At 39.9% G+C, this 72089-nt stretch overlaps 2 protein-coding genes across 2 annotated transcripts in view; one reads left to right on the top strand and one right to left on the bottom strand.

The window, feature by feature from the left end:
• Window positions 1-441: 441 nt before the first annotated feature.
• LOC306700404 (tumor necrosis factor receptor superfamily member 11B-like) lies at window positions 442-35846 on the bottom strand (the record flags this gene model as incomplete). Its single annotated transcript, XM_079165415.1, has 7 exons — window positions 442-1723; window positions 1812-2036; window positions 3667-3882; window positions 8418-8562; window positions 8902-9129; window positions 34705-35048; window positions 35774-35846. The coding sequence occupies 7 exons, from the start codon at window positions 35844-35846 to the stop codon at window positions 1329-1331; spliced, it is 1626 nt and encodes a 541-aa protein (XP_079021541.1). The 3' UTR covers window positions 442-1328.
• Window positions 35847-63855: 28009 nt separating this feature from the next.
• colec10 (collectin sub-family member 10 (C-type lectin)) overlaps window positions 63856-72089 on the top strand; it is a gene marked incomplete at its 5' end in the record, with an annotated part of 10050 nt that continues 1816 nt past the window's right edge. The window contains 4 exons of the mRNA XM_079165182.1: window positions 63856-63955; window positions 66175-66246; window positions 70066-70137; window positions 71824-71877. Of these exons, the coding sequence (XP_079021308.1) occupies window positions 63856-63955; window positions 66175-66246; window positions 70066-70137; window positions 71824-71877 (298 nt within the window). The remainder of the gene's footprint in view (window positions 63956-66174; window positions 66247-70065; window positions 70138-71823; window positions 71878-72089) is intronic.

Below are 72089 nucleotides of genomic sequence, written 5' to 3' on the forward strand. Positions count from 1 at the left end.
GATCCAAGGAGGATTCAGAGTCAATCAGGCCTGCAACGTTTGCCAGCACTTCTATCCATGACATAAAATTGGCTTTTGAGCTCTTTCATTCCTCACCGATGGATAAAATGAAACCGGACATGACCGATGTGGATGGAACATTTTTAAACATTTTTAAACATTTACTTAAAAGCTATGAGGAGCTTTCATTTTGTGGTGATTTTGGCGGTACCTGTGGACAAAAGTGGTTGTGTTTCCAGACACAAAAACCTCTCATTTTACTGCAGCAGGTGTTTAAGGGCCCCTCCCTGTACACGCCCCTGTCATCATGTAAAGTTTAAACAATAAAGAGCAGCTGTAAAAACTCTTGCACCAACAGGTCAAATCTAGTCGCTTATCTCTGAAGAAACAACACGTTTTTACAAACTGATTTTAATCAGATCAATTGACATTAGTGTCCACAAGTTACACGAGCTTAGAGAGGAACAGTCAGGCATATATACAACACAGATCATACGTTTAATAATATAAAAGTGATAAAACAAAATATAAAACAAATATCACTTCATGAACTTGCAGCATTTGGAATCCAGTATTTCTGATAAAGTAATAAAAAACAAGCCTTTACATATTCAGAAAGTAAAATTATTATTTTAAATAGAAAACAATTGCACTCCTTTGTACATTCAAAAAGCTGACAATTAAAAAAAATTCTGATGAGCTTTACTTGCCAGCAGTCCAGAACAAACCAACAAAACAAAGGAAAACTGTAGAAAATACATCTATTTCATTATGAAACCAAATCCTTCCTCTCAATCAGCGAGAAAGCAACAATAATAAAAACACGACATCTGCCAGCCTATCTTCCATAAAATAGTGTTCTATTTACATCTTAAATAGTTTTTCATTTTTCACAGACTCCGGTCAAAAAGTTCCCAGACAACCATTTTTTTTAAGTTTTAGTTTCGGCCTACCTGGAGTACACAGATGTGTGATAGTTTGTCTTTCTTTCCTTTAAGGCTTATTAGTTTAATCACTGCAGAAAGATACTGTTGACTGAGGGTGAAGTTATTAGCATCCCATGCTACCTCATATAATCAAAAAGTCCTTATTTTGGCAGAAAATCAGAGAGGCAAAGAAGAATCTTTGAATCCTGTCTTGCCCTTGTGTTACAGTTAGGCACTATATGCATAGCTTGATATCATTTGATGATACCTTGACATTATCGTGTAACCCACGTCCGTTACTCTTTCACATACATTTATCCCCCTGCTCACTAAGTGTGTGTTTGTGTGTTCTTTATCTGACAATGCATTAGTTTCTGTTGACATTATAGGCGCCATATATTTCTATTCATTTAATGGCTTGTGAGCCTTAAAACACGACTCATCGTGAAGCATACTAACGAACATCTTCTCATACATCTTGTGCGTGGAGGTGGTTCCTATGATGCGGCTGATCTTCTTCAGGCCTTTCACCAGATAGCGTGCTGCCCCCTGGCTGCGCAGCACCCTCAGACTGTGAGACAGACCTTTGGCTACATCCAGGTCGTGGTTTGCTGTCTTCCAGAGGTGAAGAAGCTGCAGGATGTACTGCCTGGGCAGGCAAGTCGAGACCACGGCCCGCACATCCTCCTGCTGAACTTTGATCCCCGGCAGGCTGTTGGTGACCTTCAGGAGGTCAGCCAGGGTCAGATTTTTTAGGCTGTTGCAGCGGGAGACTTTCCTCTCACAGTGGTTCATACCTGAAGGGACAAGGTGCGGCCATTAATACACAAATCCAGGACTTGAATTTTCGTGTCTAAAAAAAAGAAGGTGCCCTTTTTTCTGTACCTTGTATGAGGGCGTACATCTTGTCCTGGTCTTTGTTCTGCTCCCTCCACAGTCGCAGCAGCTGGAGAACTTGCTGCTGGGGAGAGCAGGTCTTCTTCAGCCTCTCCAGGCTCTTATGGTCCACCCTCTGCCCGGGAAGACTCTCTAACAGGCGCTCCAGGGGCACCGAGGACAGGCGCAGGGGGGAGAGAGACTGGAAGACTGCCTCCTCACACAGGGTCACATCTGGAATAAATTGTGTGGAGAGTGGACTTTATTATTATTATTAATAAATGAAAAAGCTAAATAAAGAAATTCATAGCAGTGGGCACATTTTACAATTAGACTGGTGACCAAGTCAATCAAACTGCATTCTTCACAGAGGTTTCAATCGTGGTGCACAGGTGATTCTGATAACATAGTTTGGTCCCAATGGTCTATTATACATCTGGATGTTTGTGCGTGTGTGTTCAGACTGTTGGCTTGTAATTTGACCACAGCAGAAATAAGGATTTGCACTCTTTCCGTTGACAACATTGAACCACCATTGACATCAGTCCGACAAACTGAGCCCATCTCTGTTGCTCTGCACCAAAGCAACCGGAGCCGCATGTTGAACCGAAGCGAATAGAGGTGAGGTGTGCCGACACTTGCTGCACTTTGCTGCTGAGTCACAAACACCTAACACCTACACTTTTTGTCATTACGTGCCCACATTTCTGGGCCTTCCTTATGAGGCGAATACATTTTTGCAAAGAGCAGGGTTTTCGTATTACGCAGAACTGACAAAGCTGACGATGTGAAACTGTCTGCAAATTTCATACCGTTATGAAGCATTTATTCGATATGTTTTCTAACTGCCATGCAGAACATGAAGGACACCAGGAAATTTCAAAAAAGCGTTTCATAAAACCAACGTAGGTGTAGTATGGTTGAGTTTAATGTGAAGAGGATATTAGGCTTGTTTCTCTGATGTCTGGATAATTTAAGTGTGGCTTGCTCTATAATTGACATTGACGTCCTGGTGGTTTCTCCAAATCACGTAGCGACTTTGGGAATCCCAAATGCTTTCAATTTCCCATTTTTTGTAAAAAAAAAAGAAAAGAAAAACCCTGCTAAACTGTTCCAGGATCTGCTGGAGACAATCTGTGGTTGTGTACTCCGCAGGAAGACAATTTGTGAATGAATGTTTGAGGAGAGCATCACCCTCCCTGAGGGGCAACATCTTTGTGTGTTTCCTTCTAAGTGTGGTATGCAGTATGCACGAGTGAGCCAGGGTCTGAGCATCTGCATGTGTGTGTTCTTCAGTGACTGTGGTTTCTCAGGCTCTGGGGTCTCACTGTCATATTTGAGGCTTTTCCTCTCAAATGAATTGTCCACATCTGTCATAGTTTAAGTCTGAGTAACAAAGACTTACCAGCTCGCCTTCAGTCTCTCTGTGCTTGACTAAGTTTCCTCTGTTATTGTAGTTTGAGGATGTGACAGTGAACGGTGTAATTGATCCATCATGGGTCACATGACAGCAGTGGCATAAACATCCCATTCAACTCTTCGCTTTGGTTTTTCTCTCTTGTGTTGGGTTTCAGACACGCAAGAATTTAGAAAAGAATGGAATCTGGATAAAGAACCTGACCGAGGAAATCCCCCGAATTCTGGAATGAAAATGACCACATGTCTGAAATAATTCAGCCCTGGCTGACTTTAAGTTGTTGACAATTGCGGTTCGCTCAAAAACATCATTGTTTGTGTGTGTGTGTGCACGGTGTATACTCTGTACAAACGATCTCTACCCTGATTCCACCCTGCATTAGTCCTAAAACCTTCCTGTAGGGTTTCCTAGTAGTGATTGCTACAGACAGCTGAGTGTATGTCTTACCGGTGTGGCACAAAGTGTGATGCTGAGAACACTCCAGCGTTGCCGTCTTGTCCGGAGTACCACAGAGGCTGTTCGAAGTGGATGTGCCCCATCTCAGTGTCTTCAAGCCCAAATCAGAGCAATTTCTTTGGCGCTGACATGCCTCGGTGGCGGATTCGCCGCTGGAGAAATGACCAGCGGGACAACGGTCACATGCGGTGTCACTCACCGGTGTACCTGGAGGAGATACACAGGATCAAATGTTAATTTTATGAATGAAAACATGATTGTGACAGAAATAATACAGTTCAGGTGTCACATTTTATGAGAAACAACTGGCCTGACAGATTTTTCTCATCTTAATTACCAGAATTTTACACATCTGCACATACTGTATCTGATCAAAGACTTCAAGAGGATGTGATTCCAAGAACTATGACCACGACGACATGTGACAAAGCGTCAGGAGGACAGAAGACTGTGTGACTCCGGGAATGACTCACTACACCCCCTCCTTAGATTCTACATCTTGTTTGTGAATGGGAAATATGTATCCGCAAAAAGTGATCGGTCAGCTGATGATTTTTAAGATTGACTGACATAAATGTCTAAACACCTGACTATGACTTCATAATGCATGTAGAGTGTTTTTAACAGCTGAAGTAGCAACATTACTGACTAAGCCTATTTATTATTTAATCACTTAAAATGTTGCCCTTATGATGTAATGATGTCACTATTTTTCTCACTCAGCAATTGATCACATTTTAAATGTGTTTTACCCATCTACAGTGACATTTTACTATATTTCAACACCTTGTAACCATGCCATGAAGACATTACAGTAGACCACAAGAACTTCTGCTATGACCCGCAGCACGCATGACAATATGATGATGTATATGTACTGAGAATAGCGTTGTCATCACATCCTCATTCTGTTTCTATCTCTAATGCGTAGAAGTGAAAACTTGTGGGCGGAGGACGAGCTGTGCTTATATCAGATTTGACCTTTAATTAGTTTCCCTCTTCCGTGGCACAGTTGAAAACATGAAACCGCTCGCTGATAGGCATGCAGCAAAGTGCTAATGTTTCCTGCAGCACTGATGACAAAGCATGTAGCATGAGAATGTGCTCGTCTGTCTGTATGGTTTCATATGCTAGCTTTAATCTTCTTCTTTCTCAGAATTTCCTCCGTCGATGCAGAAATAGCATGTTAGCACTTTACCATCGTAAGATGTAGCAAAATGTAAAGTAGAGGTGCTATTGTAGCTCTACTGTCTACATAGATTAATTAACTAAATTGTCTAGAATCCATAGGTTAAGAACAATCTCATTGTGAGGATTTGCTGCTTTTCTTTTTATTATGATATAGCAAACTCAATAATAAGTTCTGGAGGACTACAAGATTACTGTAAACTCGATTGGTAAATACTCAGCCCTAGTTCTTAGGCTACTTTTAGTTTTATTATATTATTACTTTCACCCTTAAAAACTAATTTCAAACCTCACCTGGTTAAACATAGGTTCAATTCTTTTTTAGATTTCTTGCTCAAAACAAGCTATTTATTGATGTCATCTCAATCTTTTTTTTTATTTTATAGATATAATCGATGAAGAAGATAAGTGCCAGATTAATTTATAATGAAAATAATCCTTAGTTGCAGCCCTAATATCAAGGAAAACATCACTGTTTAATTCATTCATTTGTTTTTCTTTCCTACACCGATAAAATCAGTTCCCCCAAAACACAAATAAATTAGCTAGAAAGACTTAAAATGTTGCGTTCAGTTAGAGGAAATGAATAACAACTAGAAACAGACAAATCAGTAAATCAAGGGGAAAGATAAGGAGTCATAAAAGAAGGACTGAGCCATCGGTTTAAAGGTCTAAACCACAACCCAAGGCATTACATAATAAGTGTTAGTCTGTCCTTCAGCTTCAGAGAGGGGAATCCCCTAAAATGCTGTCTCACGTCTGCAGAGCATCATTAGTCTCTGAGGTCTGATTGAACATCCATGCTAGAGGAATTCACATAAAAAGTTGTCTTATCTGTAGAGCGGTGTCAGTGACACAGTGGGTCAGATAATAACCAGAATCCATGGAAAATGTTGTTTCATCTATGCAGCCGCTGGATTCTGGTTTCAGGTCTAAGATGAAGTCATGAGAAGCATTGTGCCAGTTTGTACTGCGGCTCCAGTAGAAATATCAGATTCTGTTCTCTGGAATATTCAGCATCAACCTCTCTTTAAGTTACCCACAGTCACTGCTGACGCACCAAGGAGAGAATCTGCAAGGATTATCAGGTCAGATATCCACCATGATAATGACATCCTTGACTGCATCTGATGCTGCACTGGGTGGAAAAGCATTAGACTCTAAAGTGAATGTGATGTTGATATTGATGTTAAAAGCAGAGAACCAGTGTTTCCACACTAATATGTAACATATGACAAAACATTACCCAAATATTTGCTGTCAGTTTTAGAGACAATCTTTGTCTCTGAAGAATCATGGGTAGCGCGTTCTAGTAAAATGTCTCTCATTCTTAAGAGAGATATTGTTTCATGTAGTAGGATACATGTGCATAGATTTGACTACTTGCGTGACACAAACAGTCAAACAGCAGCAGTCTGAACGTACAACAAAAGAAATCTTCCCGCAAAATGCTTTTCCACTCTTGCAAGAGTTAATCCATTAGAGGTAAGTCGCCCAAACAAAGACATCTTCCTGCTAGGCAATATATTCGAGTCTGTGCCGAACACGCTGCAGTAAATTCAAAGAGGAAGCAGAGTTTCAGGATTGTAGAGGGAAAGGTTATGCTGTGTCATTTCAAAACAAACTGTTGATCCGTTTCCTCTTTAATTATGCGGTAAAATATGCATGATTATGAAGAGGAACAAGTGATGAAGCACTTTGCAGGAAATACCAAGTCATTTTTTATAGTTTTATGTTGGCTAACACTCAGAGATGATTGGACGGATAGTCAATCCATTGCCATTCCTTCAAAGACAGATATATAACATAATAACCAAACACCTATATGAACAGCTGTGTATCTTAAACAACTGTCTGATACTCCTGCAGACAGGAACTTGACTTTTGAAGATGAGCAATGCTTTTCCAAAAGATATATCAATTAGGATTGATTTGTTAAACAACGGATCAACAGTATTGTCTCTCATGGAACCCACACTGTATGATGAACTATAACGAGGTATTGTGGTCAAGAGGAACCAGGAGAAGAGAACTCAAAAATGTCAATGGCACTTACATGTTTACTTACTGTAAATCAAAAACACTTTGATTCAATTCAAACTAGACTCACAGATAAACCTCTGTAGATACAGAGTTATGAGGAAGTACTGCTTGAAATCATTCCGGTATTTTAGAAACAAATTACACACAAATTAAAAAGGGTAAATGTTAATCTTTTAAATGATGTCAGCTGATATGCCGTCACGGTGTGAGGACAGCATGACAGCATGGAATATAATGGATATTTGTCACATAGTGATACAGTGACAGAAGATTTTACCCCAATGGAATTAAATGAAAAAATACTGTAAATGGCAATAATGGAGTTGATGTAAAATAGGAAGTGATCCTTTTCCACACTATAAATACTTGAAGATGACTTTTTAACTTTTTAAGGACTGTTTCCTTCAGAACATATTCAGAACTATATTTCCACAGTCCATTAAAACAGAATTTACCTCTCAGTCAATGATTTTCCTAAATCACTCACCATAATGTATTTAATAATAACGTCAGTTCAAGTGACAAGCCAATGTTTGTTTTGTTTGGTTAAGAGTGATTAGAAAGAGAGTTGTTAAAACGTAATTTGTAAGGACAGAATTAAGACATGACATTTATCAGTGCTGCAACATTTAAAACTGTAAAATACTGAAGTTTCAGGCAACACTGCCACCAACTCAGACCAGGCCAGGTGTGAAAGTGCAAGAAAGACATGGTTCTGTTAAAATCTGTGCTTCCGTGTGCGAAAGTCAGACAGAGAGAGAGCAGTTCTAAGAAAGAGTCAAGTCAGTATAAAAAGAAAAAAGTGCTCTCTGTTAAAAGAGAAGTTCTCATTCACAGAATCAGAAGAAGACAGAGAGAGAGAGAGAGAGAGAGAGAGAGAGAGAGAGAGAGAGAGAGAGAGAGAGAGAGAGAAGAGCTTACATTGATATGAGGGAGAGGACATTTTCATGTGAAAATGCTGATCTGTAACTGATGTGTGTCTCTGCTTTGGCAGCATGACGGTTCCTTCCTGACATGCCAGTAAAACATCTGGAATTATACTGATTTGACATAAAGTGTGACAGTGGAAGAGACGAGGAAATATAGAACACACAGGGATACTGAAAACACATACCTTCTGTAGTGTATAACACACATAGCAACAAACACCCATTCACACATAAATCAACACACACACACACACACACACACACACACACACACACACACACACACACACACACACACACACTCTAGTCAGGTAAGTGATCACATTGAGGCAAAAGGATTTTTGTCCATTGAACTAGTGCTTCCTCTCAGGATGTGTGCTGACTGAATTCCCAATTTTCTCTGGTTTTATTTTAGTTACCTACTATTAATCAGGGATCTCCGATTTAAATCTAATTTACATGCTGACCGGACAGAAAATACACAAATTAAGTGATCTCCTTTCCCAGAAATCTTCTGTAAAACAAAGGCAATCTGCCAGCAGAACGACATAATAATATTGATAATGTTATTCTTAGTCTTACCTAATGCTGTCACTCCGTAGCCAGGTGGACAGGTACTGTGTGTGATGCAGAACTCCACCACTAGGTGAAAACCCGGGGCACACTCACACAACTGGTCACCTGTGCTGTTGCACTGCTGCTTCACAAGCTGTCTCTCTTTGCACACCTGAACACAACAAAGCAGGGACACACACACACACACACATTGAAACAGTGCTGCTGCAGGTCCAGAGCAACATTTACATTAATGCTGCTTTACATGCACATATATGAACAGTGTTGTGCTGCTGCTTCGACATGCAGTCTCTGGAAAAATCATAGAAATTAAACACTAGAACAGGGATATAAAAACACCTCAAGGGAGATATGTTAACAATACATATTACGTAGTTCATCGAGAGTGGCGAAGAGGAAGATGTCTAACCTAAAGAAAGAAAAAGGCTGCTTGGGTATTAAGAGGTAAACTAAAAAGAACCTTTGGTGAACCCTTTGGCCTCGTACATACCGAGGTGCAGTATTGGCACGTGTCCCCCCAGTGCCAGTTCTCAGCAAAATGCCTCTCAGGACAGGCCTGGCACTCTGTGGGTGAGTCGGCGGTGCAGTGTCGTTTGACGGCTGTGCCAGGAGGGCACTGGTCACACAGCAGGAGGTCAGATGTCACAGGGTCGCGGTACTGGTACTTTGGCGGTACGGCTTGCTGCTGTAAGGCCCAGGAAAGAGAGGCTGTGAAGAGCTGCGAGAGAAAGAGAAATGGTTTAGTAGTAGTTTAGAGTCAACAGCAGTGACAAAGTCTCTAATGAAACCCATCTCGTGCACAGCTCCTATTTGGCTAAAGTTTCAAATATTTTTACATTTTGGAGCACTTGCCAAAGCTTCCAGTAAGAAGGAGTTGAAAGAAAGGTCAGAGCTGTAAAGTTGAAGCTCCTGGTGGACACGCAGTCCTAAAGTGATTTCCTCTGCTTTAAAGGGAGCCGGTCAGGGACTTCAAACTTTTAGCTTTAGTTCCATGGATATGGGTTACTGCATTTTTTAGCAGGAGGCAATATTGTCCTGTTTGTCCTGCCCTCAATCACGATGCTAAATGCTGTGAGCATAACTTTATCCTGACTATTGGTTTGATTCAGGGGTCATATTTATTTTATCACTGTTTCTCAAAATCTTAACGATTTTCCAAAGCTTATAAATGAATTCAGATGTTTCAGTAATGGATCATTCTACATTGCCATAATTGTGCAGCCCTGTGTTCTCTGACCTCACAAGCAGTCTCCTACCGCTGTCAGCAGCTCTGTAAGATGGGTTGCTTTCTAGCTGAAAAGCATCTGACGTGGTTCAACGCTGATCTACAGCAGTTTAATATTGCCCTGGAGCAGGAGTACACCACACCCATATATCTTCCCCCCTAATCCATCCATCCATATGGACACACTGTAAAGTGGGTGGCTGTAAGCGAGGCCTCTGAGACGGACATATGTGGCGATTGCCTCAAAAACAAGCCCATGTATCATCGCTCGAGCAGGAACTGAAAAGCTTTGGCCTAAAATCCAAGATATCAGTTGGTGAGCATGTTTGACATGCAGCCATGCAGCTGGTCGAGGCCACATGCAGACCAGATGTCACACATCTGGTTCCTTACACCCTGAAGTCCCTCAGCCATTGGCGCTGTGGACTTTCCCGTTGGCCTGGGATACATCCTCACTGCTTGGACAAACTAACAATCGGCCGTACTTGCATTGTGTGTGAGTTTGCTTGTATGGGGTTTTCTGTTTTTGTTTGTGTGTGTCTCTTCAAAAATGAATGAATTCATACAACAAACAACTACAAAACCTTCTTGCATGTGCGTGCAAGAGTGTATGCAGGAATGTGTGTGTGTGTGTGTGTGTGTGTGTGTGTTTGTAAGTGTTGATGTTCAATTATCGTCTTCCTCAGTGTTGGTCTGTGTGCTCTGCGGTCTCCTCTCCTGGCTGCTGTTCATAAAAAGTACTATTGGAGGTTACTGGGCTTTCCCAATTCACCACCAGAGTACAAAACACTAACCCACTCTTTTATACAGTTTACCCGCCACACACCATTGATCTCCTTCCTGCATGTGTGTATTTATCCCATTTACCTTAAAACTTGCAACCACAGAACCTAATATACGATGTGAGTGTGTGTGTGTGTGTGTGAAACAAAACTAAGAGTGATACTTTCAGTGTGTGTGTGTGTGTGTGTGTGTGCATCTCTCATTCACTATTATATTACAAAATATTTGGCTAGAGAAATCTTTTCATCAGAAATGTACATGTGTGTATGAGTGGGTGTGTGTGTGTGTAGAAGAGACAGTGTGCAGCACATCTGTCATGTGTTGCTAAATATACTCTTTTGATCTGCATGTATGTGTGTAACTGTATTTGCGTTTTCACTTAATCCTCTATTACACTGTGCAAATATTTATCATTTTTAAGGAGTTATCAACCTGAAATGATGCATTATACAGAAAAGGAAAAAAAAAATTGCAGGTCCTTCTATTTGTGTTTCCTTTTGCAAAGGAGGTCATTGAAAAAGATAGCAAAAATAGATGAATGGGTTTTACACACCATAATAGAAACCTAAACTTCAAACAGGCTGGCGAGCGCAGTGGTTTTCCCGGCAAAACCTATGGACCACTGAGCACAACATTTGGTTGAAGGCTTTCATCCGCAGCGACTCGCTGAGCAGTACCATGGCTGCATCTGTTTGTTTGTAGCATGGGTGGCCCCAGCGGGAATCAAACCCATAATCATAGTCTCGCTCTTCAAATTAAGAAGTGTATATACACACTATTAAACCGTGAGACCACATCCAATCAATTCAGAAACATCAGGAGGGTGGAGGGCACCGAGGGACGGACAGAGGGTCACCTGTTTTCTTTGCAAATTTAGGTACGGTTACACTTCTTAGGTTTGAGTCAGGATGAGTTTACTGGCAGGACTTGACTTCAGTCAGTCTTTAGTCATGAGAGCCGATGAGCCTGAGCACATGTGGAAGTGCTCAGGCTTGTATTGTTTTTTATTTCCCTCATACAGCACAGTAGTTTTGCTAGACTCCAGCTGCAATATACTGAAGAGTAAGAATAATGTTCAGTAGTTTAAAATAAAACGTCAGCACATGCATGCTCAGAGATGTTGCTTTGTGATATCACGTCTTCATGATAGGGAAACGATTCAAAAACACATTGTAGGTCAATGGTTTAATGCACCCTCACACATTGTACATCATATGTATTATGTATTATTCTGTTTTCTAGTAATGACACACTTCAGGCGGATAACCACACTTTTACAAAAACCAGCCAGTACAGTAGCTCTCTGCTACTGCGTAAAAGAAATCTGTCAACTTTTTAAGACTGAACTTATTGGGAAGATGTCCTGTGGTGTGCGTGAATCAGTCTATCAGCAGCTAAAAGAGATATTGAACTTTTCACCTCCTTGTCGCCTTAGAAGCTGCCATCTGATGACATCACGGACGACCGCTGGAAACCCAAATTACACAGCAGTTAGGGGCCACTGACAGCCATAATTATACTGTTCACATCACCCGAGGGAAGCTCAGCGAGAGTCACATCCTACATGGAGCACAGCCAGCTGAGGGGAAAGGATGGATGAAGGTATAAAGGTAATGATAATATTCTGCCTAAGAAAGATGCCCTTGAGCAAGGCAGGGCAGCTGCTATGCAAATGATTGTAACTGATGAGAGCTGTGTTTGAAGCTGCTTGCTGGAAAGAAAAAAAGGCTCACCAAATCGCCTTCCTCTTGATCTTAATGGTTAAGATTTAAATACATATTTACTGGTTAAATCAGGCTTCATCTGATACAGTTTGCTTATGCAATCCATGCCAGTAAATCCCATTTGAAGTGAGTTTAGAGAAAACCTTATGTTTATGCAGAGCAAAGACGATCTTTACCAACAGAGAACATGTGCTTTTTAGCAGATGTTATCCTCTGGAATGAAACAAACAACGGCACAAGTGTATTCCAGTCAGTAAAGTGTGGAGATACACGGGCCCTTCTCAAGGAGATGGGCCGCGTTTCTCACAACAGGCCATGCAAGAGGGACACAGCGAATAATCCAGTGTGATGTTATTGGTGGTGAGATGATAATTAAGCGAGCAAATTTACAGTCATTCACCGAGTGTTTGTCTATCAGTATGGGCACACATGTAATACCTCTGACATTCAATGATATAGTTACTGAAATAACGCCAGTCCTTTGGCTGGACAGGGTTCATAAGACTTCTAAGTGTTTTTGTTTCTCTATGACCTGTTTGTTGTCTAAATTATAGCTATAGACGTGTAATGATGACTGCTTTGGTAACTGCACTTTATGCACTGCATGACAGATGGGCTGTAGCAACATAATAAAAGAGTTCAGACACCTGACAGAAATAGCCTTTAAAATGAGGACACATGGCTTTATTAATTTTACGCACATTATTAATTATTACGATTAATTGGAGCTAAAATACTCTTCATCAGAGGCATTACATTGAAGATGCAGTAAACACTGTGCAAACAGACATCAAATATATGTTAGAGGGAGATACATTTTTATTTGTTTTGATAGGTAAAATAAAAAGAAGATACAAATGTTTAGAAATTGAGGCAAAATGAGCATCTGTATTCAGACAATAACTTAACCAAATTCAGTGAATCCCAATTACAGTTTGAAACTGAAAACATGTCCTCCCCTTTGTTGTTAGTGGAAATATTCAAATGCTTCCAGAACAAATTTGCTACAGTATTTAACTTATGGATAGGGTTCAGGCTTAGAGTTACAATGAATGTGGAGCACACTGAAAAGCAAAGCAAGGGGAGAATCAGAGTTTGAGTAGCCAGAGGTCAGTTTTAAATTCATGGCATGAGGAGAAGAGCCATGGCACAAAGGAAGCAAACCACACTACACCAGCTTATCCACCAGGCACATGGCTTCAGTTAACTGTAGAACGCAGGTGGTCTGAGGGGGGATTCCAGCTCTGGGATGAGTGTGTGTGTGTGTGTGTGTGTGTGTGTGTGTGTGTGTGTGTGTGTGTGTGTGTGTGTGTGTGTGTGTGTGTGTGTGCGCGTTGGATCCTGTGAATATGGACTCTGTCTTTGTTCACTTACTCATCCCAGCATCTCAAACAAAAAGTGCTTCTAATTTTGAATCTGCTAAATATTGTGATAAAAATGACTCGAAAATGTGTGAGTGCATGTTTAACATGTGCAATCCTGCCAATAATTTAATACTGTTTGGCTAATTAATAGAACCCAGTCAGTCTGCTGCTCTCAGATGTAATATTTGCTGGTTGTGAAGCATTTACAAAAATAAAAACACTATATTTTCTTACCTTAACTATTGATTGATTAATTGATAAAATAATCAGCTGTTTAATCAATAATACAAATTAACATTAACTGCAGCCATTATGTAGATTGCTGAAGGTCTAAATATATTATTTATTTATTTTAATATTTTTGCTGCTTACTTACTCCACTACATTTCAGAAGAAAATGTTGTACTTTATACTCCAGTGCATTTTATATTTACCACTTACTTTACATATGAAGATGTTATATGAAAAACATTTAGAAAATATTAAATATATACATTTGATAAAATATGATGGACTGTTGAAGATTAAACCAGTAATCCCCAACATTTTGGGCTCATGACATCTTACAAAATATTAAACTTTGTCTGCTTGGAGATCCTGGTCACACTTCAGATGTCTATGGGTTGTTAGCAGTTCCACCAAAGAGTGAGATATTTTTACTTTAAACTTTTCGCTTATTTTAAAAGACGATTTTAGGCCCAAAGTGGTGAAATTCTGCAATATTTAAGAAAAAAAAAACCAAGGAAGTGGAAGTCCAACAAATTAATTGAAATTTGTGTAAAAGAAGATCATTTTATAGTTTCATAAACTCCCTAATGTATATTGTGACCACTAGGACTAAACCTACAACTACTGTGTAAAAAGCTACAACTCAACCAGCTACAAAGCTACAACTTACACATTAATCCATTAGTATTAACAATCTTATAATATACTAATATATCGTCATCTTGCTGCTTTATATTTTTTGTACTTTTACTTAAGTAACCTTTAAACAAAGGATTTTTACTTGGAATGGAGTATATTAAATAAATAAATCAAACTCTCCTCATGTTTAAACATATCTAATAAACTTCACCTACAGAGATTTGCATCAGATCAGTCCCGCTGTTTTTAATACAACTCATCCAGATTGAATATAAAACAAAGAGGGATTCCAGTGTGTGATTGTGACATGAACAGGTGTATCTCTTTCTGCTCTTTGTATCTGATATTCACTCAGCCCCCCCCCCCCCCCCCCCCCCCCCCCCACACACACACACACACACACACACACACACACTTACTTCTGCTATCAGTACTACTGTTGATGGAAAAGGGGAAGTTAGGTGTGCGGAAGCAGCTTCCAGAGGTAATCGTTGCTTTCTGAATAAACGTTTGTGCTTGTTTGTTTAAAACATGTTGATCCTGTACGCTTACACACCCTCTGTATCTCTCCCTCCCCCCTGTCACGCTCACTTCCTCACCCTTTCTCCAGTGTTTGAGTCGGTTTGGCCAAGTGACCTCTCTGCAGCTTCTCCTGTCTGCGTGTGAACCTGCAGCCAGGTTTAGGGAAGTTGGTGCAGCGAGTGCCAACGGCCACAACAGAGAGTGAAGGAGAGGAGGCGTAGAGATAAAGAGAGCACAGATGATAGATAATCATAGATGGAGATAATGGGGATTAGTGACGACGGATGGATGGTTGACATGCAGGCTAGCTAGCCGGCTGATTAGCTGGATGGACAGACAGGTGTCCTCAGCTGCATAATTGCGCTCCTTTGAACCTCACTTCTTCACTAACACTCGAAAACATGTGTCTGCACAAAAAGACTGAACAACTTGACAGTATTCTATCCAATTTCCATGTCTGTTCCACTGACATCATCCCGGGCAAGGACCCAAACAAAAAGTGTGTTTTTTCAGCAGACAGAAGGCAGCCACATGAGTCAGAGACGTGCGGGGGAACAGGAAGCGTGAGCAGGTGAAGGAGGTGCATTGGCCGCTGGGCTCCTAAGCCAAAACAATATCTTGAACACACAATTGCAGAGTGCCCCTTTAACACAGAATTACTTACGAACTGAGTGAGTGGCTAGCTCAAGGGAGGACGGGGGATCCAGAGGGGTGCAGATTGATTTATTGGCTGGATGCTGACAGTTGGGACTGTGGCAGCTGGGCGCCTGACTCATTAGTTGGATAAATGCTTGCATGGCTGGCCAAGTGACTGACTGCATGACTAACTGAATAATGGATAAACACAACAACACTACGTCAGGAAATTGTGAGAGTAAAATATATGCCTATTTTTGGGTAAATTGTTACAGAGAAATACTGGATAGAATACTGGAGGATATCACATGAAATGGTGGCAGAAAGTAGCCGTCACATGCACACACACACAGTCATTTGTACTTCACTGCCTTGTACACTATACTTTACACACAAAGAAGCTGCACTTCTTCCAAACAAAATGACAGACTGAGCTTACACGTCACAACATCTCTCCCTCTTTCTCACGCAGACAAACACACATTACGAGGATAGTGGGTCCAGTGTTTTGTAGCGACAGTGCACAACCTGTTTCTACCCAGATACACATCTGTACATGCACATATGCAAAACCTGCAAAGGCCCAATACAGCACCACATGCAAAACACTCCAGAGAAAATAACTGCTCCTACCCTGCAGGCCTATTAAAATCCCCTAAAAGCGTTGTAGAACAAATGATTGTAATGTCAAACTCACAGTAAACACCATCTGCTGGCAACACGCTCCTCTTCTTGTATGAGAGGATTAAGTTTCATTCATTTCAAACGTGCCATAGAAAAAGCAATGAAATACGAGCTAAAGTAAACTTTTAGTCATTCATGGAAATCGTAGATCTTGTTTGTATGTCCATTTGTTGGTTGTGAGTATTCAACGCAGTGAATAAAAAGATGGGTGAAACATGAGCTCCTTTAATCATCAAAAGCAAACAACCTCCAGTTTAAACAGTTCAATTCTATTTCCAAAACTGAAAAAATTTACTTTTATTAATCTTTGAAAGATCTCATATATATACTAATACTACTAATAATAATAATACGTTACTGAAGCGGGACACATTACACAAACAGCTTACAATATGATATTATACACTACAAAACCAACCACTAACAGCCTCAGAAATAACCAAAAAGTAGCATCGACATCTCTCTACATAGCCTCAACAAAACTGAATACTACCTGTACAAGCTTTTACTGCAGGGCTGCTACATGGGACTGCATTATATTGTCAGGTTACTACCTGTACATCATGAAAATGTTTGAATATAGTGGATGCAGCTTTACTTATTTCATTTAAAAGCGTCACACATATATGCCGACTACAAGTAAACCAGGTAAGTATAGACGGGGTGAATACTATAATAACCCTGTCTAAACTTAGACAGGATCATGTCTATTCAAAACCAGTGATACTGTAAACAAGACCGAACGTGATCAATTGACACCAAAATGTCAAATTTAAAATCTCAGGGGACACCACCCGTGACTGAAGTGAGTGCTTATTGGCCCCCTGTGATAAATTGAACATCACATTACCTACGCGAACGCATGCTGTGAGGAGGGAACATGACACGTGATCAGCGAATATATTGGGGCAATAAATCTGGACTAAGGCGAGTGCTCGTACCCAACTGATTACCACGTATCTGAAACCGCGTGTAGCGCAATAATAATCTCATTCCCCCAGTCAGTTCACCCCGGTGCCCCAGCGGATAAGATCGGTTCAGCGGACCAGCGAGAAGAGCTTGCAGAAGAGCTTGTTTACTCACCAGTATCAGTTTCATGGCCGGGTTGGATTTCGCTATCCGAGCGCTCATCTTCACTGCGTGAAAGTGAAATGCGGTGTGATGGGGTCTCCATCACAGATCTGTACTTATACAGTAGGCTACAGAGGGAGAGAGAGAGAGAGAGAGAGAGAGAGAGAGAGAGAGAGAGAGAGAGAGAGAGAGAGAGAGAGAGAGAGAGTGTGCATGTGCCCACCCACCTCGTTATCCAGTGTACAGCCCTCTCCCTGTCTGTCTTTGTGTTTCTCTCTCTCTAGTCGCTTCTAAAAATAAAATGTTGCATCCTCACGAGCTGTTAGGAGTTACGATTTCGCAAAGTAATCATGTAGACGAAAGCAAAGGAAACGAAGCGTGGTCTAAAAAGCGGCGTGGATTCATTCGTGAATTCAGATGGGTCGACTTTCTGACTTTTCTACAAATATTCCCTAAAGAAATCCCTAATACATACATGGCGAATGATAGAGGAGCATTGCACTGTAGCATATATGACACATAGTGCCCAGGAATGCAAAAAAAACACACTTATGAGTTCAGTACAAAAAACAAAAGTGCCTTTCACTAGTGGGGATGTGAGTATTTCTTATTTCTAGAGAAAGAAAGCCAATAATGTATCTGCTTGACAACCCGTCAATAACACACCCAATGTGTCAAAGTACTGTATAAACACGTTTTAATCAGAGTGATTTTCTTAATATTTTCCAGGATAAATGTTGTGAGTTTTTCTTTGACAGCATGTACATACAATGATTGACAGCTGTTTATTTGGACCAGCCAAAATCATTTAGTGAGACGGGTTGTGCTTGTTTGAACATCCACTGGTGGAACTTGGAAATGTTATCTCAGTGAGGCTGGACAACACTGTACATGTGCTGAGAAGAGCTGTTAAAGAACCTTGAGCCACAAGAATCAAAGATCAAAATACTGTCTTTCTTAAAAGAGTGAACCATCACAGTTTATTTAGTCAAATAGGACTGTGCTGCGAAATTTGTTTTTGCAGGAACACCCTGATCACACTCACACAGTTACACACATTCACCCCTGAAAGCTGCCCCTTATCCTGTCGGCTCGATGGTCTCACATTGAGGCCATAGCTGCTGTACAGTGGACTGTGTCGTGAAATTCATTTGATTAGAGGCTCTGATACTGAACATCTTCCTGTGAATATTTGCGAGTACTAAACTAATCTAATCTAATGGCATAATTGGCTATTAGGCTGTATTGTGCCATTTGAACGTAGCATTCTTCATACATTTAATTACTTTTAATATAATGTGTGTATGGCTAAATAAACTCTACGGAAAACATATTATTCTTCAGATATAGAAAAATACAAAATAAGTTGTAATTGCTTTCAGTGAAGAGAGAATAAAGGATCTTGTAATTTGAAAAAACAAAACAAACTTATCCACTTATTAGCTTTACAATTTCTCCCAAATATATACTGCAAAGACAACCACCTGTTATCATGATTTATTTAAGGATCCCCATTAGAAGAACATAGGGATGTTTCTAGGTTTCCTTGGTCATAAACATACAAAAACAATAAGAAAGTAAATCACATGATTGAAGTTCAATACTTAGGTCACCTGATGACACCTGAGCAAACTCCATCTGCTGAAAAAGGTAGTAAGCGGACCCTGAGTCTTTTTTTTCCCTTCCCAGGTCAAGAATTTCAGTCGTTTTTTTCTCTTCCTGTAGAGTCCATAGCGACAAACGTTTTTTGCACTCTGGGTATATGAAATAATACACACACACATATTTATAAATTCTGAAGTCCAATGGGCCAATCCAGTGACATTTGCCAGTGACATTTCAAATCTGAAACTTAAATAAAGTTTAAGGGTAATCTACGATACAACTTTTCAACCGAAGAGAAAACTCCCACGCTGAGGTTAAAATGAACAATGGGTGCTGGACAACTCACATAGTACCAAAAGGGCACTCCCACACTGTGATTTCAACATATGATGCTGATACAAGACCTCTGATGTCAAAGATCCTAAAACAAATCTGCTTTTCCATTCTTCTAGCCGCTCGCTGTCTGCCTGACGAAATGTCACAGCCCCCTGACGTAGAAGCACAAGGTCTCAACGTAATCAGAGAAAATACACGCGCGCCCACCTACGAGTCTCCGAGGCATGTGAGGGAAGTCTTAGTGGTGAGGTCACAGCTCACCACAGGATGACTTAACACACACACGCAGGCACAAATGCAAAAGCACACACATCTTTCAGCATCGAGGTTGGTATACACCGCAACAATGGTGGAGTGGAAGCCCACCCTCTCTAGTACACACACACACACACACACACACACACACACACACACACACACACACGTGTAACAGTTACACATTAACACACACTCACGACGAGCCCTCGTGACGTGTTAGTTGGCAGTAAGGTCTGCAGCGTGCGCGCAGGGAAAACGTGGGAGTTACGAGGTGAACCAGATGCTACACACACACACACACACACACACATTTAAATTTAAAAAAGCTACTTGCTGACTCTGTGTCCATACATCGTGGCTGGTTTGGCCTGTCAACATGATACTACATTTTGATTAACTTTGAATATCAAGTCAAAATGTATTGAAGGATGAGTGTTGTCTCCTTAGCCATAGCGTGTGTACCGTCTATGTATTGATGTCCCTGAGGCATGAATGATGGTCTGTCTATGATCTGTCTATCAAGCATATCTGGTCAACTAAGATGTTGAGATTAGTTCTTTGTAGTGCTTTTGCCATCTTGTTTGCATACTACAGGCAGATATCAGACCTCATAGCCAATTATTGTTCAGATCTATGATAATGCGTAGTAGCCACAATTGTGTGTGTGCATGCACTCATTTCCATAAACAAATGAATGGAAAAGGGAACTGATAACGGTTGTTGTGTTGATGGTTACCTGAGAGAGGAAAAGATAGAAGAAGAAGAGGATCCAAACAACTCTTGACAGGCCCATAAAGAACCTGGAATTAACAGCAGTGATAACGTCAGTTATTAAAATGATAAAAAATTGCATACGGTTGATTGCATTATGGTAGATAGCAACTTAAAAGTAAAGGTTGGAAACCACCATGTACTGTACCTCTAAGAGCTAAATCTAAATAAGAGATAAATCTTGCTCTCGGTAGGCTCCAACTAATGGCTAAAGACAACAAAAACTACTTTTAACACAGAAATAAAGAGAAATAACCACAGAAGACATTCATTGTTGGATTTTTAGTGTTTTATAAAGTATCCTTTTCAATGCTGGATTATAAATCTTCTGAAAGGGACACTATCGCACTGGAGCCGTCGTTGGAAAGCTACAATGGTGACAGGGTGGAGGCCATTTAAACGGAGGGGCTAGGCCGTTCCAGAGATATTCTAAATATAGAAGTGAGAATATTTTTGGTGTTGTGGACGACATCCCTGTCTGATCACTAATCATTTGCATCGATTGATTAATGTTAAGTAACATTATAGTGTTTTTTATCTGTCCACCCTGGAGGTGGAATCCTGGCTCTGTTGTTGTGGAAACGTTTTTTTTGTGTTTTCCCTATCCCTATGTTCAGGGTAGAAGATAGAGGGTGTGGCATAATGTTTAGAGCTCTCGAAGAGAAATGTATGGTTTTGGGCCACATCATTAAAACTGACTTGACTTAAATGTTTTAATTTGCCGCTAGCATAATGTTATTAGCCATTAATCTTGATTACTGAGTGTGTGATTGGAGCATTATAAGTCTATATGGAGCCTACAAACATCATAAATGTGGTTCGTTGTGTAAATATGATGCGCAAATGTGCAGATGTGATCCGATTTCTCTACTTCCCAGTGGCATTACATTTGTATTCAATTATCTTCAATTATACTAAACTAACAAGGGAAGGTGGTTGCTATCTGAAGGTGGAAGTTGGTTTTCATGGCAGCTATAAAACACTGATGTTCAGAAATCCAACAGACGACAGATTTCTTTTATTATAATTTTTTTGAATTAAGGTCAGTTTAGTTCTTGTAGTAAGTCAGTGGTCTATTGTGACCTTTGCGCAAAAGGTTTTTAGGAAACTCAAGCCACACCACTTTATTCTGTGTTGTTGTACAGACAGAGAAGAAGCATGTTGCCTTGTAAAGGTTTCTTGACCTTCTCTTATTCTCCTCTCCGCCTTCCTGCGGTCCACCTCAGAGTTCTTGTTTCAGGATATTTTATATCTCTAACTGCCTGGGCCCCTCAGTTGGAAATCACAGTGGACAAGTCTTTATTTTGCTAACTGATGAAAAAGCCTCAACCGGATACTTAAATTATCAATGTGTGGCAAAGATACCCAGAGTGAATGTGGACTCATGGAGGCGCGAGGCAGATTAGAATGAAGTGCAGAAGAATGGAGAGTGAAAATGATGTGGTGGTGTATCTGATGAAGGCCCATGAGATCCATATTGAGAGAGTGCGAAAGGGAAGCAGTAGCAGAGAGAAACAGAGAGACAGGCCTGAAAAAAGGATGAGGGTTTGAGCAGACCTTGTGCCCAGTGTTGGAAGTGTTGCCAGTCAAAGCAGTGAGTCACATGTGACCTTGAGAGAAGAAATAACAGCACAGGGATCCCTGGACTTCCACGGCAGCTGATGTGGTCACCTTGTTTTCTCTGGTGAGGTTTCTGCAACGGATTTAGGGGAAACTCTACTGGGCTTGTGAACGGTGGTGTTGAGAGTGACGCATACAACGAGGCTTATTCTCGGGAGATGTTTGCATGCCTGTCTGATGGAGAGGTGTCATTCTCAGAGCATTCTGAGTCATTGAGCCCCTTTGCACCTTAATATGATCACAAGCCGTATTTATGCATTCATCGTCACCTTGTAAGTTTAACAAAACACAAAATAAACTGGAAAGCTAAGCAGGACAAAAACATTTACTACTAAATCATGTACAACACTATAGTATGAAACGTATGAGCCCCTAAAACCAATTGAAAGGCCATGTATTTATTGGCAACTGTCACAAACCGGGCCGCACGGCCATTACAAACGAGTGAGACACACACAACCAAGCCAATTAACTAATTATTTATTAACTTAAAGGCAACATAAGAGACAAGCACTAACAGTGGCGTGTGAAGTCAGTAATTTCAGCAGTGTTAATTTGAATGATAAAGTAACCAATACTAATGTTTGATTTTGATTTGCAAATTGCAACTTGAGAACAATACATCTGTCTTTGTGACCAGAAACCTTGAGACTATTTATATCATTCAGTGAAACACGCTCATAAAACTGCTACCAGGAAAACTCCCACACAATACAGAAAAAATGAGGAGGCAACTATGACTGTTTACTAGTGTTTACTGTTTTTCTCATGTTAAAAAACACACCTACTCTTTAGCAGTGGCTTCCCACTAAATGCTGCATTCAAATGAATGGACTTTAGTTCAGTGTTCCTCCTGTTCCCAGTTGACCTTGACATTCCCTGGCATGCACTGTAATGTACAAAATAAGATATATTTCACATTCCTGACACTGGATGACATGCTAATATGGGATTTATGGCAGTGCAATATATTAAACAATCTGAGTGCCAACAGTGTGTTTCAGAATCACATCTTATCAGAAGCACAGAGAGAAAGAGATTGCGTAAGGAGATTGAAGTTGATGTTGCTGAAACAACACATGTATTGTTTTGAGTGGGAAATGTGATATTGAATCTCCCGGCCATTATAAACTTTGCTGTGAACTAGACCGTGAACTATGCACCAATAGGAATTTAGATTCAAGCTAAAAGCAGTGATATTTATGAGGTCCATAAAGTCAGGTGCACTGCAGCATTGCAACTCTCCGAAGATGGACTATTAGAGTGTATTCATTTTTTTAAGAACAAATGAAGTGTTTTACAAACAATTCTCTACTGGGACACTGCCAGATGCATCTCAAATAAACTAACAGTTAAATTAGAAGGGCGTATTTTCAACTTTAATTATTTTACCGCCAGCAGGGGAAAAGTAACAGTCAGGGAAAGTCAACAGACAAGAGGCAGCCGCCTGCTTCCCTGTTTGTCTAGTTCGTTTCATGAGAGGAGCACTGAATGTGTGTGTTTGTGCCTGATGTTGACTGTCCAAAACTAGCGTGTGGCAGAGAAGTTCTTACTCACCGGCCACAATCTACTGTGGCATGGACCCAAAGTAAAGCTGGCCTTACTGTGCAACTACTGTACTTACAGTGTACATTACAAGGCCTCACCTCTGACGACCTCAGTTACACCTCCATAAAATAACCAGAATAAAAATAAAACACCAACCATAAAGAAAGAGGAAGTCGATCTTGGCTGCAGGCCTCTAATCTGACACATAATATGGGAATATTTCTGTTTCATTAAGGAATATTCAAAACTACCCAAAGTCAAACCAGATCGTCAGAAGTGTCTTAAACTTGCATTCTCTCTACTGACAACCAGGGGGCGACTCCTCCGGTTGCAAAAAGAAGTCTGATTGTATGAAAGTCTATGAGAATATGACCCTACTTCTCACTAGATTTATAACCTCAGTAAACATTGTGAACATGAGTTTTTGTTCAATAAATCGCTAGTTTCAAGTCTTCTTCAATTCAGCATGATGTTTATTTCTTAAATTATGGTCCATTTAGAGTAAAATAGACCATAAAGTATGCTTTAGGGCGGGCTTACTGTGATTGACAGGTCGTTGCCGCTACCAGAAGTGTTTCTATGTCACTCCTCTGCGTTCCATATATGGTAACTTCCGTTCATTGGTTGCAAAAAAAATCACATGGCGTCTGCCGTAATCCAAGATGGCGGTGGCAAAATCGGAAAACTCAAGGCTTCAAAACACCAGTCCACAAACCAATGGGTGATGTCACAATGACTACTTCCAATTCTTACATACAGTTTATGGCAGTAACATTTTACTGTAAGCTATAGCATTTATAAGCAGTACGCATTTAATAAATGGCTTAAAACACACCATAATGTAGTTGTTACACAAAGTGTTTTTATTAATGCATTTGTCATCATCACTTTGTCCAGACTTGTTCAAACAAAAATGATGCCTGTACCTGTCTGTAAAGAGAGTCACCAGAGTAAAGGAAAGGCCGTCTATATAGGTTACCTACAGTACTAACTGTCATGGATTGCAGAGTTGGTAAGAATCATTCATTTATCTTTATTCTTCTTATTTATTTGCTGACATCGATGCCATAAACGTAATGCAACCTTTTTTTTCCTCCCGTGCGATCACGAATCAGCTGGTTTAAGACACGCATGTGCGGCAGGCCCGGCTATGTCAACAAAGCAAGATGAAGCTTGGATGACAACACACACAGAGGGAGAGTTACTTCATCCTCTGCTCATGTAGACATCACTCCCCTTATGTCTTTACATAGCAAACAGTTGTTTGCTGCTATATTAATGTTCAGAATGTTAAATACAGCTTCTTCAATGTGAAGTATGCTTATTCAAAAATGACATAATCAAGAACTGACAATGGGGTTTCCGCTTGAGTCTTTTTCCATCATTACCTGTGAGTATTTTCCACTGGCTTAATCTCCTGTAGTGCATGGTTACCTTGGAAAAGATGACAAACAGGCCAGCAGCCTCTGAAACAGCAGCATGTTTTCCGGCTCTCTCACCAGGATGCCACTGGCATCCAGGCCACGAGGCTTTCCCAGCACCGGCCACTTACTGTAGCTCTGCTTAAAGGAATGGCCTGCCTGCCTGTCTGCATGCAAGTGTGTGTCGGGGAGTGTGTGGGTGGGCGTGTGTGTTTTGCAGTGGGTAAGGGGCGAAACAGATAGTCACCAGAGAAGGTAAATGTGTGGAGGTACTAGTGTGTGTGGAGTGGGAACAGGCAACATTTTGTGTGTAGTTGTTCATACTGATGTTTGAACTTTTGGCCCATATTTTTTGCCCTCATTTTTGTTGTCTTGCCAGCTTCACTTCTTGTCAAAATACGAAATTGACATAGGTCTGGGTCACTGAATGAAGAAAGCCCATATTTCTTCATTTCTCAACATCCCTTTCAAACCCTAAATACTCATTACAGCATACTAACATTGTGCCATGCTCAGAGCAATCTGAGGCTTAATATTCCTATAAGCACTGTGATTATGAATATCACAAATTTGCCACACAGATCTTTACAAGTATAGCATACGACACCTTCTCTCCTTGGACCCTCAGAGCACATACAGACATTTTTATTTTTGTTTTCATCTGCCAGAAGCCGCAAGATAAACAACCAAAACACAATATGTTTGAAAATATGTGTTTATTTTGCTTAATAAAGACACAAATGTTAGCAATTTCAACTACAGCACTAGTAAAATTCTGAGCTAACAAAATGACATTTAATGAAACAATGAGCTGTCAGATGTTGCAACAGGGATTCCAACAGAAGCATAACAGTACATTAAGTGAGTCTCACACACCTCACAAGCAACCTGTGGAAAATGTAATGACTTTGAAGTTATCCTGTTGACCTCATTGGAATCAGCTGACTCTCATTCAAAATACATGACTGCACTTATCTGCTGTAAACATAAATACAGATGTTGAACCTGAACATAAGAAACATCTGCTCAAAGATGTGCTCATCATTGATGAAACCACCCATGTTAAACCTGACATGTTATAAAAACATAAAGTCTATAGTCTTATAGTCTAAAGTCTTTCTCTACAAAACAAACAGCATGTTTGATTTTCTGACTGCTTGTGCTGCTTGCCTTGTTGGACTCTCTTCTAGAGAGAGCAATGTCGTCACCTTCCCTAAATTTCAGCAATTAAGTTTGATGAATAAAACATTATTGCAACCGTTAGAAAAATAAGACCCAGGTCTTTAAAAGAAATCCTTAAATAATGGTTCCCGTCTTTGCTTATTCTTACCAATATATATAAATTTAGGAGGCCCAGGGGCCAGGGCAGGACTTCCAGTCATCCTTTACCTCATTTACAACCAATTACACTTGTTTGTTTTTCTGATGAGACACACTTATGCTCAGGCTAATTGTATGGTGATCCACTGCAGTGTGAATGGAGTACACTGCTAGATTGAAATGCACAGGCAGATAGACAGACACATGCTTTCATTCATATTTTTTGACATGTTAAATTGCCAGCCTGCTATGAGTGTGAGCTAAATCCACTGATGGGTTCATTACCAGTAAAAGGGAGTTGAAAACTATATTTGTCTGAGCTGGGGTCTGACTGACTGGAAAAGGCACAGAGGAAACCGTTGAATCCTTCAGAAGAGAGAAATTGATAGGTGCACTAATGGAAGAATGCCACAAAAATGAGAGAGGGAAAGAGGAGAAAAAATAGAGACAGCAAAGGAATATGAAGAAAAAAAATACAAGAATAGTGAATCTGATATATAGATCTCAACTCAGAGATGACAAATATGGAAAAAGAAATAGGGGAATAAATACATATCAATGGATGTGTTCCTTTTGGCCTTCACCACACTGTGTGTTTGTTTAACAGAGGTTGTCAGGAGGAGAATTGTCCATCCATCCATGGGAGGCGTTCTTTTCAGCAAGGTCTCCCTCTCTGACCACAGCAGCGGTCTGCTGACGGTCACGCTGCGGTCAAACTCTCGGGATGCTCAACTTTCTTGGAAACGTCATCACGACCACATGAAGAGAAAGAGGGAATACCATATTGTTCTGTTAAAAGAATGAAGGACCTGAAAGCATGTGTGCGCGGCAGGAACATTTACACCCTCGTACACAAATGACAAATGACCTCTTACGCTAGAAAAAAAGAGGTGGGATGGGAATCATCACCAGAGCAGCTGCCTGCCAGGAATAGTATCACCACTGTGTGTGCATGAAAGAGGAAGAGAGAAAGAAAAGGGGACGCAACGTGATAGTCTCAATTGTTATTTGGTCAGTTGTTTGTCTGATTGCTGTTAATTACTTTGAATGCTGTTGCTAATCGGTTTAATTGAGAGCAGACTCCACCTGTTTTCAAGTAGATCTCTTGGAAGGAAGAACAAAGAGGCGACTTACTTCCACCTTCATGAATAAGACGGGACTTAACAATAACAGGTCGACTGTTTCTACCCTGTGACTCTGAGCATGATTCAATGTCCAGGTCAAGTGAGACCAACACGAGAAACACTCCACCCCAGCTTTCTTTATATAGTGCATGTTGTTAAATCCATAATAAGATTCCCATTGTTTGTATTAACAAAGAGTGCAGATGGTATCAGTGTAGGTATATACACCCCTCTCCTCACCTCCGTCCGTGAAATAAAACTAGAAGCAGAAGACTGCATCAGATTTAATCAAGATTCCCTAAAAAAAAATGTCTGTATTGTTTTTATTCAGGGTGGAGTCACATGTCTCATATCTCTCTGCTCTCATTGGATGAAGTTAGATTCCTCACATTCCTTTTCATTTGAAGTCTTGGAGCAGGTTGTGGGTGGTGTCTATAATATAGTGTGAAGAGACAATGCCTTTACCTATGAGGCCAATAATGTCGTCGTCTGCAGTTATTACAAAATGCAGCTGCTCGTCTTCTCACTGGGAAAAGAAAACAGGATCACAAAGCACCAGCAGTGGCCTCCCTCCACTGACATCCTGTTCGTTTCAGGATTGATTTTAGGATTTTATGGCTTGTTTTTAAAGGTGCAAGAGCCGAGATTGGGAGTATTTTGATCGCCTCTCAACGGCTCTCGACATGTCGATGGCGAGACTGTGGCTCACAGCTAAGAGCACTAACAGCGCTCATAGTGCAAACTGCAGCAAAGGTGCTGACAGAGCTAAAAGTGTTTACCTGAGGGAGAACCGGAGGGAGGGTGCTACGCTTTCCTGACGGCGCTGTTGGTTGGAAAGGTGTTATCAGCTGTAACCGCCATGAGAGAGAGTGCAACATAGCGGCCATGAGCTAACCATTGGGGCACGCTAAAGCGCACTAAAATAAATAATCTGAAATGCATGTCTGAACTAAACGAAGGCGCTGTGTTACAGCACTGTATCTCGCATTTCAATTTCTCGTCATCATGAGAATTATTCAACCTACCTGTACACATTGTAGATGACTTTTTCACAGAGGACATTTTGACATGTCACAGTACAAACGTAGGTGTGAAAAATACATTTAATGATGATTGAATTCCATTTGGCTGCCTCAAGGTCGTTGTGCGTGCTGGCTCACCGTCACATGGCTTACTGGGACACTTGATTAGAAGAAAGCCATCTTCAATGTTATTAGTAACACCTGTGCTTGCTATGACACCATATCTGCTGTGAAAAAGGCCTCATCATTTAATGCAAAATCAATTTAAGAATACAGTAAAAAAACAAACATATTACATATTTAGTAAAACTAAAAAAGTTAAAAAGCACATGAAATAATTCATTCAGTACAAGTAAAGTGTCTTCAGCTTTCGTTGACTGAAACTACACTAAACTTACATAATTAAATGTCTAAGATGTGACTAACTAATAAATACAAAAACGTTTTGTCAAAAGACTGAAAGGCCTTTAACTAAATTTAAAAAAACATGTTCCTAAATGTTCCACCGTCACAAAATTTAGGTCGCAGACACTTGAGCTTATCCAGATTTGATGTTTTTAATTACATCAGATGTGTTCAAAGGGTGTGTATGTTTGGATTATCCCTAATTGTTAACAAATGTCCTGCTAGTGTCTCCACATTGAGAAGAGAACATGTGTTGATTGTGAATGGCACAATAATCTTTTGAAAACATCTGAAGATTAACTCTCAGGTATATATCATAAAGTGCATATCGCCTGTAAAAAAGACATTTTGAAGACTTTTAAAGATATTTTTTAATATTTCTCTGAGTGCTACATCTACACCAATCAAAACGCTTTTCTCTCTCTGGTTTTGGATTAATATGAAGCCCTTGAATTACAGACAGCTATTTTGGGTATTTCCCTTAATTTGCCTCTCTGGTCGCAACATCCTTTCTAAATGTACAGTAGGTCGGACACGTCATTTCATGGAGTCCAGGCACAATTTGAGGTTATTCAATGCATTCCTTTTGTGGTAAATCTGCGTAATATTATTATTTTACCATCAATCCTGTCATCTCCCTGAACCGCACACAGAATACGAATGACGCTGGGAAAATACATTGCAAGTGTAATATGAGCTAGTTATAGAAATTCATGCTGGTATTTGTCATCAATTTACTGTATGAGTTTAGAGTTGAATTATACTGAAACTATTAATGTTTTTTTCTCTTTGTTCACAGAAGTGATGTAAAAACCGGACTAATGAAGAAGCAAGTAAGTGAGCTTCCATCAGGATTCATTATATGAGACATCTTGACACATATCGTCTGTGCTATAAACAGTTAAAAATCAGATTTTTTGTGTGTAAATGCAGCCTTAGAGGCCATAATCAGCAACGCTCTGGTGATGCCTCTAAAAGCAGCTTAGTGATCCCCGTCTGGTCGGAAACTATTTATTTCCACATTCAAAGGCAATGAGAAACATAAATGGATGTTTCCCAGTGGAATCAAACAGTTGCTCGGTGCTGGGAAGGCAGAGTGGGCCAGCCAGGAGAAGAGACTGGTCATGAATTGGTGTGTGGGCCAGCCAGTGCCTCTAATGGTAATGCTAAGCAACGGGTGGTAGAGTGGTGGAGAGCACTTATGTGTCCGGGGTAAATAAACAGCGAGGTGATGTCTGCTGCTGTAATGGTTGGCAAAGGTTCTTGCAGTTAGACTCACTTTATTAGCTGCAATGCATCGCATGTAAACTAGAATTACAAGGGTATAACCACAGTAGGTAGCTAATAATTATTTTCTGTGTGTTTGTTTAGCCAGCATGGAAAATGTACAACTCTAAAAGGATGATATATTGGAAACACTGTCTTTATAAGGACAACAGAGACAGACAGTATGAATGAGACAAAATCTTTGGTAAAGATACATTTTTATTCTATTGTGTTGACAAATATGCTTTTAGTCATGCTAGCTGTGTGGCTCTTGTGATGTCATGTCAGTCCGTCTTTGGTCCAGACTGAAATGTATTTTAACTAAACTATTGGACAATACTTCACTTGAGCACACCTGTAATGTCTCCCCTCTCTTACTCTTTTCAGCCATATTCTCTTTCTGCAATCGCACTCTTTTCCTATTTTTTTCTAAACAGATGTTTATTTCTCAAGAAAGACATACCTGGCAGAAAATAGTGAAGCAAGACAGGCATGTTTGAACAGACAAACATAGCACACAATTATTCAAAGGGAAATAGTTGCTTGCTGGTGCTGATACAGCATTAAATCAGTGCTTCAAATGCCTTGGTCTTAATAATTGGCAGTTCAGTGTGGGTCCATAAAGCCCAAAGTTGGCACTGGCTGGCCTGATAGCTCGTAACTTACAATAATGGTGGTAGAGTTAGCTTGTGTAGGCTAATAGGTGATGAAAAAAGGGCTTTCTACTGTACAATCTGGCAGAGCTGTGTGGCCTGGATCACATAATGGCTGCTGTGTGTTATACGGTACTACAAACCAATAAAACTACACCACAGAGCATTAGTTTGTACCCCAACAGGAGACTTACTGATGTGTTGTTTCCTACTGCAGGATTTTTCAAACTCACAGTCAATTCAATGGCTGCTGAGGATTTCTAAAGTCTGGTGCTTTGTTTCTCTCAGTATGTTCTCCAGACCTCTGTGAGTTTGATTAAACTGAGGTCGGGCTTTGCAAGATTAGAGTCGTGGTGCACGGAGGTGTTTGGCGTGGCTAACAGTGTGGTGACTGTAGCGCTGAAAGATCTCATCTCAGCACAAGGTTAGAAAATCTGGGTGGGAAAGCTAAATTAACAAGCTTCCCTGAAGAATAAACTGCTCTTGACCAAGGAGCCTAGGCCTCCAGCAGTAACCGACAGTAGCATGTAAATCGTGAAGCATTTCAATGGTGAGAAATAGTGTGTATGTTTAGTGAAGGTTAAGTAGAGGGCTGAATGAAATATTGTTCTTAATTCATAATGACATTGTTTGGAGAGGCAGTGAATATCTGAGTTTCATCAAAAGGGACAAGCTTACAAATGATGAAATGTTTTGATTTGCTTTCTTTTCTCATACAATCTGTGCTTGAGTCTGGCGCATGCAGTTTGAGGGTATATTATACAATGAGATTAGTTAAATTGAGCACAATTTCTAGATGTCTATGAGATCGTGGAGCAGAAACACATATTTTCCAAACAATGCTGAAGGTTATTGTAAGTGGATTGGGTAAATCATAGAGCACTGACAGGATTAGTTTTCCCTTATAAAATGTTCAGTTTATTACTTTTCTTTGTCAACATTTTGATATAAATATATCCTATAAAATCGCAATCACATTTTAAACCCTTAATTATCAATGTCCTCCTCAAAACCACTGTGGCGGTTTAGTCAGGCTCTAATACTTACAGTCGGCGAATTCTGCTGCAGTTTGTAGTTTAGTTAACCCACAATATAGAGCTACACCATAAGAACACCCAGTCTGCTATTTCAGTTTGAGTAATATCTGGCTTTTTGGAAATTTCTGCTAAATGATTCAGTGTACAGAATGTGCTTGAACAGTGTGAGTGAGCACGACATAGTCTCATGCAATAACCTGCTTGGGCAGAGCTACAATACTACTCATGTGGGCACACCTTCAACTGATCCTCTACCAGGTCAAGCCCAACCAGCAACCACCTACCCAGCCCCCTTTTCCGAACACAATCCTGCTCTTTAAAGCCCTCAATCTGACTCACTGCAGTTCTTTTCACACTATTGCACAGTTTCTGTCATGTTTGTCATAATTACTGCCATGTATAATTTTAGGGTTTGGCCTTGAAAAAGACTCACTATTTCCCCTGGTATGTGTCGTAAACATGGATGAGTGCATTTTCCTAATTTTGTTAACAGGCAAGGTGTGTTCATTATGATAATTCCAGCAAACAAGGGCGCTGTTTTCACTCAGATTTATGATGATGGGTGATGCTGTCACACATCATTCCTCTACAGCACACCTCTGGTCCAGGGAAGCTTGACTCACAGCACCACTGCCTGAATCCCAAGGCAGAAATAGTGCAGCGTTATTATAGAGCAGCCTTTTCTCTGAGGGATGAGGTCCCGTCAAATACCGACCCTTGGTCAGTGGCCCTACTCTGTAAACTAGCACTGCCTAGGTTAGTCGGTTTAGGACGTGTCGGTTTCAGTTTCTTTTCAAAATAAACTTACGTTTACTTATTTTTCTTGTTTACTTACGCAAAACAGTGATTTTGGTTAAAATAAGTCTGTTTGTTACGTAACTTCTGTTACTTAAGTACGTAAGTTATGTAACAGAACTGTGGTAAAATAAGGTTTCACACGGGACACAACTAATGGACTCCTGGATTAAAGTCCTGTGTTTGTTTGACCCATCCAACCTCCACTCCTCTCCGCCCTACTCAGACTTTCTCCTACTTTATACCACATCAGTTGCTCTGACCGTCTAATAAAGATGCGGGCGGGTCTATGGTCTAGTTAGTTGAAAGCCCGGTGCTTTGGTGCGTCGGTATCAGATGCAGAGGAGCACTGACCAAGCACATTTCTTAAAATAACATATTCTTTGATGAGATATTGGGCTAGAACATAGATTTATGTTAGTGTTGACTGTAAAATGTAAAGTTTGACTGCTTCGTCTCCCCATTATTGGCAGCTGTGTGTTTCAGGTCACGGTGCGTTAAAATGTATTAGAAAGCTTCGAATTTCTACCGACACTATTCTGCTCTTGCTTTGTTCAGGAAAGCTTAGCAGATAGCTAACAGTAGATCCGTGAAATAAAGACCATGGAATCCGTCTTGGAGTTTCAGGACTTTAGTTTGAATCTTTCTTAATTGTAAAACTGTGGAAACAGAGGTAGAAGTGCAAACAGAGGTAGTAGTGCAATATGACTTATTTATTGTTCATTAGAGTGACGGCCAGTGGAAAGAAGCTGTTCTTGTGTCTGGATGGGGGGCAAGCTGGAACCAATGATCTCCTCTCTGCAGACCTGACAATCCGTTGTAGTCTGTTTCTGTCCTGTTTGGTGGCCGATCCAAACCACACAGTGATGGAGGAGCAGAGAACAGACTGGATGATGGCGGAGTAAAACAGGATCAGCAGCTCTTGAGGCAGGTTGAACTTGCCTCAATTTACGCAGACTCGTCACCGTCTCTGATGAGGCCGATGACCGTTGTGTCGTCTGCGAACTACAGGAGTTTAACAGCTGGGTCCTCTGAGGTGCAGTCGTTGTTGTTTCTAATATAAAGAGATATTTAGAAAGTTTGTCATACATTTATTTGTATTGTGCTACTCTGTAAATGAACAGTATACATACAGTTCACATGAATATACGTATGTGACAAATGAAAGACCTTGAGGTTTTTAGAATTATCATTTCTCGTTCAGCCTGAACCGTCTGTCTGCTTCTTGGTTTGTGACAAAGACAGAGACAAAAACTCAGAGGAGTCCTGCCCTGTGAGACACAAACACAAGAGATGAATTAACTCAACTATACGACCTTTACGTTGTTCAATGATGGAATCTTATTACTGATACTTCTGTAGTCTTAGTGAGGGATTACTTACCCAGCCCCCTGAAGGACTGAAAGAATGCCGCTTTCCATCTGGTCCTGTAGTCCTCCATCCTTCTCATCTGGTCCTGTTGCTTCCTGTGTTACAGCTATCGATACCTGAGTAAAAGAGACTTGGAAACCTTTTCTTAACGTTAGTAATTTTTACCATACCTCTGTCTGATACAGCCACCTTCACCTAACTATGAAAAACAGATATAGAGTGAGTAAAATGTTGTTATTAAATGTTGACTTACCTTTGTCTGCTAAAGACACCTAGACTTTATAAAGAAACATACACAACAACAACAATACCAACCATTCACAGTTAACTATTATTCAAACGGAAAATCAACAAAGAAGCAATATTTAAAAGCTCTGCTGCAGGATGCTACCTATCGCCAACCCCGCCAGACGCAAGGGAAGGCTGTCTGGTGCTTTATCAGTCCTACCAGACACAAAGGTTTTACAATCCTGCAGCAAACAGGCTGTCAGTGTCAATCCGAGTCACTGTCTTCAGCCGAAAGCCAGAATCTTCTGTATGAGGGGCCTGAAGTGGAGGGTGGAGACCATCGGTAGTCATCTGCCCGGCTCTTCTTCGCGGAGGATCCGAGGCCTAAAGTGGAGGGCGCCGACTCCCAGTAGTCTTCTTCTCTGGTCCTCTTTGCGGAGGATCCGAGGCCTGAAGTGGAGGGCGCTGACTCCCACGGGACTGGGGGCGGAGCATCTTCAGGACATTCCACACCAAAACGTAGACATTCAGCGGCTTCCTCCTCTTCCAAAAAACGTAGACGTTCAGCGGCTTCCTCCTCTTCCAAAAAACATAGACGTTCAGCGGCTTCCTCCTCTTCCAAAAAACGTAGACGTACAGCGGCTTCCTCCTCTTCCAAAATACGTAGACGTACAGCGGCTTCCTCCTCTTCCACTTCTTCATCGTCGATCATGGAGTCGTACCCAGAATCTTCGCTCTCCCAGTCGAACTCGTCCTCTTCCTCCACATCGTTAAAGAGGAGCAAGGGAATAAAATCCAAACCCAAAATGCCGAGCTCCACCTGATCTCCACCCACAACGCCTTGCTCAACCACAATCTCAACCTCACCTTCCTCATCAGAAAAGAAGTAGATCGGGAGAACACCTCGTTCGTCGTGCAGGATCCAGTTGACTTCAGGGAGGCCATCTTGTGCAGGACGTTCATCAACATAGTCAACACCAGCTGAGAGGGAAACATTTAAACTTTCAGCATTTCTCAAAACATGAAATATTTCTGGATTACATGAATTCAAATTAGAAAGCAGAGCCATAAAGTAATTAGGACTGCACTACAAGACTCACATAAAGTCCCCAACACGCAAGAGAGTTCACCTTTAAACATTAATACCAAACATAGTGCAGATGTTTGTTCAATAACTCAAGTGTCAACAGTCAAACCCACTCAGGGTCGCATCGTGGCCTGGTTTGATGACGTAGCTATACGTCCTGACATTAAAATGTATATTTCGGAAAATAGAACATTTTCATAAAAGGCTAAATGCATGCTTAAGTTGTGCCCCATGGTAACCATAGATAGATCCATATGGTTACCATGGTGCACAACTTGCATGCATTTTTATGAAAATGTTCTATTTTCAGAAATATACATTTTAATGTTAAAATAGGAAGATTTGATGCCTTCAAACCAAAATAACTGTGGTTTAATAACTTTATTAAACCGCTACACTATTGTGAACACATTCCACAGACGTCCCGCCACATTTAAGACATTCTGTCACTTAAATAATCAGTTTACACGAGTGTCTGTTTCCAACAGGCCTGATAATATAGTGTCAACTCCTTTAAACTCAAAAAGTTTCACTGATTTCTAAACTGAGAATGCTTTAAATGGTTTGAAGGGGATGAATCAAAAGAAAAATGCTAAATTAAATGTAAACGTTGTCTTACCTGCCCAGTTATTGTCCACACGGTTCATTCCCCTCTCCAGGTGCTCCTCCTCCAGCCGACGACCGCTCTCCATCTTCAGTCTCTTCTGTTGCCCACGATGATCCAGTAGTTTAGTTCTCCAACAAGTTTCGTAAAAAGTAGCTTTTCTCAAGAAGTTAAAAACTCAAAGAGTTGGCTCTCTACAGTTTGGATTCACAAGAAGTGTTCAGCTCAAGAGTGTTCTGCTCAAAAGTTGTTCTGCTCGTGTTGAAGTCCAAGTGTAAAGTGAGCGATCAGAAAGTTCTGAGGCCTTAAGTAACCTTGGTTGTTTCCATGGCAACCAGCGATGCGTGCGTGTGATTGGCCAAGACAGAAAGAGAGAAATATTAAATATTTTCTCTTATATATAATAATTTTTTATTTGATTTATACTAGTTATTTTTATTTTATCTTTCAGTGCTCTATTACCATTCAGTACAGCTGAGTTGTAAACATTACACAACCCGTCTCTGCTTATTCTAATAAAGTGAATTGAACTAATAATCACAAACAAATTGAAGAGACAAGAAATATACAAAAATTCCACTTGATGGGAGTATCTTAGGTCTACAGATATGAAAATGATAAAAGAAGCCAATCTGAGTAAAAGTACCTCACTGCCTCCTTTTAGGGCTCCTAATGGCAAAATAAATGTAGGACAAACTTTCTAAATATGTCTTTGTATTAGAAACAATATCATAATATTTCTGATATAATTCAAAAATCTGACAATGTAGGACAATTAATATACAATAGATATTGTGCAAATTATAATCTAATATATTTTAGATTTTCATTTGATTCAAAGGCGTTACTGTTATTACTGTTAGTGTACAGCTTCCTGCTGTCACAGTGTTTTAAATACATTGATAAGACAGGGTATGCTAAATGCAGCCTCTGCTCCAAGGAGATAAAGTACAGCAACAAGGGCTCACGTGCCCTCTCATCACACTGCCAGACACGGTTCACTGTAATGACCACAGCCAGAGTACTTCAGGTCCCAACAGTCCCACGTGCAGTTAAATCACAGCTATTATTTTACTCTTGATAAGCTACCTTAGCCAGAGTAAATTATCATTTTCATTTAAATAATTGAACTGGATTGAATGCATATTAATTGCAAATAGAAGATAGGCCACGATCCTAACAGCTGTACAGTAACAGTAGAAGTTAATATTAATGTGGAAGAAAAATATGAAATGAAATGAGGAAACATATTGTAATGATGTAGTATCAAACTAAATTACAGCTTACCATAGGAGATAATCACCCAGTTCCAACAGGTATGAATAGGAAACACACACACACAATTATTTTCTGGTCCATTCATTTAGGGTCAGTGGATCGCTCTTAGTCTGGCCTCTCCCCTGGGACCACTTTGCCTTGGGAGACCCCACCAGGAGCTATTTATCCCCCGACAACACAGCTTCCAGGGGCACACAAACCCCTCCACCGCGTTAAGGTAGCGATTCATTGGAGAGGAGATGCAAGTGATATGATAATGATAAATGTAACATTTATGTTGCACAAAGTGCTTTAAATCGTAAAATAAGAGACAGCAGTAATGAGATAACAGAAGTACAAGGTCAGAAATACAAATAATATTTAGTTTAAAACTAACACAATGTTCAGTGATGCCTTCTTGCTGATGTTTACCTGCTGGATGACAGTTCTGAATTATTGTGGACGCATAATCTTACAAATCCTTGTACAAAGTTGTTTAGGCTGCTGTCCAGCATCTCGAACACAGACAGTTCCAGAATTCACCGTAAAACATGATGGTCCAGGTTGTAGTGGTCCATTAACACGGTCAGCATAGACGCCTTAATTGACATGCTTATTTGTGGAACGAGAGAAGTTTGGCAAAAAAGATCCCTTTTCACAGACTAGGTAAAAAGAAATGACCACGTTGTCCTCGACGCAATCAGACAACTACAGCTCATTCAGAATGCTGTTTACAGAGACGAAAGGTGTAGCAGATTACTCCAATTAACAAAAGAGAGCGGCATCAATCTGTTCATCCAATCCTTGGCAAGAAAGCAAATACACATATTTACCCAACTGTCAAACCATTCCTTCCAGTTAAAATAAAATGAAAAAAGGAAAGCTTATAAAACAAAAGGATCAAACAAAGTAAAGTAAGAAATACATTCCAGCTGTGTGAGAGAAGTTTACATGTTGTCTCATGTTGTCACACGCCGGTCCTGTATCATCTCTCAGAGGAAGGTTTTGGCACAGGTGTGCAGGCTAGATGGCAATCATGATTGTATTTTCATCTTCGTTTCATTTATAACGGTTTTGTCCCCGTTATAATGTATAATGTGTCACACATTGATGCACCTGTACAAAATCAGCCACCTACACATACGAACACAAAATTACACCCACCCAAGTTTAATGACTTGAGAACTAATGACTAAATAATTGAAAATTGGACGCATTTTAGGTAAAACTTAAATCAAGACAGAATAAAGGTATTTAGTGCATAATTCAGTGTGGAGAAGACTTTTTAACAGCATTAAGACCATCATGTAGGGAGATCAAATTTACAGAAGACATAATCAAAGTTAAATTAGTTTTTTGTCGTGCTTCAGACAAAATGTGAAAGAAACTTCAGAGGCAGTGCTATTGCACATAAGGTCAACGCAAAGTGACATGGGCGTTATTCTGCTCTTGCTTTGTTCAGGAAAGCTTAGCAGATAGCTAACAGTAGATCCGTGAAATAAAGACCATGGAATCCGTCTTGGAGTTTCAGGACTTTAGTTTGAATCTTTCTTAATTGTAAAACTGTGGAAACACAATATGAAATATGGCTTTACAAACTGTCCATATACACATACATGAATACAAAACAACAATCCAGCATATAGCATCGTGTAAGAATGTCCGACTAGCTAGCTTCTAAGCTAATTTGAACATTACTGTCAATGGAAAAATGTTAACCGCGATTAGCATTTAATACAACACAAATGCTATACTAACAGAGCGAATAGAATAGAATATATCTTCGTACATATTTTATTGCAACATAAAGAAATACTTACAGACTAAGGTCTTTACAGGCTACCAAACAGAAGACGTGACACATTAGTGCAGTATGTGCAGCGTGTACTCTCATCAGAATCTCAAAACAACGAGGCCCTAACTACGGCAGGAGAGGAGGGATAAATATGAGCATGAAATGCAATAACATTATACACACACAGAAATGTGGGGGCAGAACAGACACCAAACATGTTATTGTAGACGGATGAGAAAATTATCCCGGATCTTTTGAACACAACTGGCTCTTATATTTACGAAGTTTATCTGTATGACTTTACTGTTACCACTTCATAATGAATAATGAGACACGATTTGCAGAACATACAGATAGCTGAAGATCCAATGTTTTTAAAACAGGCCTATAACTTTAATAAATAGGTCATCTTCCAAAGGGACTTTATGTTACTATGCCACAGAGTTGGACCCAGTACTGGGTCTGTCGGGCTCAAGGAGTTATTAATTAAAATACAAGATAAATAAAAAGATACATCAGACAGCTCTGGCTTAAGCTGCTCACACCATAAATATTGAGTAATTATACATATTGAAGTGATAGTCTAATTTATGTAAGAAACACTCGTCCTAAGGAGAGATCTGGTCGCCTGATGTCTATGGGACAACTCTCACTTCCCTGTAGCCGATGAGGAGGCACCAGCATGTGAACTCTCCAATAAGGGTATTTATATCTTGCCAAGCTTTAACAAGACCATGGCTGCTGTGACAAACACACGAGTCACTAGTGAAATATTTACTGAAGGTTATGAAGTGAGAGGGAGTGGTAAGTCTTCCTCCTGAAACCAAAATCATCATAGTAATACAGCTTGGACCAGCCTATGATGTGTGTATGTGTGTGTGTGTGTGTGTGTGTGTGTGTGTGTGTGTGTGTGTGTGAGTGTGTGGGTAAGGGCATTTTTTTTTCAGGGTGTGAAAGCAAAAGCTAGCCAAATGACATGATTCCCGAACATAAACTCACTGATGTGAAAGTGTCCTATGTATTCTGTCAATGAACCTAACCAGCAGAACATCCTTGGTGCATGACTGATCGTAGACACCACATATTTATTGTGTGAATCATGGGTTCCTCTGTGGCTGAGCATTCTCACATTGTGATGCTAACCGATCCCTGTTCCTGCTGTATTTCCCAGTTGTCGTTGTGTGGTAACTGATCAGATTGGCAGCCATACCCACTGGCTCAACTTGATTCAGTTCTTTTTAGTTTTCTTCTACTCAGTTTGATTTCACCAAATATTTAAGGTATCTGCATCAAATATGGAGCTAAAATTAAATGAAGCTCTAGCATAAGTTCAGTCAGGAAGACTATACTTTTGCATGCTTAGGCTTTTAGTTTATTTCTCATACATCTGCCATTCACTCCACATGCATGCTCACTCATAATTTCCTTGCTGTCATTGTTCGGAGCTGTCAATCATGATATCAGCTGTTCTGATATCAGCTGGTCTCTTCTGTCCAATAGCACAACGACACGATTACATCGTTCGCCTATCATCCTGCTGCTGTCTCTTTTAAATATGATGGTCTCCCTTCAGTACGTTCATGCTGCTGTTACTCGCCCCTCCACGGCACCTCCCCATCTCCGCCCAGTCTTCGCAGATTGATCAGCTTCATGTACTCATCAATCCATCATCTTTTCTTCATCTGACTTGTCTCTCTTGATTGAAACAGAGATGGTAATCTTAGATTAGCGTAAAAGCTAAAGGCAGGGAGAATCAGCTGACCTGGCAGGAAAAAGTACAGAAGCCCGCCTACCAGCACCTGTGAAGCTCTCTAATTAACACAATGATTTGATGTTGTGCGGAAGGAGACCTGATGACAAACATTGAGAATGGCATAAAGAAATAGACAGTCTTCTCTATGAATATCTCATTTACTTACGTCTGTTACATATTGGCATCAGTATTAACTTGAGAGTGTTTCATAACCAGTTAGTGTTCCTCACAGCAACTTTAACAAACACAGCTATGCATCTGCACAGAGCAGTTTAAAACAAACTCAACATACACAGTTCAAATCAACAAGCTACATTTACTCAGTGAGCCCCAGAATAATTCTGACATGACCAAAAACAATTCAGTGCACAACATTTGACCTACAGTCTGTTGTGGATTAATTACTCCAATATGGCACAAATACATTTACACTTACAGCAGCGCAGTACTGTAACTTGGAGCTTGAATTTTGTTCCTAGTAGAGCTATCAGTCAGAACGACTGTTGAAGCTGGGTCTGGGAGTTCTGGACTGTCTCTGGTGGTGGTGCTGGCGGTGTAGGATCAAGGGAGGAGGGCTCACAGACCGAAGGTGGCGTAGAGAGCGACGATGCTATGCTATAGTAACTCCGCCTATCAACCAAATTCAATTCTCAACCTTCCAATATTCAATTCTAAAACATAATTGTTAATAACATTTTAACATTAGAGGGTGGACCAGTTGCCAAGGAGTTCAAATGAGAGGGCACAGCCCAGTCTGGGATGCTCCAAAAGCCAGGCTTGCCTTTAGATCAATTTAATCTGTCCATTTTGGACAAACTCACTTATTACTGTCAGAGAAGGGGCTGGAGCCTTCCCACAATAGTTTTGGGTAAGGCAGGAAAACACCCTGGCCCGAACCCCAGTCTAACACTGCATTAAAAGAGAAATACATTATCACCTACAGGCAATTTATAGTGTTAAATTCAGCTTCCTTGGACAGTTGAAAGAAGCCCACATGAACATGGGGAAAATAAAGACTTATCTTGGAATTTATTATGTGTGGTGATCTTTAGCAACCCCACCCCATTACTGTCATGGCAGTCGGACTGAACCTATTTCCACTGACAGTGAAGTCATGGACGTTTCGATTAATAAAGTAAGCCATCACCCACGCCAACAGAACAGATCTTTAACTGCATTTGACATTGCAGAACATACTTGTTCTGAGACACAATGCAAATCAATGAGTCACAGTTCCTTTGTCTAAGGTTTCAATTGTTTTAGGGGGGGCAGGAATCCAGGAAAGGGACATTCCCTGCTTTGCAACCTGCCACACTACAAAGAGCTTCGCTCAGCCAAGCCTCAACCATCCGCCAGCTGCATTGGGCCTCTGAAGGCAACATCAGAGAGCAGAGTGTGGTTGCTGGTGGCTAACCAGTAACCATATTATGAGCCTAGCTCCTAAGTCTCTCTCTAAACCTTCTAGAGGTTCAAAGCAGCGGTGAGGTTTGGGGAGAAGGCCACTCTGTCATGCTCCCATTCAGATGGCTGAGTATTGTGGTCCGGTGTGAGTGGATTGGCCAAATCGGGTCCATAGTTTATCAATGAACATCTGGAAACTTGCTCTGCGCGTGGACGTTGGTTCAAATGGTCAATGACGATCTTAAATCATCTATCAGACCGTGTGTTCTGCGGCAGGTTTCAGTGAAATTGAAACAATGATAAAACTGCCTTTGATCTGAATTTCTGAAAATCCTGGGAGAGCAAACGTCAGAATGAGGTAAAGAAGTGCAAGAGTTGAGCAATAGTGTGTGAGATTTTTCCCTGAGGAAAGATATGTCAAGAACGTCACTTCACACCTATGATGCAAACAACTTGTTTTGGTAGACAGCTCTCCAGAAAACATGGAAGATAGATAAAGGCGTTTATTGTGTGTGCTGGAAGATGTAATCTGTTTTTGAACTAAGGTCGCCAAGGACACACAGTATTAAAGTATTCCCCTGCTTTTTTCTGGTTTTATTGTGGGGACATTACCAGTAAATACTGAAAGATACATGGTCTTCGTGTCTCATTGAGGTTCAGGCCCGTCTTTCCTGTTTTTAAAAAATCCTTGAAATTGAAAGAAAAATGTAAAAGCCCTTCAAGGACGTCCAGAACTCCTCCCTGAGTCTTTCATGTCATTTCCTTCCAACCGCAGCTGCCCTCTCGTCGATTTGAACTCTCACTCGGGCCAAGACAGTAATAATCATATAATCATCTTGTTAGAGTTCTTATTGTTAATACAGTTTCTGGTAAATGTAGGACACACAAATCCTGGAACATGCAATGCCAGCGGTTGTATGTGCACACATGTGTATATAAGTTCCCGTGTTCATGTCATGCAAGCGCCATGTGTGTCCCTTTGGGGTTGGCAAATGTTTTGATCTCCGTGTGTGTTTCTGTTAATGTATGTAGGCTTCTGTGAGCGTGTACAGTTTATGTGTCTATATGTGCAGTGTGCTTTGCAGTAGATCCCTGTCCCTCCTAAAAATGTGGTTCAGATGTCCCTGATTCCTGCCATTGGGAAACTTCTTTCCAAGTTTCTGTTTTAGTAATTAACTATATTCCTCTGGGCAACGTAATAAGATTGAAATAGCTAAAGAAAGACAGAAATATTTTCTTAATTTACCCCGGTCTCTGTGTGTATTCTCGGAAGTTAAGATGGTTGATGTGGCTTTGTGATCCGTCGTGGTAGTTAACTTGTCAAACTCGTGCCTGTTCTTTTTAAAATGTCCTAGTAGTAAGTTGACCTGAGTTGCCGAGTGACAAATTGAGCGCATTAGGCAGTCGCCACATTATTATTACCACCTTACAGCTAAAGATTTCCAGAACAATTTCCCTGAAGTTGGTAAAATTCTTAAGCCTCAATTGACTGCTGTATGCTGATGATGATGGGCAAGGTGAGCCCCTGTTCATTGGATCTACCTGTTTAGTGTGATTTTGTGGAATGAAAAGTTCTACAGATACAATATAAAAGATGCAACAATAGTCATTAATTAAATTCCATAAAAACACTCTCAGGATAGGATAACAGGAGGAATGGATCCAGATAATTTGAGAGAGAAAGTGGGATGGAGGAGGAAAGCTCATTCCTGCAGCCTCCATGTGTGTGACACACCCCACTCACCCTGCACCCTGCCTGAGCAGCTGGCCAGTACGCTTGCGAAAGAGGCGCTGCCGAAACCCCCTTTTGTTTTTCTGGCTTTCCCCTTCTTTTTAGAGGGGCATATTAAAACCATCTATGGCCTTTCTGTGGTCACACAATGTTCCAATTTTGTCCTCTTCACTTCAAGTCCTCCTCTCCTCTCCTCTCCTCTCCTCTCCTCTCGTCTCGCTGTCTTTATTCTGCCATCACATCAAGGAGCCGCCAAATTAGACGTCCAAAGTCAAAGCTCTAATCATACTACCGGTCCAGGTTCATTGGGTCAATTGGAAGAGCAACATAGTTTTTTACTCAAGTTTCGGGAACTTTGGAGGAAATATAAGTTCATCTTGCTCTAGGACTGGCCTCAATGTAATGAACGGTAATACAGTCGTATGAATGTGTCTGCGTTGGCCCAGAAAACCTTCATGAGTCGGATCGCGTCTCGTGTCTCTATCAAGGGCTGAAAATTGCTTTGAGGTTGTAAAGAAAGAAAGAAAACCTGGGGAAAAAGCAGATATCTGAGAGCTTGATTTCCCGTGATGATAATGATATGATGATGATACTTTATGGTGATGATAATGATTCTTTCTTACTTCTGTGGTTTTGTGAGACAAACTGCTGGAAGCACACTAAACGGCTAAAATCCTGTAAGGCAAATACAATCTTATTCCCATCACACGTATTATCATTTATGTTTATTCTCATTATGTTGTGTTTGATTTATGTTTTTTCTTACTGCTTTGAACAGCAGAACAGACAAAAAAAATAACCTTTTTCCTATTAAGGGCTAAATAGAAATATGCACATCAGCTTGAGGTTCTCACTGCCGCTACTGTTTTCCTTCCAACTTCCCAACACTGAAATTGCAACAGCACTTTTTAACGCCAACATCAAACTCCAGTTTTTAGCGATATGGGAGTCTTCTACTAATACAAATGAAAATGTACTGAGGCGTAGTCAAGAAAACTCCTCTGAGCACTGAATTTCAGGAGTAATTTACGATTAAAAACAAAAACAATACCTTTTTTGGTCCCTTACTGATGGATGATTTACATCTTCCTACTCTGGTTTATGAATTAGGCCTTTTAAAATAGCACTAAAGTTTTCCTTGCATAGTTTTTGCAAAGTGCAGAAGGATACCACACCCACGAATAAATCAAATTTCAGCCAAAAATACAAAAACATACAACATGAAAATTAGCCAAAGCAATCCCAGGCCTCAGTGATTTAGATGGCGTGAAAACAGACCCATAATATTATATGAAGCTTTGCATGTTAGACAAGAAAAATCCAACAGATTTATTCAAGATGTAAATTTCTTTAAGTATATGAAATGTGACAGACGGATACAGCAGGCCAACTGGATATGTGTTTCTCACAGTCTTTCAGCATATACTGTGTGTGTGTCTCTCTGTGTGTGTTTGGCTGTGACAGGGGAGTTTCCAGACTCCGCAGACCCTGATGAATGGGTCACTGTATGTCCGTGTGTGTGCATAAGTGTGTGTGCGCGTGTGTGTGTGTGTGTGTGTGCGTGTGGTCAACTGTAACATTTGCACACTTGTTTTCTCATCAATGCAACATATTCTGTCCCTCAAAGTTCTGATCCTTTCTCTCACCACCGCACGATCCAACTAACACACTCACAACATGGCATCGGACGGATGTTGCACCGTTACAATATCCACACTCATTTTATGTGAGTGTGTGATTCACGAGAGCTTGTTATTTCACCTGCTAGACGTCCCTCCTCCGGTCATGCCATGGATCATTTCTGACCCAGAACATCATCAACCACTGGTCCATTTTCCTGACTCACACCCACCGACTAGTGGCAGTCTGCTCGGCCTCCAGACACACGACCGTGATAAATATCAATAAGGTTCCAAGCTACTGTGGCTACCCAGATTAACAGGCTACGACTTGCAGAAACCCTCAAACCCCAGTCAAATATGATGCGTTGGGTCTGAATATTTCCAGTGATTTCTGCCACGAAGCAATGATCCTCGTTCTAAATGAAGACCATGAATTTGTGCAAGGATGGGCTTTGATCATGCCACTGATGACCAAAGCCAGGTTCAGTTGTCGCACTGCAGGACTTTATTTGTTCCAGTGGCCAGAGTTCATAAATCTACTGTAGTTCAACACATGAAAGAGGTCGGTGAACCATGTCCTTTACATTTGAAGGGGTTGAAACTTCACTTTATTCTACAGTCTGAAATTTATTTTTGTTGCAGAGCTGCAACTTTGCACTCTCCTCTAAACGTCTGGTCCATTTGAACAACTACTATCTTGCATACAGATGACAGAGAGCGACAGAGAAGAAGGGCAAAGAAGATTTGGGGAAGCAGAACTGAAGTAAAATACACACACAGTGAAAGGATAATCACAGAGGGCTGCAAGGGCAGAGAAAAAGAGAAAAGGATTAGTCAAAACTGAATTGAAAATATTTATAAATATCAAAATATTTATTTAAATATATCTGTTTTGACGTGTGCCCTTATTTGGGCAAAATTGTAATTACCAAATATTCAAGTTTTATTTATTTTTCTGCAATGATGCCCCGTAGTTAACCAGTCAATTGTGGGCAGATATTGCTAGCCGCCGTTTTGTCAGTGATACATATATTGATCCATACACTACTCTGTACGTTCTTCTGTTGTGATTCAAATTCACGGGGTAACGTATGAAATGCTGAGGTTACAGGACTACCTGTTGCTGTGAGTTTTTACAGTCTCGTCATTTTCCATCAACACAACTGGACCCATGAAAGAGAGACAGCTAAAGGCAGTTAGATCCTCTACTTTTATACAATGCAGGACAAACAGCACTGCATTTTTGAGAGCTGCAAATAACTCAGCAGATGTTGCAGTAACATACCGGTAAATGAGATGTAATGTCTCGTCTATGCAGTGACACAACAAGTATCGTTATTTATAAGTGAAAAAGGGATATTGGAGACGATCCTGCGCGAGTAAAAGCTCCAAAGTGTGTGGTGAGGAAATATGTCCGTGAATACAGTAAATTATGATTCATAATGGCAGGCAGTGATGGGTGACGGTAAGCATCGTATTTCTTTTTTTTGTCATTACATAACACATATTTACAGCACGATTTATGAGAAAGTAAGGACAATTCAAATTTCGAGTTCAAAGTTTGACTTTCTCAGATTTTCTCAGATGCATAACTTCTATCACTGGTTTCCTGTTTTTTTCCTTTTCACTGGAGGAAGGTTGTATTTGTCCCCGAGCATCTAAAGTGACCTCTGTAGTCTGCTTTGATGACGTAATGTTTTCGTCCTCACGGTCCCTTTCTCCCAGAAAACCTCACTGTAGTGTTGCCAGCCCTCTGTCTGCTCCTCTCATCAGAACCGGTGAGACGAGGACACAGTTGCTCTCTGTCCTCCTGCTTTTACTTTGGCGCTCTGTTTATTTCTCTAACAGGACAGTGACACATTTAGCCCATCAGACAAGAAGAGAAGGAGAGACCGACTGGGAGGAGAAATGAAAATAAGTGCCACAGGAAGAAAGCGGGGACGATGGTAAAACGATAGAGAAAAAAGAATGAATGGAAGAAAGTTATTGTAGCTCCTGTGAATCTAATTTGTCCGCTTCCAGAGAAGCTCAACAGTCTTTTGTTGATGCAAATGGGCTGAACAACCGCTATAAGGGTCTATGTTGTCATGGGCATGATGTCAGTGGGTCCCAGTCGGAGTCTAAACAAATTAAGATGATAAATAATTATTCTTGGAAATGGATGACGGAAAAAATACAGTAGTGTATAAGATGAAATCATGTAAAACGTGTTAAATTAAACACCCAGAAAACCTTTTTTCTCAAACAGCTTCTCACTGTGACAGATAAGGTCCAACAGGAACACATAATGTTCTGCCAAAGCTAGAACAGTTTGGACTATTTGACATAAGAGAATGCTGCATTTTAGTTTTTGTCTGTGCTCTTCTTACTAGTTGGATGTGGACAAAGTTGTGACGTTTTTCCATGCACCTCTAAGAGTTTAACAATCTTTGATTCAAAATGTGTTGACAGGAGGTGAGTTGTTTGCGTCTGCGGCTACTTTCAATCCAATCTGGTTCAATCTCACCACACATGAAGCATATTAGCTACATTTTTGTTTGTGTTAAACTTGGAAATAATAGTTACGTTATTTTTTTCAAACTTCAACTTTGATTAAGTCATGTTTATTATTATAGAGAGATACTTTTGAAACAAAGTTTTTAGGGGCTTTAAAATGTAAGTTGGGGTGATTGAGTAAATACAGTATATTTGCAATGGCCGTCGAGAGGTTTAAAGATGAATGAGAAAATAAAATGGTTGTTTAACAACGAGTTGGAGATTATTTGAATCTTTATATTCATCAAAATTCAGGACATCCATTGAACAAAGAGAGAAAAGATATAATGTAAATTTAAGCTGAAAAAAATCAATCAAGTGAGACATTTTCAAAGAGACTCAGCTCAGCTTTTCGAACCGGACCGGTTTTCTTCAGGTGGTGAGAACTTTCAGCACAGCATGTGACAAAGATTTATATGCAAAAATCACATTACCACATGTTGTGGTGAAAAGTAGCTCAAGATGTTTCTGCGTCAAACAGGACACGCCTTTGTGTAAAATATGACACATCCATTTGAGGATATGAAAATCTCTTGAAAACTAAAGTTGTTGGACTTTTTATTCTCTGCAAGACTTATTTATAGTTTTCATATTAAGTCATTAAGAAACACTCGTTTGAAATAGTCATAATAAAACACTTTACAAGAGCAGCTCCTGATTCTACCGGCCCTCTTTATTTCCACTTAAAATGTTGCCCAAATAAGGCAAAGCTGGTGACCTGGAATCTGCTGTGTGTAATGATTATTACAGTAAGTATTCCGAGGAAGCAAAATTGTCCAGGATCCTAACAGACAGCAGTATAATCTTAAACCCAGAGCCAACAGCATGAATGAACATTTATACGACGGCTCCAATGTTCCATAAAATCAATCATCCATCCCAATCCGCTTTTCATTTTCCTGCCTTACCCCTCCCTTCCTGCTATTTACCGTATCATATGTTCCACCCTATGCCCTGGGGAAACAGAATATAAGCAAGCTTTCATCTGTAAGTGACTTGCTGTCATCACTGTTTGGGTGGAGGGAGAAGAAGGACAGAAAGATGGAGAGAGAACGAGTGTGAATTAAGCAAAATGTAATTAGAGATGTCACCTCTATTTCGGTGCGGTGGGAAACGCGCAGAGGCTGAAATATGCACAGACAGACGGAAAGATGTGTTTGTGGGAAGGTTAATTTAAGGGTGAGCTTTTCTAAAATTTAAAATGTAATCATACATTTTTTTCTTAAATTCTTAACAGCAGACAAGCTCAGCCTCTGTATGTAGTCTTGCACTGAAGATGCAGTTTGTACAAGAGACGTTCTACAAGTTATTTCCCGGGTCTTTAGGTGCTGGCGGGTGGGGCCAGCGGGCTCTGGAGAGAGCTGCCCTCGCAGTGTTGCAGACGCACAATTTAACAACATTGAAGGCAAAGATGAGCACAATCTGAAATCTGAGCCAGCAGGATGATGGAAAGAGGACAGCAAAGAGCACAGATGAGATGAGCACATCACAATAATTGCCCAAGCTGTCTGTGATTACCTACCAAGCCCATCAATCTCTGGAGAAATGTTGATTCACCATCAGGACCCTGAGCCAGGGAAAATGAACTGAAGACGACACCCTCAGCTGCAGCACTGGCCCCGTTCAGACCTGGCGTCAACACAGCGAATAGTTCTAAGTGCGTCAGTTCACACCTGGTATTAGAAAGTTCCTCCACATGTGTCTCGAGTGACCAATGGCCATCGGAGCTCACTTCCCTGCTGCAACATTAACACTTATTATTTAACACTTAATTTCTGTTTGTAAAGACCTAATGCGTTGTTGTTGGATCCAGTATGTGTTTTGAAATATATAATTTACTTACTTTTGCCGAGCACATGAAGCAGTTAGCTAGCTATAGATTGAGAAAGAGTCATTTGATTCACTGTTCCGCTCAAAGGCTACCGGCAACTTTGAAGGTGGAATGTTTTCTTGCCAGATGCTCAATGCACGAGTTGATGTTGTGAATCAATCAACACACCTTTTAATGTCAATATGACAACTTTAACCAATCCATTTGTATTTATTGTCTCTCTTGCATGACATATGCTTTAATGACAATTGCATATTGTATTGTAAATTATGTGAATATTGTATTTCCTCACTTGGAGAAAAAAATAAATGTCTGAGCGTCATTCTGCTGCGATCTGGTAGCACAACACCTATGCACACACACATATCAGTTTAGCAGGCCTTCCTTAATTGTGACCCAGGACACATTTCCGTACACGCTGCTCAAAGAATGTGGCCATATGTAGCCGAGGCCACCTCCTAAAGTGATCAGATCTCAATACGTCCTCAATGCCCGTGGTTAGACTTGTCTTTTCAAAGTAACCTTTGTTCTGATCATGTCAGGACACATTCGCTGTCAAGTCAGTATGCTACGAGAACAGATCTTGCTCACATTGGGAATTGATCAGCCAGACCACATGGCGATGTGGCATTGAGTTGGATCTCAGTGAGGTGTGGACAGGCCAGGTATGAACAGGGCCACTAATGAATGGAGGTAATGGTGGCACCTTGTTCACTAGGGGCAGTCTGTAATGCCATATGTAATAGAAAGGCAAGAAAGCCTTTGTAGTGTTCACTTTCAGACCGTAACTTGTTAACAAGACCATTTGAGAAAACCCCAAACAGTGACTCTCTAGCTTAGTAACTGTAAATAGGCACAGCAAGTCTGTCAAGCTTTGGATTTCTAAACATACCTTAGGAGGATGTTGTCTTTTTGTCTAAGACATGTAGCTTTAACATTAATGTTTATATCAATCTAGCATGATATCATGTATAAAGCAAGCCCCCAGGAAGAGCACCAGTCTTTGAAGCAAAGTTTACATAGTGGCTAAACAATGGAATTACAATTTCTATGTCCGTAACTTGATAACATTGGGGCCCAAAAACACTTTTTTCCCATAGACTTCAACTAGGAAAGAGACGTCTCTAACTCAGCAGATCTTTTTAGGTAAATCAACTCCCTAGTAGGAACACTTGAATAGCCATTATTTTAATCATTTGGTACTAAAAGTTGAAAACTAATAGCCCAATGCCGAGTTTTTTTCCTCCCTCTGTAAATGTCAGTGAGTCTGAGAAGGAGGCTGAGCCGAGGGCTGGTCGACGAGGTTAAAGAAAACGCTAGTGCGCGTGTTCTTTCAGCCGATGGATGCAGAAAATCAACGAAACAGCCGGGCAATTTTTTTGTGAATTTTATATTCAGAAGTTGAACTTTTTTTGCCTCATGCTCCACTAAGCAACTTTAACAGGAGCAAACAGGGATACAATATGCCAGACAGTTTTCATTTCAGTCAGCAATTCAATTAACAGTCACTGACTAGAAATGAGAATCCTGTTTTTGTCTACCTGCTTTTCATGTGCAGATGTGAGTAAAATTGAAATATGTTCCTTGAAACTGAGGAAGGTTTTGGTCATGATTAGTGGAATTTCTAAGCATGACTTTAGCACTAACCCATGTCTGAGTTGAAAAGGAATTTATATGCACACACTTATACTTTCCATGGCACTATTTCAGTGTTAAACTACAGCAGTTCGTTGTGCCTGCTTCACATAATCCTTAATTTTTGGTCATTAAGCTCATGAAATTTCAGTAGACCAGTAATAGAAAACATATAGTGGGAATGGAGACATGGAAACACAGGAGGAAAGAGACAGGGGGAAAAGACGACGAGTTAGTGGATGCTCATCACATGATGTCTGCAGAATGTCTTACCTTTAATTGGTTCTGTCAAGTTCTTAAAGTGCATACTCTCCTTCAAAGTGAGTTATGTTTAAACATTTAAGATTCAAATCATTTTTGGAAACATTTTAGATGGTAGACCTCATAAATGTGAATCTTCTCCAGTGCTGCATGATCACGTTCCCTGAACTAGAGTTTATACATGTGGATTCCTGTGTTTTTTGCAAAGCTGTGTGTACATGTTATATATATTTTCTGACACATGGGATAACTTAGTGCTGATTAATGCCATTTCTTCTCTCTGCAGTCAAGAGAACGTTTTCCCCACCTCAACCAGAATATAAGGAAAAACATAGAGAAAGATGTATTAGGCAAAGAAAAAATACCATTTGGAACGGCAGAAGTGAAAGAAGATCAATGTTATCTGATCCGATAATGCAACAAATCTCGGACACAGAGCAGAACCAAATTCCCTGAGCCCCAAACATAACACAAGGATAATCCTGCAAACCAAAAGAAAACACAACAAATGGTTCCTTTTCGACCGGTGACTTTCAAACTAATTCACTCTCTTGTAGAGAAGTGTATTTGATGAGTCCCTTGTGTACAGGCTTGTCCAAATCTCCAACTCGATGGACATCTGAGCAGCCCTCTCGAGCAATTCACCTGAGTTAAGATCTTTTGCGTATCTGGTCCCTATACTTTTTCAAACCAGTCAGGTTAGTAACATGACTGTGCCTCTCAGTAACTGCTTCAATAACTTTTTAACAAATTTCAATAGGAATCAATATGCTACAGCAATACACCCTCAAGAATGTGCCTCTCCGCCCTTCCTCTTGTCACAGTTGAACAATTCACCTTTTGGTAAGATTGACAGGATGAATGTGAGAGCAAAGGGCATAGTAGGTCTTTTTTGCAAACTTTCACATGTGGAACCATATTTCAAGCAGCCCTTAAAACCGCACATCCCAGTTTGAAGCCACGCACTATGATCCTAGCCCACACATCGTGGTACAAACTGTAATACAAACTGCTACATGCCCCGCCAGTGTAGATATACAGTAGTTCATTTTCATACAAAAAACTGAAGCAGTCAATACAGAGGTAAACATTGTTTGCGTTACTTGTGCTACATACATGAAATGCATGATTACGGCTGCTGTGTGTACTCTGAATCCAGACAGAGAATATCAAATCCATGTTTAAGACACACCCACACACACTTTAACACACACACATGCAATACTTAGCTGTGCCTAAAGCAACAATAGTGGCTCCAACCTCAGCCTTCAAAAGTCACTCCAGCCGTCTGTTGTCATTCCATAAGTCATCCACCACAAAATAAATTTTCTCTCTCAGTGATTTACGCCGTGAAGAAAAAACCATAAAAATAAGAATCTCTGTTTGAGTCCAAGGACTTCTACTAACCTCCTATTAAAGTTGTATTTTTCTTATTCTGAGAAATCACAGAGCAGCCTAAAGTCATTGAACATCAAGAGGTGTATGTGCAGTATCTTGTCCTTTTAAAGTCTTGTATTTTGGGAGAAAGGAAAGGAAAAATCTGTTCTTGCTTTTCTCTGCTGCTACCTCTCGTTGTCATTATGGCTGGAGATATACTTGCTTTTTAGCAACACATTTGCGTCGCGTTTATTAGCACGTCCACAATCAATGTCATGCTCTCGCAAATACGTAGTAAGAAGCAAGCATTTCTCCAGCCTTAGATTGATACGGCAGGTGCATTTTATATTTTTTTATTTTGTTTAAGTAATTCACTGACGTCTATTCAATACAGATCATATACCTTTCCTCCCATTGTCCACACACACACACACACACACACACACACACCTACACACACACACACACACACACACACACACACACACACACACACACACACACACACACACACACACACACACACACACACATATTCATGGTGGAAAGAGTACTGCTGTACTTTTTTTCATTCATCTGCTATTCTGAAATTATTTGTTATAAATAAAACTACCCAACAGTATATGAAATGCTGCTTTCACCGTGATATATTAATAATAATCAAACAGCCATTTTCCCGCCTAATGAGCATGTTAACTTTTGCTGCTAATACTTTTGCATTTTAAGTAAAAGCATGAAGGGAAAACTTAACATTACCTTAATGGAGTATTTTACATGGTTGAATTTACAAGACGAGACAGAATCAAGACGTAAACTCAAAGGTAAGCTGAGGTCACCTTGCAGTTAAAATGTGAGAAGTGGTTCAACATGTGTTTGTGTTTTTGTGTCAGACATTGATGTTGAAATCAGTCATTCGGTCACCCTCCAAAGACTCAGCATGAGACAAACAGGCCGTGCTGCCAAGACACTAATGTAGAAGACCGGGAAGCTTTTAAACGGCAACCAAACCACTTTCACAACGTGTTCAAGGGAGCGAGGGGAATTCTCAAAAAGACAAACTTGTCCACAGTGACAAGAAAGTACCATTCAAAGTTTTCCATCGTCTTATTTTCTGTTAATTCCATCAAACTGTGCGTGGGCTGTTTAACGGACTGTTAAAATGACCAAAAATGACTAATTGGCTGAATCAAATAACCAAAAGAACCATTACAATAAATAGATATTCCATGTGCTAAACAAAGATTGGACTTGAACAAAAATGCTGGATACAAATATTGCAAAATGATCTTGTTTTTTAATTTTATATATTTTATAAAAATGTGAACTACAAGTATATATTATGTTGCTATAGTAACGGGCCCTGAAGATGATCAGCACATGCTTACACAAGACAGTCTGACAAGGGAGAAACAACAGTTTGTTCCTTTAATCGCTTTATCCAACAACTGACAAGATGATTAGCACCAAATCTGTCTGTGTCTCTGGCAGCCTGCTTTGTCTGGAGTGCATACTAGATTACAAAATATTAAGTAAACATCAGTGGTTAGCAATATCCTAAAAGTGAGACCTGTCCCAAGTCATGCATACAGAGGTTTACAGGGCTATAAAACATTTAAACATGTAAATCCTCTTCCACATTAAGCCACCATTTGTACCTCATTCTACCAGGTTACAGAGCAGAAGCTATTGATATAGGCACTGCTTATATATTCTAGATACTATATGATATATATATGATTTTGTGACTAATATTCTCACAAAACTCATATAAGTCAGTAGCTCTTGTGTAGTTATTGTGCAATAAGGTGAGCCACTTCAATAAACACATGATGAATACACATGCAGGTATTTGTAGACAAGCTCATAATGAAAAACAAGTGTGGATCTAATTACTTTAGTGTCTATTTGCTGAACATCGAGGTATTGATAAATTAGTGGAGGGAACAATTTAGCATAATAGGATGTGTGTTCAACTTTAGTTGATTCCCTAGTTATTACTTGTTCTTATGCAGAGGTTATTTCCAAACTTCTAGGTGTAGTTCAGAGACACACAGGAGGAATTTAAGCTTCAGTCAATCATGGAGAACAGGAAGGATTTTTAATATTTAAGTGCAACCACAGGTCTGGCTGAGGTATACTATAAAAACAGCATGACATCCAAAGCTGTAAGGTGGAGTCGTGAGAAATGGTGAAGACTCTAGAGGTGGTTTTCTCAACACCCATCTGACTCATATTATTTAATATCGCCAGCTACTTGCACACGACAATTTGCGGCTTAAAGCTCCCTACATAATCTAGCGTGTCATCGAGAGTGAGATAAAGCCGTTTGCGCAATCGGTCGCTCCAAATAGTGCCTTAAATCCTGAAAGGTTACATTACGAAGGGTTTGTAATCTCAGTCAGATCAGAATTTGATTAAAAGATTTCTACATTTCTTATAAGGATAAATGTAGTGGTGTGTGTGTGTGTGTGTGTGTGTGTGTGTGTGTGTGTGTGTGTGTGTGTGTGTGTGTGTGTGTGTGTGTTCATAGCATTGCCACACTGTTGGTTGTCAAGGAGGAGAAAATGATCTGATATGTTTGATTTGTTACTGGAAGCGGGTCTTATCTTGGCAGTGTCTTCACTGTGCATTCAAAATGAATTTTCCTCATAACAATTATGGAATAGACTCTAGTTTTAAAAGTAGAGTGGCTCTGCAACGCTCTGAAGATGTAAAAACACAGTAATCTTTAAAACATTTACCAAAAGGCTGTTTTAAATGAGTTGTAATAAGGCCGGTGAAAACAAAGCCAGTGATTTCAGTGGCAGGTCTAACAGCCCAAAGGTGATGGTGATGGTGATTAAGTCAATCATTCAGTAATGCACATGCTCTCTCACTTCTAGACAGTGAGTGCTGTGACAGTGATGTATCTTCTCCTGTGAACGTCTACCTGTCTGTCTGCCTGCCTGTGTCTGTCTATCTACCATAAATGTATGTGATTAATCTGTTTCATAAAAACCCTCTCCTCTTTACAGATAAAGTTCCTACATGCAGAGCGGTGTGTGCCCACTGACTTCTATGAATGGATGGTGTTTTTATACTTAAACTCTTAGTGTCCATTTACAGGGTTCAGTGAAGCTGATCAAACTTCCCCCTGGGACTTTCTCCAGGAAAATGAGGCTCAAACGATGCAAACGACAGCAGCTCAGGCCTCAAATCAGTACAGCATGCTTTTAACAAGACACTCACACATTTGTGCTAACTAACAGATACAGAGGCGCCTATTTAACTTTTACTGTTTTACTGTCATGCAGTATAAAGGGTCAAAAGCCCCCAAGCAACATAGTAGAAGTGACAAAACTACTGCTGCTGTTTGGTAAATAAATAAGTAGCATGTGCGATGACTCACTTTTGTTTGAACAAAAACAAACATATGTTTCTGTAGACATGGCAAGGCATACGTTTAGTACTGCTGCTGCTGTTTATAATTTTCCTCAACTGTAACTGTTTTGTCCAGAGGGTGAAACTGTGTCCAGAAACTTGGTTTGATCAAGTTCCACAGAATACAACGCTGAAGAGAAATGAAGATAGCTAGATGAATGCAAACATTTGTTCAGCAAACAAAGCTTGTTTTTACAGCTCTGACAGATTTTCTTTTAAACGACAGGACAAGTTGTTGGAAAAAAGGACAACTCTTAAAAATGGGGAAATAATCTATATCTATCTAATCTAATCTATCTATATTCAGCACAGAGTTTTAAGATAAGATAAGATGGATTTTATTGTCCCGAAGGAAATTTGTCTTGGAAACATACATACAGTGTCTGCTGTTAAAACAATACAAGTATATTGCATACATATACATACACAGACTGTTAACGGTTTATACAGTATAGTGAGGAGTACGTTCTTTATCTTGAGGGGCTTTTTTTCTCCTTCTTCATTTGAATAGGTGGTTAACATTTTACTACTATGACAACAAAGTTGACATTAGATGCATTGAAGTGTGTCTGTTCAACACAGTGCCATTAGATTTCATGGTGTGAGCACGAACTGGAACACAGTTTATGAGCTGTGAACATTACATTGAATATGTCACTGTGTCATACACTGTAGATGACATACAGGTGAAATAATGGTAACCAGTTAAAACAACTTAGAGTTAGGGGTAAGGTTAAAGCAATAAAATATCTAAGTTTGAGGTTTAGTAACATTACTGTTTATTTTAGGTTTGGGAAAGCCATTGGTCGTGGTTTAAAAAGACCAACTTTTGCCTAAAAATGAAAACTTCTTTGAGTAAAATTCTTCCTGGAAAGGCTGGATATTGAATCAAAGCAGCAGAGTTTAAGGCAGATGTAAACACCCATCCATCACCCCAAACACAACACTATTACTTTTCATCATAGTGTTTCTATGTCAAACAAATCTGCTGATTTTGTTGAAGAAACATCATCTATTCATGGGGAGGAACAATATGCCTCTCATCGTTTATGCAGGTTCCACAAACTTGCTTTTCAAGATTGCATTAATACAAATGTCAGAGGACCAAGCTCTTCTGTATTGATGCTGCATGTGTGATATGAGTCTGGACCAACGTTGGTCCAACCCCTGTCAATATATTGTCAAAGTGAAATTCGTCTGCGGTCATACAAAGTTGTTACCTGTATATCTTAACTAAATCAAAACCTACATTTGTTTTTGTTTTTCTAAAATTGTTGAACTTGGTCTCGTGCCTGCACAACTTCAATTATCAAAATCTTAAAGATTTCTGTCTGTGTAACTGGTCTCAACAGTGAGAAGACCTGAATAGCTTATTACGGCATTTTCTTTGTTTAAATGTATTTAAATAAGGCCAGATAAGAAGTCTATCTTTGAGAACTCAATCTGCATTTCAACTCATTTTGCTCATTTTGATGTACTAACAGGGTGTCGTTTAGTTTACAACAGGAACAATGGCTAACAATGTGGTGTCATGCCTTGTGCAATTGTAAGCATGTATTACATTGGCCACTCCAGTCAAGCACTCTCTCCACACGGTGGTATTGTGGGTGGTGTATGAAGTTATCAGTGGATACGTTTTTAAAGAGGCTGTTTTAAAATTCCAGCCCTGATTATGACACAAAAAAAAAGTCCTAAAATAGTGTGGAAAACAGTGGGATGTGTGTGTGAAGATCTTCTCTGCAACAGTCTTCCCAGATTTAATTTTGAACGGGTAAGATTGCCCAAAACAACTGAAGGGATCCGTCACAAGCACATATGACCACATTTGCTTTGCTCCATGCTCCATCTCTCTGAGCAACGTTTAGATGTTTGTGCTTGACGTAAGTAGTTCCTCAAGACATGTGCTTTCAGTTTAAAAAGCATAACCAGCTGTTTTTTTGTCACCAAAATGTCAGAGAAGTCCTTTTCCTCTGGCTGTGTAATAGACCAATCTTCAATGTGTGCAAATCTCTGTACTTTGCCTCCTGCCCAGTGTGTTCAGGGATTGGCTCCATCTGCCTAGTATGTCACCAACCACTAGAGGAGAGTCAGGGTTTACGGGGAATTTAGCAGCACCGGCCTAAGATCTAGGGAGGCCACTCATATGCAGTAAAATGAAGATTGACAGTATATGGGTTATGATCAAGGTAAGTATTTTTATACCTCGGCATAGACCTCCATTAATCACCGATTTGATGCACCACCCAGCAAGCATGCTAAGTAACCCAAATCCATTAATGCGGTTCACGCCCAGGCCAGACATGATGTTGGTTCCCTAGTGGTGGCAACAACAAATACTCTGTGAGTTTTGCTACAAACAATGTATGGTTTCTTTTTATCTGTTTTTCAAAGCAATCACAATGAGTAAAAAGGGTAAATCATCCTGTGGGAGGAGTACAGTGCGTCAGGCTGGACCAGGTCCTAGGGGTGCAGATATTGTTTAAGAATTTTACCATTTTGCTTACTTTGAATCAATACATTTGAGTTTACTGTACTGTTTTGTTTGTTGTATCTGTTTGAAATGTGATTTATTCAGGAACTTGGAAGTAAAAGCATCCTAAATTTTGCTTTAAAAAAGTGGCCCATTATGAATTATACTATGGAGAAAAATGCTTCTTATATCAGTCAATATTTTAAAACAGATGACTCTATCCTCTTCTGCTGTTTTGCATGTACAATTTGTAACATCTAACATTAGCTTCCTTGCATTCTTTTCATCAAATCTAGACTGGGTTGGAGTCTGGATGAGCTTCAAACTGGTAAGAAACATAATGGGGTAAGCAACATCTTTATGCATCTTGCAGGCCCTGTTAGGAAACTAACTAGCGTTTTAAGAGTCAAGAAAACCCCTGTGGGAGTAGGCATTAATATACGACTTATAACTGTAGTTAACCTCGATTTAATTTCAGTACTATCCTAGTATTTTGCTGTCACTATACTTGTGGCTGTTTAAATGTTTTTTAAATGTTTTAGATCAATTAAACTTCTCATTGAGGTTTTTTTAAGAGTCAGCACTACAGATTACCAAGCCCACCAGTGTTAATGGTTGACTGCTCGGGAAGACGTCAGAGCACACAAAAGATTTAGCGCTGAAGCAAACATGACTGAAACATGACTTTAATTGATTCCTGGTGAGGAGTATCCAGTGATGGTAAAAAAAAAAAAATCATCTGACTCACTTCCTCAGAAAAGTGAAATCATAAAAACACAGAAAGACACATCCCAGTGTGACTTTGGCTGTCACATCGTGTGTTGCTGCTGCCCCGAGAAAAAGCTTTGTCTGAGCCCGATTTCCCCAGAAAAATACCAGGAAACACGGGTAGCGTTCGCTTCCACAGCTGTGACATTCATGCTCTATAGTAAATTAATGTGGTTTAGAGCAGAGGTTGGGTAAACATTTTATATGTTGAAGTTGCTGTCGACAGATTTGTCACTGACACACATGTGGCCAGTTTATGCCACGAATGGTACTTCCAGTGTTGTAAACGGGTATTGAAGCAGCAGAGAAAACAGGGCTGTTTTGTGATGTGGTTACCACTATGGAGTCAACCCTCAATCCAGGAGTGTGAATCACATTCTTAATTAGAGAACGCAATCTAAACCACATGTAAACAATTAGCCTTCAGGATAGCAGGGTTGTTTGTGTGTGTGTGTGTGTGTGTGTGTGTGTGTGTGTGTGTGTGTGTGTGTGTGTGTGTGTGTGTGTGTGTGTGTGTGCACACGGAGTAAGAATGCTGCACTTTTGTACCAGAGAAATTCCACACACATTCAAAGGATGATTAACAACTGATGGTATAGACACCTACAGTACACAACAGCATAGGTTGGTTGAGCATACAATGCTGGACAGACACATATTTAAAATGGAAATTTAGACAATGTACAATGTGAAAGCATTCGGAAGCAGGTAGAGAACTGTAAATGAGGTTACTGAGATGTGTTTTGATTTTTAGTCAACATTGTAGACTATCACATGCATTAACAGCAAAGGCAGTTTTTTTTTTCCTAAATTAGTTGTGCCACGGGGTTCCTAGAGCTTCAACTAATCACTGGAGCATGTTAAATGGGCCGTAGTGCCAGAGCAGGAAAGATACTGTAGGATGGTAATTTTCCAATTGGGGCTTTGTAGATAAATAAGTACCACTGATTATTACGTCTCTCGGGCAGGGAACCAACTTTATCATACTGAATGCAGTGCTGAGTGTTGTAATACACCTGAGGGCAGCATTGTAAATTACATTTAGTTTCCTCAAAATGGAGGCAGCAGCATGTTGATATATCACAACCCCATAATCCAGAGCAGAATTGTATTCTGTGACCCGCTCAATAATAAAACCAGTCCGAGTGTAGGTAATGAAATCATTATAATCCATACATCTGGATCTGAAAAAAGGGTATCAACTGTTTTATTGTCATTGAGAAATAATTACATCTGACGATTGATAAGGGCACATTGCAGTGCCTGAAGAAGAGTTAATGTTTCAATTGCAGATTGAACAGAATCAGCAACACAGTAACATCTGCACATGAACAAACACTATCGACACAGCAGAGATAATCTCTTTCATAAAATGTTTAAAAATAAAAAGCAAGACCGGTCCCATATTGGATCCCTGCGGCACTCCATTCGCAACTGGTTGGAATTCAACTTTGGCCGTTCTTACCTTCACACACTGATCAATCTGCTACGGAACCAGTTACAGGCCGACAGAGGATAATCTTTGCAAAAGCAAGGGATGATCGACAGCATCAAATGCTTCTGATAAATCTATAAATATGGAGGCTGTTGTTTAAACCAGTAATTAGCACATTCAAGATTAGGATAACTTCTGAAATGATGCTATAATTTGATGTTGACTTAGTAGTGTTCTGAGAGGAATGCCATCAATTGGGAGCTGATTATTTATTCCAGTATTTTTTTTTAATTTTGATTCACGTTGTCTCTTAATCATCATCTACCTATCAGAATCTGACCTTGAACTTTGAACAGAAAGTCCAAAGTAAAACCCCAGTGTTTCTAGCGTAATTTCCATTTCCTTAAAGTGGCTTTTATAATTCTTATTTTTATTTTCATATTATCAATGGATCACCCGTCTCGTGGTATGTGAATGGTGTCCCTCGTAGTGATAAATTCACAGATGATTAATTATTCGACTTTGCAGTTCTCTTGAACTCTACAGAAAATTGTGTCATCTTGAAGTTCATTTTGTTTTGTTTTCTGGCCTGCATTATTACTATCTTGGTTCACTCTCACCACTTCACCAGCATTGTTTCTGTAATTGAAAATGCTGCACCGACTGCGACACCAAAAGCCAGAGCCATAAAAGAGCTATCGTACCAAAATACACAGCTCTCAACATCAACAAATTCCTTCGCAGAAATGACATAGACTTCGAATCTTGGTGCAAACAGTGGTCGAAGCCAAAATAAACCTTTGTTAGACTCACTGATATCAAGTGTGTCAGTCTTGAAATATATTCAAGTCTGTGTGTGGTTTAAAAATGTTTTTTTAAAGATAACCCAAAAGAAACAAACATTGCAATCAGCAGCCAGATCTGATTAATGACTATGACCGTGTAACAGGCCTACATTTGATGATATATTTGTTTTATTTGAAGAGCACAGTGACTGCAAGAGTTAAAATAAATAGTAACGTGTCTGTAAGCAGAAAAATGTGTTGGAATTTCCCAGCCAATACTGGGTGTATTTGAAAGTTTTTTGTAAATACAAATATCAGTATGAGAGGCCAACCACATTAAAAGCAACGAACCATTTAACCATTCAAAATGGCTGCTTTTCAAAGTGACAACTTGCCAACTCAATACCTAAGGAAAAAACAGCTCATGTGTGATTAAGATGAGTCTCCCTGATGTTGTTTTTTCACTTAATAGCCTTGATAACATCGGCTCCTCCCTGTTCTTCAAAGAAGCGAGCACACAAATGCCCCTAATGACCTGCCTTACTGATGGAGAGCTTAAGACATCCCAGGAAGCATAACTCTTGAATAAGGAAATCCATCTTTGTGCCAAGACATGTGGCTCTGACCACACTCCCTTCCTTACTTGCTATCCCTCTTTGTTCTTTGCTCTGTCTCTTGTCTTTCTGTGTCTTCTTCTCTAATCATGTCTCATTCTTTCTCATCATGTCTCTTTTCTCGTTTTCTGCCACCCGCCCTTCCTCCTTTCTCGCTGTCCCTCTGAGGCCTCCAAACCCTCTAATCCCTGTATGTTTTCATCACATAGTGACAAACCAGAGGATGCAATTATGCAAGAATCTGTGTGTGTGTGTGTGTGTGTGTGTGTGTGTGTGTGTGTGTGTGTGTGTGTGTGTGCATTTTTGTTTTTGTGCATGGACACTTTTGGTGTCTCATGTGTTTGTGGGCATGTGTGCATTTACGTAATATACATCTGTGTGTTTGTTTCTGTGTGAGTGTGTGTGTGTGTGTGCATGTGTGAGCGTAAACCTCTCCCACTAAATGGTTTGTGGTCTGAAGGGTGGGAGGAAGAGTAAAAGAAGAAGGGAGAGAAGAGGAAATATGTGCTGGCCCAGAGGTGCTACTCCCTTGTTGTTGATAAGAAAACATCCCAGTTGCTTTAGGCATGTCTAATATTGCATACTGTGCACTCACCATTTAGCCTAAATAGTTACGTAATTTTTTTGTTGATTCATCAAAACTATCCAGCACGTCACAGTCAATTCGTTGTCATGCTGACCATACTGCGATATCTTAAGTAGTGCAAGTTGCACTTGTATAACCTATTTGTGTCAATTGACACTATTTACTTATTTTCATGGTAATGAATTGCATTATATTGTTGTTGTAAAAATATTTTTCCTTTTCTTCATCAAGCGTCTACGAACTATCTTGATGTCACTGTGTCTCTAGTTAGTAGTACACTGAGATTTATGAATCATCACCATTTTGTGTTAGTGCTGACTGGTGTACAACTGTTACGTAAACATCCAAAAGCAACGAAATGTGACCATGTGACCAAGCTGTCGACACTACTTTTCCCTCCACTGTTGGAATATTTTAGGGTACTATATAGTGCATATATTTTAAAAACGGCACTTGTAATTACACACAGTTTCAAATTCCAAGGGGCAAGACATACAGGAATGCAATTCTCTGTTTAGTGTTGTTTGACATTATGACAAGTAACTGATAAGACTCTATAAACAAGTGTGTGTGTGTGTGTGTGTGTGTGTGTGTGTGTGTGTGTGTGTGTGTGTGTGTGTGTGTGTGTGTGTGTGTGTGTGTGTGTGTGTGTGTGTGTTCTACAAAAGCACGTCTCTGTTTCGACCCTCTCTGCAGTACGTTTTCTCATTAGTGCTGCATCCTCTGGTTTTAAAGTCAAAACAGTCAATCAGTGGCACATGAGATACTCCTGCAAATCTGAAAGCCAGGATCTTCTTCAGTGGTTCGTGATGATTGGGAGATGATGGTGCTGTTGGTGCTCTGTGTGTTTGCAGCCGTGTTCAACTGCATCTCTGCCTCTACAGAAGTCTGCACCAATACCTTCCTACCTGGAGCTAAAGGTAAGACTTGTCCCAGAATGTGCTACGAGTTTGCCAGTGTGTGTGTTGGTGTTTAAACCTGACTGACATCGTAATCAGATCTTATTAATTGCACACATGTGTGTGATAGAAGAGGATTAAACATACTTTAATATACAGTATTCTCATACATTTTTTCCACATATTCTGTTTGGGTTCTTGGGTTCTCACAATCTTAACTGTTGTTTGTTCATACTTACTCTTACAGTATAGGAGTGTTAACTACATGTCTTTACAATGTAAATGCCAATATCTGTATATGCGTCAAATGGAAAATTCTGAGGAAACACCCCTCATGTTCTTCAGGGTTTACAGGGCTGATGATAAAGGTAGCAAGCATGTAATGTCCTGCAGTTTATAGCAGTCTGCTACCCCATAGACTTTTGCAGGGAATGCCTCCCCGTTTTACGACATCCAGTAGCTTGTTCCCCTGCTGATTCAGACAGACAGACCTAATAAAATGCACACTTAAGCAGAGCACCATTTTTTTAGCTCCATTCACGCTACTGAAAAACATGGCTTAAGACAGGGGTCTTCAACGTTTTTCAGGCCAAGGATGCCCAAACTGATAGAGAGATGGAGCAGGGACCCGACTATATCTATTGTATAAAATTGTGTTTTATATTAAACTGGGCCTAGTGCCATGTATAAACATACCTCTTTATTGTGCATTCAATACTAAGCTATTCAAATAATACACAGGTTGATATATTCATGTTTTCATTTTAAACATGTGCAAGGCACAGTGAGTAGGGTGGCCGTACCACTGCCATTTCTAAACATACTGTGTCAGCTGATACCAATGCCAATATCAACATTGTCTGTCAATTGCATGATAATCATGCACACAAGCTATTCAAATTGACGTTTTTATTTTAAACATAAATGTGGAAAAGAAATTAGTGATGGGCTATTAGTGCCACTGCCATGCATAAACATACCTGTTATCTTGCATACAATACTGAACTATTAGAATAATGGACAGATTCATGTTTGAAAAAATTTAAATTAAAATTTTGCGGACCTCCACAGACCTTTGTACATTTGACATTTGTATTTGTTTCATTCTTGTGGACAAATAGTTTTTCAAAAGTAGTTATTTAACTACAAAGTTAAGTGGTAGCATGGCTGAAGTGAATAGGCAACAGTAACATCATGTACACTCCGTAGGAAGTGAGTGTACATTTTACAGTTTTCTGTACGAGTAAGAAAGTCCCAATGTGACAGAGTGTATTTAGACAGCTGCCACTAAACTGAATGATTATTTGTACAAGACTCATCCCAGATACACCGCTGACCACAGAGTCAGTCTGAGTGTTTGTATTCTCACGTCTGCGTATTTGAGTGGGTGTCGGACGTGCATCATTCCCCGAAAAAATGTCCACACAACTGTTCTTATTTATTTTTTCACAACAAACATACTTTTATTGCATTTACTGGAATTTTGACTTCAGCCTTTTTAAATAGATTTACCGGAATTTTTCTTTTTTTTTATTGAAACATAGGAATGTCAAAAGATTTGAGAAAGGTTACATGACAAACTTTGAATTCTCTTTTACTCACAAATCTCTCTGTGATTTGATACCTTAATCACACAAGCAAGGCATGTTCGTAGTTTTACCCTAAATGTTTTCACTTCAGCTGTCCACAGAAGGAAACACTTGCAATTGCAATGATTTAGGCTGCTTGAAAGCTTGAGCCTGCAGAATTGAATAATACTTTTCCTAAGTATTCCTCCAGTCTAATAGAGGGAGTTTGTTACCATCCTTCATTTCAATGCCCAGCACGTACAAGATATAGATTGCTGTTGACTTCCACGACTGGGGCAAATTTACAGCTCTCATAGACAATATGAAACCTCTCAAGATTTCCTGCCAAGAGCTCTTTGAGCAGCTCTGACGCTCAATTGTGCTTTCAACTCCGAACACTATGTGGTGTCATTAATGCTTAAAATGAGTTAGTGCTTTTGAGAATGATGGTGACTTGGATGAACATAGATTATAAGGGAATATGAAGAGTCAAAATACTTTTTTAAACATCCAAAGTTGTTTAAAATCTAACCTTACAGTAGCAGTGCACCTAAAGCCACAACTGGGTGTGCACTATATCGTATACACACACACACACTCAATCACTGTGTGCTCTGCTGTAGTTGTTCTTGGACAACTCACTTTCATCCTCTTTACTGTCTTTTAATCCAGGAGACCAAGGTGAGATTGGAGAGGAGGGAGATCAAGGAAAACTGGGAAAGAATGGACCACCAGGACTTCCAGGTATCGAACACATTTTTTTTTTAATTTTCGAATTTGTAGTCTTCAAACCCAACTGATGCTGACTCAAATTACATCACCACAAATGTCTTCATACAACTGTTTTCAACATATGCAGTCCCCAAGACCTGTAAACAGACTTTGAGCTGTTGAATTGTTGGAGTTCCACTTGAAGGCGTATAGTCCAAATAAAAAAACTTTTGGTTTGGTATCAGATTGCTGTTTGAAGATGTTTGAAGAGGGAAATATTAGCATACTCACAGTGATGTCAGGTCTGTTTTAATGGCACCCACACTAGCTGGGTGACTTTGTGAGTCACAGAAGAATCAGACTCAACTTGAAAATAAAAAGTAGTAGAAACTTGAAACCCGAAAACATGTAGTCAAAAAACAGTCACAGTTGTAGACTCGGCGTTGATTGTGGTTGTACTGAACTTTGCAAAGTTCAGTACAGAGAACAATGATTGCTGCACTATTATCCAGATTTTTCCACTTTCTTTATGAAAAATCCTAAAAGAAAAGATAATTTGTATTCAAATGTGGTGAAATAATCTCACCTCATTGTAAATTAAGTCAATAACTATTCAAACAGGCCTTTTACACAGCAGACAATTTGGCATTTCATAGTAGGAAAAGCACAGGTTTTACTCATGAGATTAACGATAGCTTTGTTTTATTTATAACTGTCCCGGTAAGGCATGACAGTGAACATGAAAGTTAATAATAAATATTATTTACCTGTGCTTCTCCTAGTGTGATATGTCAAAATGTCCTCTGGGGAAAATGGTGCAAAATAGTGATATGACAATAAAGTCTACTTCCTGTGCTTCTGTCTTTATTAGCAACATGTGTAACAAGGGCTAAAGACAACTGCAAGGGGAAAAAAAACGGCAAAAGTAATGGGTGATAAGGCCTCACTTCTCTTATGTTTGCACAGAAGCGTAAAGTCTGACTTCACCCGTCTGTAACTCAAAAATGTAATTTACATTGCTGCTGTAACCTGAACAAATAATCACGTCTTACTTTCTGTACTGTGAGCTTCCAGACAGCCTGTGTGACTTTGCCCTGGCAGCAGCTTCTGCTTTTTCCTGCTCCAGACAGTTTGCTTTCCTTTGCCTCGTGGTAGATATAGAGGCCTGCTTTGCTCTGTGAGTGACAGACAGACAGACAGACAGACAGACCTGCACTGCTGTGTGTCTGTGGAGGAAGCAGACGTGTTAATTGCTGCTGAGGAAAGCAGTGGCGTCCCGTGTTGCCATATGTGTTCCAACTGGGTTGGTAGATGAGCTAGCTAATCAAGCAGCCATATGATATACATGTCTGCGCACACACACACACACACACTGAGGCATAAAATGAACTATATGCACACAAGGCAAGCAAGCCTGTAGACACAAGGAGGCAGACGTACCCGCACAAAGATACAACGCATATACACACGCACGCACACACTGTATAAAAGCACTGGTTCCTGGCTGCCCTCTTGCTCTCTGCAGATGTTTGTTTTATTCAATAACTTCACACAGAGGTCCACACACACACACACACACACACACACACATACACACGTACACGCACACACTACAACAACAGAAAGACACATGCTATGACTGCTTGAGTCTTTTCCAAAACTGTAAAGAGAAAGAAAGTCTATATAAGTGAACCCTTTTCAACTTTTCAACAGTGTAGCAAACCCAATCATTATGGTTTTTCTGTGTGTATGCTTGCTGTAGGATGAAGGCAGGTTCCTGTGATGACTTTGTAACTGCAGTATGCCAACAGCTCAACAGATGACGCATGTATTCCCCGTCTTAAGTTTAGGCCGTTTTACAGGAAGCAGTTGATTAATTTTGGAATGTTAAAAGGGAATACATGACTGAATGCTCTGGTGGGCAACAAAAACTATTTTTTTGCTTAATAACGTCGACAAAGTGTGGTGCTGGATTTCTGCATTTGTTAAATGTGCTTTACTTACTGTAAAACTGCTGCTAAAGTTTATCAGCGTTAAGTGTTATGTAAGGATCTTAATTCTTGTGGAGAAACTGTTGGGATGGCAAGCAATGAACCATATGTACAACAAATGGAAAATCTAGCATAAGCCTTAATTTATTTCATGAGACCCAGCTCTATTCCCTCTGTAAACAGAAATACCAGTATTCATTTATCTTTAAGCAAACAAAGTGTAATGAATGATCTGCTTAGCATTTTAAGCTCTTGTATTTTTGTTATATTAAGCCTAGAACACATTTAGTCCATTGAGCGTTTTGTAAATAGCTTAAGGCTCTATGATTAAAATGAAAAATATGGCCTTCACCTCTTTTATCCTCCAGCAGCTGGAGAAACCAGACGTTTAACCGGTTGGAGGGGTTGGCCATTATAAAGAGCGACTGCAGTGATAGGGAGCACTGTTATCTGGACGTTTAGATAGACGGTTTAACTGGCAAGCAATCACATGCGAAAACAACATTTATCAACTTTTATAGACACAGACGGAATAACAAGAGACCAATAGATTCAATTTCTGCATATCGCAAAAAACAAACACCTATAATCATGGTTCACAATCAGTTCGTAAAATATTGACTTTGAGATGTGCTTCTCAGGCATTCACACTGACAATTACGCAAAGAATTGCATACAGATAACAGTGAAAAAGTTTCCCATAGGCCAGAGCTTTACATAGTCTACCAGACCTCAATCCATAAGACCTCACACCTTCTGCCAACACTTCTCACAAATCATCAAGTAGAAAATCCACACGAGAAAGTGGGAAATGGGAAATCCTAGTGAATATCTGACTTTGTGTGTGTGTGTGTGTGTGTGTGTGTGTGTGTGTGTGTGTGTGTCTGTGTGTGTGTAGCGAATCCCTCTTATGTGTCACTTAGGATTTCAAACCCCATCAATTTCCAGTTGAATAGTTTCCTGAGGAAATACTCATTCAAGTGCTGGCAGAAAGCCTCAGTCTGCTCTGTACTTTTCCCACACACACACACACACACACGCACAATCTCTCTCACACACTGATATTCTCTTTTAACACCAAACCAAAGAGGCCTCAATAGGATTGTGCAGTGACAGTTCGTAGTAATCGTACTCTGTGCACCAGATCATTGTTGATTACACACTTTATAGGAAACAAAGAAACAGAATGTAACACAATTGCATAAATAAATAATAAATGCATGAATGCATTTATTACTCTGTTTATTACATTTTAAAGGTGGACGTCCACTTTGACTAAACCAGCTAAACCTGCAACAAAGCACACTTTCTCACAGAATATCTTCACTCCACAAGCAGCCTCTCAACACAAAAAACTTAAGTCTGTGCCTAAAATCAATCAGCATTTTCCCTCTAATTTATTTACTGGAATAATAATAATAACAATAGCAGCATCACTTGAAACCAAACTATGTAGAGATTGTTGGAAAAAAGCCTCCGGGCTTGCAATTTCTCGAAGCATATATTGATTAGGCTTTAAAACAACAAAATAATCCAAAAACAAAGAGAACTGATGAAAGCCATGAGAAACTGTCATAATTGTAAGAATATGACAAGCATGGATTATATAATGTATGCCTAACAATAAAGGGGCTTCATAAGATACAATGAAGAGATTTCACAGTGATATCTACCATATTCTGGAAGGTGTTGCATCGTGTATGTACACTACCCTTTTCTGTATAATCATCCCTCTGTGTTGGAAAGTCATAATCTCAGACTGAAATGATGAGATTCATTTGCGGTGTTCTCTGAATCATCTCCATATATTCTTCCTCCTCTCTCCCCTCCTCTCATCCTCTGTCTTTCTCTTCTTCCTCAGGAGCGTCAGGAGAGTCGGGGCTTAAAGGAGAGGTGGGCCACACAGGAAAGATGGGGCCTATTGGAGACAAAGGTAAAACAAAAAAGTAGTTTCTACAAGCATGCAAACACTGTTCCTGTCTTTGTATCCACTTCATTTTGTCTTTATTTATAGTTAACGCCATACTATACTACTACTATAAGCATAGGCCTTATGGATTCACATTAAGTCAAATAGATTGTATACAGTAAATTAAAGAGGTGAGTGCATCAAGTGGAAAACCTCCAATATATTCAGTGCCCTGTGGAAAAAAAGATTTACAAAATGAGAAAAAGATTGATGATTTGACTTTAAAACCATCCCGTGCATAAATGTATCCTTGTTCTGGTGCCATCACACTTTTTAAACCTGCATGCAGTTGTCAACAACAGGCTATAAAAATGTAGCTGTGAGGTTTCTACAGGATTTTAATGACTTTATAATTGTCTAAAAGAAGAAATATAGTTTCCCGAACTCCTCCTCAGCCTGGACTGCAGCTCCATAATCATAGACTCAAAACATTAAAATAAGTAGAACAGACATCTCTACACAAATCAGCAAACTTAATTAGTCCCAAGACTGATACACGCGAGGAGGAATGTTTCCCATTTATTTTATGTTTTAGATCACATCCAAAGATAGAAGAAAACATAATCCTACAGTATGAGGTCATCCGGCTGCTTTGCCCAGGGTGGCTGAAACAATTTCAAACTTTATTTTTATTTTTATGAGCAGTCATGTTCCCCTGACTCTTTAGGTTTTTACTTTTCTCAGTATTCATTATGTTTAATACACTTACAGGAAAGTGGCTGTGCATCAGCCATGTCAGGCAAAGGAGTGAGGTCATTTCCCTTGATCCTGAGTGCTGGTAGCTCATAAAACACCTAGAGAAAAAAACAAATATGTTTAGGGCAATATCAGCTTTAGCAGAATCACAAGCTGAAATTCAGCTACTCTTTTACTGAATTTCATGTTACAGACTGAAACTTTATTAATTTCCATGGCTACATTATCAAAAAGGGGTGTTCATTTAAGATTATTATGATACACAAGAAAGTATCTTTTGTATCTGCTATAATTCTATGCATATGTCATCCTATTATTAGTTTACAGGGCTTACATTTTGCTTGGGCATCGGACTGCAGAAACAGAAATGTTTGGGGTGAATTGATATATATGCTCCAGAGATGACATTTGTCTTGATAACACATGGAGCTTCTATACTGGAAACAGGATAATACGTCTGAAACCAAAACTGTTGACAAAAGCCGCTCAGCCTGATCAGATTGTACAGGTCCACATATAAAACCAGCCAATTGTGATGTTTGTTCATTTACTAAGTAAAGCACAAGTATAAGAGAGTATATTCTTGATTTTATATACACATAAAGCTACTATTTACCCTTATTTCTGTATTTAAAAAAGTTTTTTCCTTGTCATGTTGAGATCTATTTGGAACAAATACATCTCAGTCACAATAGGTCAAAATTTGACCTGAGTAAATCTATATTTGAAATGTTTCATGTATGATACAGCCATCTGGTGGTAACCTGCTGTAACTGCATACCAATGTCACATAACACAAGAAGCTGTCAGTATGTTCAATTATTAATAAATAGATAGTCAGTGATAGTACTGTGTTATTTATTTATATTCTATGTGATTAAAAACAAGAAAAGGTGATGTGTCAGCATCACAGAATTTCAGGAATAGTCTCATGTGATTTCTATTGCTCTGTAGGTAACAAAGGTGATACAGGTTTGGAGGGAACCACTGGTCTAAAAGGGAAACCAGGTGAGTAAGTTTAAAGCATGCAGACATTGCTTTTTTCATATCCTATATATGTTACAATATCCACCTATTAACTGCTCTGGGATCAACATGATGATGTAATATTCAAAACGTATGGATAGCGTTACAAATAATCCTTCAATGCTATGAACCTAATTCTAACAACCCAAGGCTAGGGTGGAGGAGGCATTTTCCATGCAGCAGGACTTGTCTGC

This window comes from Pholis gunnellus, assembly GCF_910591455.1.
Source record: "Pholis gunnellus genome assembly, chromosome: 8".
NCBI classification, from domain to species: domain Eukaryota; kingdom Metazoa; phylum Chordata; class Actinopteri; order Perciformes; family Pholidae; genus Pholis; species Pholis gunnellus.